The sequence below is a fragment of the Papaver somniferum genome, chromosome 5 (genome assembly GCF_003573695.1).
Source record: "Papaver somniferum cultivar HN1 chromosome 5, ASM357369v1, whole genome shotgun sequence".
In the NCBI taxonomy this organism is placed as follows: Eukaryota; Viridiplantae; Streptophyta; class Magnoliopsida; order Ranunculales; family Papaveraceae; genus Papaver; species Papaver somniferum.
The window spans coordinates 109537249-109609337 of NC_039362.1; the positions used below are offsets into that span (position 1 = coordinate 109537249).

General features: G+C 38.9%; 1 protein-coding gene across 1 annotated transcript; it reads left to right on the plus strand.

The window, feature by feature from the left end:
* Window positions 1-15995: 15995 nt before the first annotated feature.
* Window positions 15996-16724, plus strand: LOC113279441. The gene has a single exon (XM_026528138.1). It carries the CDS (start codon window positions 15996-15998, stop codon window positions 16722-16724), a length of 729 nt encoding a protein of 242 aa, XP_026383923.1.
* The last annotated feature ends 55365 nt before the right edge of the window (window positions 16725-72089 follow it).

Genomic DNA, 72089 nt, shown 5'->3' on the forward strand with positions numbered 1-72089 from the left:
AGCAAATCAAAACTACAAAATAAAATCTAACTCACTGTCGCAGGCATCGTCGATTGCATTTAGCGTATGCAATAAGCCTTTAAACCCCTAGGTGGCCCTAGTGGCCGAGTTATAGTCTCGGGAGGGCTTACAGAGATATACCCACAAAACCTGTACTCCAGACCTTAGCTATCTACGCAGAACCTTGGAAGGCACTAAAGAATCTCCTTGGTTGGCATACTTATTGACTACAGGAAGAAGTACCCTGATGCGAAATTCCAATTGTTGTACACGAGTTTGCACTCAAGCATACTAAAATTCATATAAAGTGACAGAGCTCTACTCAGATAGTTGCACTATGGACATCATATTCGGAGTCTAAACTAATCACATGGATAGATCAAGAAGATGGATATAGAAAACATAGATGGTTTTGATGTTTACTAAGTGAACGACGTTTCCCATATCTGTCTGAAGGCCTCCGCCAAAATGAACCTATCCTAATGGATTGAGATACTAGTCTGACTAATATCAACACACTGGCATATACAAGGGTACCAGTGGTCGATAACCTAACTCTAGGTCAACACAACTGGCATATACAAGGGTACCAGTGGTCGACTTTATTGAATTTATTCCTTTTGGTCAAATGGTCTGGTCTCAATTTCTTTCTTTTTTTTTTTTTTTTTTTTTTTTTTTTGGTAACTACCATTTTTCATTTTTTTTTTTTTTTTTTCATTTTTTTTTTTTCAATTTTTTTTTCATGGTATCTCAATCACTCTAATTCACCCTAGCATTGGTAACAACTTGAATCGTGGGCCCCACCTATCACTTAGAGAAACATAGTTTAAAAACAAAATAAAATAAAAATAGAAGTGAAAAGGACTCAACGAGATATGGTGAAACTATCATGTTATTTCTAACACCTGAGCTCTGTGCTTTTATGAATAGACTCTTTAGATGTTTCCATCTAATCAGATTGGTTCCTCAAACTCCTACAATCAAAATGCTTCCATCCACTTAGATTAGTTAGTGCAATCCTCAATAGGCATAATTTCTAAGCTCTGGAGTTTATTATTATTGCAACTAAAAAGTTTCTCCCATACCCCCAAACTTAAACCTAACATTGTCCTCAATGTTCTAAAGATGAAATTAAAAGCATGAACAAGGAGAAACTGTTACCATTTGAAGAAAGAGTTAGGAAGGATATTACCTGGTTGCATGAGATTGGGTTACCTCCCAAGAAGTGCTAAGTTTAAAGTCTTCAGCCAGACTAGAAAAGGATTAGTCAACTCGAACCGTATAACAGTAGCCGGAATAACTGTGGGTCTTTAAAACCAAAAAGAGCTGACAAAAGGAAACTGCAGTGAACCAAGAAAATGTACAACTAGCATGCCCTTACCTAGTTTCCTGATTAAGATATCGCTAATTGCGGTCAGGTTCAGGTTCTATAAAAGGGTCTAAATATATTTCTTTAGGCTGCAACTCCTCAAAATTGAGATCCGAATTATTAGGTCCTAGAGTCTGTAAATACTTAAATAAGAACTTAGAAGCACAAAATAATAACCTAAATAATTGAGGATCCTCTAAGTCAATCAGGTTTGACTTACATAATTGACCACAGTGAGAGTAGTGGTCATTCTTAAGAAAATGTGTCGATTCTAATATCCTAAAGTAATTAGGTTTAGTCTCAGAACTTAATAATTGACACATTTGAAATTTATACGTTCCCACAATTGTTTGAAAAATATTTGGTGGGAAAACAAAGTCGATCTTAGTATCATAGCCTGGTCTAACCTCATCAACCAGAGGATGGGTTTCTAACAACTGAACTTCCTTATGGACATCACTAGGTTCAGGAAAACGAGTATGAAAGTAATCTTGTAAAATGGTTGAGGCATTGATGTCAAGTCCTAAGTGTGGGACTTTCTGAGAGTTAAAGGTAAGGCACTAGGGAAGTGATAATCACCCCCAAACTTAGAGTTTTCAGTTTCTCTAGATAGACCTCTAATTATTTCTTGAATTTCCGTATCTTCAGAGTCCTTAAAATATTCAAGAGATTCTTCTAAGTTATTATCAGGTAGTGCATCTTTACTCATCTCTACGGGTCTATCTTCTTCTTCCAAGACTATTGTTTCTAAGTCGCTAGACTCTAAAACAGTATTTTCGAAATGAACCCGTTCCTCTAAACCACTATCGGCTTCGTAATCAAAAGGAAAAACTACATCGTCTAAAACGGTGGTATCCCTAATCAAATCCTCGTCCTTTTGAATAGGTGAATAATCATAAAAATTATTTGGATTTGAAGTAGAAATAATATAATCACTATAAAGCTCAATTGGATTACTAGATTCCTGATTACTATGCCTACATATTTCAGATTCTTCATCACTACTATCCTCATCATCATAATAGTACGAAGATGATTGAACCTTATCTAAATAAGTAGTGTTACCAATTATAACCTCGTTATCTTGATTATGTGAAAAAGTATCTTCATTCTCAAGGGTATTATTGGATACACTATATTGGCAATTCAAGTTATTTCGAGCAATACTTTCGTTCGTCTCTAACTCAAGTCTACGTGTCGACTCAGCTATCCTCTCAAGGGTCTCTTCCAAAGAAAGTTCCCTTAGTGTAGGATCTAAGTTTTGAGTTAATCTATTGAGGATATCTTCTACAGATTCAGTTGTTGTTGCAGTTCTTTCGTCCATAACTACATTATTCACCTCATCTAATTTATACGTCGATTCAGCTAACTGACGTGATGACTTAGCTAAATTCCTGAGAGTCTCTTCTAGAGAAGGAATAGGAACTGAAGGATCATAATAAGGACTACTTTTCAAAGTTTGATTGTATCCTCTAAAGACGAAGAACTAGTATTATAATCTTCTTGCTCGTATGACTGATGCGTGCGGATAGTAATTGGGCTCACCATGGTATGAACCATAACCTTGAAAAGGTTGGCGTCCCCAGTCACTATTCTCACTATGGTCATAATAATGTCCATATGTTCATTAAATTATATTCATTGTATTGGCTTTATCATACCAGTTCGACATTTTAATTGCAGGGGAATTCTACGCAATCACAAACAAGTCCGACTCAAATCAAACCTATAGAATCTAGCAAACAAAAAGCATGATGGCTCCACTTAGATTGTTTTCTAGACCAGCTTCTATTCCTTCGAAAAGGAATTCGTTACAATTTGAACACCCCTCTGGAATCAATCCGAGCTAATGTAAGTTGAATCGAGGCGAGGGAAGCTCAGTGGAGCTTTGATACCCAAGGCCTCACCGCTATCACAAGGCGGCGCAGTCACGCATTCAACTCACAGAAACCATCATGAACTTTGAAATGTGCTTAAAGAGCAACCAATATTTCGAACGAGTTTCCTATTAAGCTCGTTACCCTATTGGTCTCGTTCTATTCAAAATTTTAGGCTTAGGTTCGCGTTTGGTTTCGTTTTCCTAAGGCGGGCAAGAAGGAAACGGTGATGAAATCCGAGTCCTTATCTTGATTTGGCCAGGCCTTGCCCTTTACTAGGAAATTAAAAACATTCCAAATTCGTCCTCAATCAATGAATCACCTTAAGGAATACAGTAACTCGCTTACAGGAGATTCGCGAGTGTTTCGATGGACTTACCTCCCGTACCAGACGGGCGATGAACCGCTGAAGTCGACTCGGGCCACGACTCCTATGTCATGTACGAACCCGAGGGGCCGAGACGATATCGTAATCGTCGTCCTTCCCTGCACACAGTTTATATAATTTTTTTTTCTTATAATACCCTTCCGTAGGGTTAAAAAATAAAAATAAAAAATAATTGTCCAAAAGTCCAGAATAAAGTCCAAATAAAAAGTCCAAAAATTACAAAAATTATGAAAAATAAAGCCTATTTACAAATTCTAAAAAAATAAAATAAATAAAAGCTTTATACAAAAAAAAATAATAAAAATTAAATCCTAAAAAAATTATGTCTTTTTTTTTTCTTCTCTTTTAGCTTTTAGCTTTAAGCTTTAAGCTTTTTGTTCCCAAGTCCTTAGTATTCCACTTCGAACCTGTAAATCAAAGACACAAAAAGAAACGTAAAAAGAAACAAATAATAATAAATAATAAAAAAAAATTAAACATAAAAACAAATCTATATACAAGTCCGCGTCGGCGGCGCCATTTAGTTGTAGTCTTAAATTTGCGGTAAATACGGATTCGTTGCTCGGACTTGTAAAGATTTAAAAATTAAGATATATACAGAAAATATGTCACAAGATCAAGAGGAACCAGGACTCAGGATTCCAATGTGTTTCATATTCAAGTGGCTCAGAAAATAATCCTAGGCGATTATAGCTCAAAGTAAAACAAGTATTAACTCTATCTTTGCCAAATTAGATTCCATAAAATATTACTTGTATATTGTAAGCATGGCACATCAAGAATCCCTAGGACTAAGCATGTTCCATCAAACAAAATCACAAGTAATTAATTGAAATCATAAATCAATTAAAATCGGTGCAAAAAGTGAATTAAGAATTATTTAAATAACCACATGGCTGAAAAACAGCTTCCTCCATCATCCCAGTATTGGGGTTTAGCTACTCATAATAATCATGTTCTAAAAATAAATATTTGATGCTCAAAATATGATTAAAAGAGTGAAAAATATAATACAGTGAAGCTACGACCCTCTTTAAGCGTCCAGAGAGGAACGATAAAACACCACTGCTGTAAATAACGATACCTCACTGCTGTTGTTGACGCTGTTGTTTTAAGACCCTATGGAGCTAGTCGTTTTCACTGTTGATAAACGACAGTCTTGTGGAGTCTGTTCTTCGTGTTCTTCGTGCTCTTTAATGGCAGCAGCAGCAGCAGAACTCCTCCTTCCTGCAGCTCCCGTTCTTCGCTCCTCTAGCCTCTCTCTGGTCTCTGCTCGACCCCAAATCTCTTGATAACCCCTATATGACTCGAAACAATCTATATATACTTAAACAGGTCCACTAAATCTTCCCCAAAATTCTCCTTTTCTCTCCACAGCAAGTTACGTATATTTCCTCTCTTTCTTGTTTTTACGCGTCTACTAAGCTATTACCTTGCCACAAAACTCTCCAATGACTTGAAGAAGACCAAGTGCAAGTATAGTTAGCGTGAAAATCTCCCAGAAATTCCTCACAAAATCTTTGAACTCAATCAGCAGCGCACATGTTCTGTTGAACTTCGATTCAATTTTTCCGGCATTCCAGCCCAATTGTTTGCGTCCAATAGATTGTACTAGGCCTGTTTAGTCCATCCAAGTCCAGCCCAACTGATTTCGGCGATCGAATCTCGTTAAAACTCCATCAAAATTCGATTCTCAATCTGCCAGTGAACTTCCAGCCAATTTTCTAATTCAAAACGTGAAGAAGGTGGGTGCACTTATCCTGTGTTGTTCTCCCTTTAGCAGCTGCCTGGAAATAGGTCACCCCTTAGTAATTAGGTTACCCCTTATCCAAAATCGAGGGTCCGTATAGTGATTTCTCTGGGACATTTTCCGCACTTTTTCGGGGTTCCTCCGGGGTACTTCCGGTACACTTCTGGGGCGCTTCCGGTACTCTAGCAACGGAGGTCCAAAAGCCGCATTTTCAGCCAATTTCGCCGCAAAACTTTATTCTTCTAAAAACACCTACAAATAAATAAAATAGCCAAATAAGTACAATATCGAGCACTAACAATATATATAATTGAGATATATTAGACACATAAATGCGTCTATCAGTTTATTCTACAAGTTTTATACTTGTGAGGTGAATAATAATCTAGGATGCACTTCGGGTTGCATAAGTCTGGATTTTGAGGTTAGCTAGACTTTGTCTATTGCTATTGATTTCCATCACCTTTGATCAAACTTTTTTATTTTAAAAGGAAATAAAATATAGGCTTAATCAGTGGGCGGCATATTTGGTTTAAAGTCTTCAATTGAGTTGAAGAAACTCTTAGTTGGCGTGATGTCATCTAAGGGAATCAATTACGCGGAGTCCTGCTGGGATTTAAGAGGCGTAAGGACCGCGACTGTACCTTAATCGGTGGGATACCTTTTAGGGCTTGAAAAAACGAAGGTACCTAAATACACTACAATCTTTTTATTTCAACCTATAAGTCCTCTACCGAATATGATCGTCTATGGACAGAGTCGAGACAATACGACAATTCGATTCACACTTCGTGTGATCGTCTATGGATACGAGATCGAGACAATACAATAACAAGATCGCTTGTGTGATTGATTATGGATACAAGATCAAGGCGATTCGACAACAAAGTGTGTGAAAAACGGGGGTCTAACAACCTCACCCAATATTTCGGTTAGCAATCTGTATGGACTAACACCAATATAATTTTAAGAGAATCAACTAGACAGTCAGACTCAATCTTAATAAAAAGTAAATCAAAGAGTTATATCTCAGTTTCTCGATTCAATACTTACTCAAGCAAATAGAAATCTGCGAGGCTAATTGGATACAAGAGAAATTAACTTGAACGGTACCAAAGACCAATGTTCAAGGATCAATCAATTTCAATCAACAACCAAAGGTCGGATTTCCCAATTGATTGATTCAATGCACAACCTGTGATATTTCTATTATATAACAAAATATAATGCGGAAAAGAAATAGCACATACACCAAAAGTTTTGTTAACGAGGAAACCGCAGATGCAGAAAAACCCCGAGACCTAGTCCAGATTGAACACACACTGTATTAAGCCACTATAGACACTAGCCTACTACAAACTAACTCCGGTCTGGACTGTAGTTGAACCCCAATCAATCTCACACTGATCCAAGGTACAGTTGCGCTCCTTACGTCTCTGATCCCAGCAGGACACTACGCACTTGATTCCCTTAGATGATCTCACCCACAACTAAGAGTTGTTACGACCCAAAGTCGAAGACTTTAATAAAAAAATATGTAACACACAGAAAAATCTTCGGTAATAGATAAATTTGTTTTCCACAGAAATACCTACGAGTTTTGTTCCGTCTTTTGATAAATCAAGGTGAACATGAACCAATCGATAACCCAAACTTATATTCTCAAAGAACAACCCAGAATTATCTATCACCTCACAATAATCTTAATCGACTAGCGAAACAAGATATTGTGGAATCACAAACGATGCGACGAAGATGTTTGTGACTTCTTATGTATCTTGCCTATCGGAGATATCAATCTCAAGCCAATCTTATGATTGTACTCGTACGATAGATACAACAAGATCAGATCACACAACTACAAGAAAAGTAGTCCGGTCTGGCTTCACAATCCCAATGAGGTCTTTCAGTCGTTAACCTACAGGGTCTCGAGAAGAAACCTAAGGTTAAAGGAGAATCGACTCTAGCTAACACAACTAGTATCACACAGGAGATGTGGGGATTAGGTTTCCCAGTTGCTAGAGTTCTCCTTTATATAATTTTCAAATCAGGGTTTGCAATCAATGTTAGCTTAGTAACAAAGCATTCAATAATCACCGTTAGATGAAAAACCTGATTCAACCAAATTGAACAGGAACATGAACCAATCAATAATACGAGTTTTGTTCCGTCTTTTAATAAATCAAGTTGAACAGGAACCAATCAATAATACCAGACTTATATTCCCGAAGAACAGCTTCGTATTATCAATCACCTCATAACAATCTTAATCGACGCAGCGAAAAAAGATATTGTGGAATCACAAACGATGAGACGATGTTTGTTTGTGATTACTTTTTATCTTGCCTATCGGAGATATAAAATCTCAAGACAATTATTACAATTGCACTCGTACGATAGAAGATGCAAGATCAGATCACACAACTACAAGAAAAGTAGTATCGGTCTGGCTTCACAATTCCAATGAAGTCTTTAAGTCGTTAACCTGGTTTAGAAGAAGAAACCAAAGGTTAAAGGAGAATCTACTCTAGCTATGCAACTAGTATCACACGTAAGGTGTGGGGATTAGGTTTCCCAGTTGCTATAGTTCTCCCTTATATACACTTTCAAATCAGGGTTTGCAATCAATGTTAGCTTAGTAACAAAGCATTCAATATTCACGGTTAGATGAAAACCTGATTAGATTCAAGCTAGTATCTTTCAACCGTTAGATCGAATCTTAGCTTGTTATACACAAATGAAATGTATTTCATTTAGGTTTGAGTAACCGTACCTAAACGTGTACACTTGGTTGGTTCACAACAGTTAACCAAATGGTTAGCCATATGAGCACTTTCATATCAACCATATTCTTCTTTACCACAACTAGTTCAAATGACTCAAATGAACTAGTTAAAGAGTTGTTCAATTGCTTAGATATTTTGAAGACACAATTGAAACAAAATTGGTTTGATTCACTTGAATCGATTCATGAACATTATATCCACGGTTTGCAAAGATTGCATTCCTTATAATTTAAATGTTTAAGTTCATGAACTGACCGATTTGATAAAGTAACCAGCTTAAGTATGCGTATGGGTATGCGTACCTAAGCAACCATATTTGAGTTGGTTTTGGTTTCCAACCTCAGCAGAAATTCTCGGGTAGAAAACTTCCGTCAGTATGCGTACGGGTCTGCACACTTAAGGTAACTGGTTAAGAGTTTGTCAATTCCCAAACTCAGCAGATATTCACAGACATGAACTTCCGCCAGTATGCGTACATGTACGCACACTTAACCTGTCTCCTTCACCAATTTCGTACACACACATATGCATACACTTGGTTCCCGATTCATGGATTTATACACTAATGTGCGAACACACTATATATGCTTATATCCAAATATGGTTACATAATCTCAACTCTACACTTCAATCATTGAAACATTCTTAGAGGATGTTATATAGTTGTTATTCACAAACTATTTTCCATCAAAACGATTTTCAAGATATTGAAATGTCAACATGACCTTCTTCACGAGTAAAGATGAACTTGGATAAAGCGAAAGCTTACCAACACATATTTCGAGAATAGATAGGCGAGTTGAACTCGGCTCGAAATAGCAAATGTGTATAATTGAAATCTATATACTTATACGAATTTTGTCTCAAGAGTAGGAGATAGAGTAGATATACTTTTGAGTGATAGATAAGTTCAAGTCTCCACATACCTTTTAGTCGATGAAGTTCCACTGGTTCCTTGAGTAGTTCTTCGTCTTCATATGATGATCGCGGTGGAGTCTGGAGCTCAACTACACTTAACTATCTTAGTCCGAGACTTTAGCTATAAGTAGACTAGAAATCAAGACATATAGTTTTGACAACTAAATTATACAAACAAGCTTGAGATAGCAACGCTTGCGAGTTCGACCGATAAATGCTCTAACAATCTCCCCCTTTGTCAATTTTAGTGACAAAACTATCAATACATATAAATTACAAAATAAATAAATTTTGCAGCTTCTCTTCCACATGCATGATCTCCTTGGTTCTTCAATATTACTCGAAATCTTCATCACTTCCAAGTACTCCAATGATTCCAAAGGTTGTAAGTTCAACATCATCGTTGTTGAAAATCCGTAGCCATAACAATGAGAAAACACAAGCTCTCAATCATTGTTACACAATGTCATAGTACTATTACACAACATCAAAGTTCAATTATATCACAACTTCGACAACAATACTATGGTGATATGTGTCACTCCCCCTTAGTCAATACTTTCATCTCAACATGAAAACCACTCCCCCTTACATAATGATCCGAAAACCATATGTATTTGTAGTGTGAACTACACATTAATTCTCCCCCTTTTTGTCAATAAAACTGGCAAAGGTACGAAAACTAGTGGGATCCTAATGAAATTTCCATGGAGATGCTTCAAGACCAAAGAAAAGCACATATCAACTTGTTTAGATGCAATCATAAAGCCGAAGCTAAATGCATTCATCAAGGAGTTTATAAAGATACAAGATAACCCCTATAATATTCCACAGTCGCACTCCCCACAAAGATATGGAAATTAAGCGCAAATTCAAAAAGAACTCTCCCCCATACAATGTCATTCCCGAAAGAACAACAAGAGCGACCTTACTTTTTACGAGAAAAGAAGGATTTTTTTTAAAAAAAAAAAAAACTTAGACAAGGAATACATCTACTAGAAACAAATGTGGAATCAAAGCAACACTACTCAAGGAATTCCAAACTCAATTTCCCAATATATCGAGATAAGCGTGGGGGAAAGAGTTATGGAGAGCTAATGAACCAGAAAAACACCAATAGATTGCTGTAAATGTTGAAACGTATCAGTGTGTAACGGTTTGGTGAGAATATATGCCAATTGTTGTTCAGAAGGCACAAATTCCATGTTGATGATACCATTCTCATAAAGATCTCGAATAAAATGATACATTATGTCAATGTGCTTAGTCCTTGAGTGCTCAACTGGATTCTCCGTTATGCGAATAGCACTAGTGTTATCGCATAAAATTTTCATTATTCCAGTGTTGATTCCATAATCAGTAAGCATTTGTTTCATCCATAGAAGTTGAGTACAACATGAACTTGCAGAAATGTATTCTGCTGCACATGTTGAGAGGGATTGTGAATTTTGTTTCTTGCTATGCCAAGCTACAAGATTTAATCCTACATAGTAGAACCCCCCGAAGTACTCTTTCTGTCTTCCACACATCCTGCCCAATCTGCATATGAATAAGCAGTAAGATCAGTGTTAGTGAAAAAAGCGGGGGTCTAACAACACCACCCAATATTTCGCTTAACAATCTGTATGGACTAACTCCGAAACACTTTCTAGAGAATCAACTAGACAGTCAGCGAGTTTATAATCAAACACAAGAAATAACTTGGACGGTACCAAATACCAATGTCCAAGGATCAATCAATATCAATCAACAACCAAAGGTCGGATTTCCAATTGATTGATTCAAAAGCACAACTTGTACTATTTCAATTATATAAACAAATATAATGCGGAAATAGAAATAACACAGACACCAGAAATTTGTAAACAAGGAAACCGCAAATGTAGAAAAACCCTGGGACCTAGTCCAGATTGAATACACACTGTATTAAGCCGCTACAGACACTAGCCTACTCCAAGCTAACTTCGGAATGGACTATAGTTGAACCCCAATCAGTCTCCCACTGATCCAAGGTACAGTTGTACTCCCTACGCCTTTGTTCCCAGCAGGATACTGCGCACTTGATTCTTTTAGCTGATCTCACCCACAACTAAGAGTTGCTACGACCCAACATCGCAGGCTCTAACAATAAACAAATCTGTCTCACACAGACAAGTCTATCAAAGGATCAATCTGTCTCCCACAGAAAAACCCTAAAAGTTTTTGTTCCGTCTTTTGATAATAATCAAGGTGAACAGGAACCAATTCATTATCCGGTCTTATATTCCCGAAAAACAGCCTATATTAATCAATCACCTCACAACAATCTTAATCGTATGGTGGCGAAACAAGATGTCGTGGAATCACAACGATGAGACGAAGGTGTTTGTGATTACTTTTTATATCTTGCCTATCGGAGAACTCTCACGATCTCAATCAAATCAATATGATTGTACTGTTGCGATAGAAGATGCAAGATCAGATCACACAACTACGATAAAAGTAGTAACAGTCTGGCTTCACAATCCCAATGAAGTATTTAAGTCGTTAACCTTGTTTTAGAAGAAGAAAACCCAAGGTCAAGGGAGAATCGACTCTAGTACGCAAACTAGTATCACACGTAAGGTGTGGGGATTAGTTTTGCACAATACTAGATGTCTCCTTTATATAGCCTTTCAAATCAGGGTTTTGCCTTAGTTACAAAGCAATCAATATTCACCGTTTGATGAAAACCTGATTTAGATTCAAGCTAATATTTCTCAACCGTTAGATCGAAAACTTAGCTTGTCATACACAAATGACTATGCGCTTCTAGGTTTGTTAACCGCACCCAAACGTGTACATTGTTGGTTCACCAATAGTCTACCCAAAGAGGTTAACCATATGAGCGTTTCATACCAACCATGTTCTTCTTCACCATAACTAATTCAATTGACTCAAATGAACTAGTTAAGAGAGTTGTTCAATTGCAAGGAAATCTTATGTAACTACACAAGACACAATTGAAGCAAAGATGATTTGATTCACTCAAATCGTTTCATGAAATTTAATAGCCACGGTTTGCAAATGCATTTCTTAGTCTTTTAAGATTAAGTTCAGAAATCATCTTTAGATATATAACCTTCTCAAGTTCGCAGACTAGGTTCGCGGACTTAAGACACCGGATAGAGTTTACAAACTCCAGCAGAAATTCTCGGGTTCGAGAACTACGCCGGTTCGCGGACTGGGTTCGCGGACTTGGCTCATGCAAGTAGTTTGTCAACTCCAGCAAAAATTCTCGGGTTTGAGAACTTCGGCAGTTCGCGGACTGAGTTCGCGGACTTGGCACTTGCCATAATTCCGGTTCTCTTGATCAAAAAAGTTCGAAAACTTCGGTTCAAGGAATCCATTGGTTATGTAATCTAAACTCTCATTCCAATCATTGAAATATTCTTAGAGGACGTTATATAGTTGTTACACTATTTCTCATCAAAGTAATTTTCAAAGTGATTGAAATATTCATGACTTTCGTCACTAGGTAAAGATAAACTTGGTCGAAGCGAAAAGCTTACCAACACATATTTAGAGATATAGATAGGCGAGGTATACTCGGCTCGAAATACCAAATGTGTATGATCTAGTCTATATATATAGCATACGACTTTTGTCTCAAAGAGTAGGAGATAGAATAGATAGACTTTTGAGTGACAGATAATTTCAAGTCTCCACATACCTTTTTGTCGAGAAGTTCCACCAGTTCCTTATGATGAATCGCCATGAAGTCCTTGAGCTCAACTACACTTACTATCCTAGTCCGAAACTTAGCTATAAGAGACTAGAAATCAAGACTTATAGTTTTGATTACTAACATTGACAAACATGCTTGAGATAGAAATACATGCGAGTTTGACCGAGCAGTGCTCTAACAGTTAGTATCAAAAGTATAAGAGAGACCATACCCGACGGTGTGATTAACATTGCGTATGATCCTTTTTGCAGCTGCAAGATGATATTCCTTTGGATTTGCTTGAAACCTAGCACAACAACCAACTCTAAAAGCAACATCAGGTCTAGTGGTTGTGAGATATAAGAGGCTTCCAATGATAGATCGGTAAAGTTTTTGATCCACATTCACACCTTTATCATCTCGATGTAGTTTACCAGTGGTAGGCATAGGAGTCAGTTTAGGAGTTGACTTATCAAGGCCGAATCTTGAAACAAGATCCTTTGCATATTTCTCTTGAGATAAGTGCATTCCATCCTTGTGTTGTTGAATTTGTAACCCCAAAAAGAATTTTAATTCACCAACATTGCTTATTTCAAACTCCTTACCAAGAGAGACTTGAAAATCTTTTGCAAGTTTCTCTAATGTTGATCAATAGATGATATCATATACACACACTTGAGCAATCACAACATCTTTTCCACTCCATTTGGTAAACAATATTTTATCAGCTCCACCTCTCGAAAAACCTTTCCCAAGAAGAGATGAGGTCAGTTTTTCGAACTAGGCACGAGGTGCTTGTTTCAACCCATATAGTGCCTTATTGAGTTTAAGCACGTGATCATGGAAATCAGGGTTTTCAAATCCCTTAGGTTGAGCTACATAAACTTCTTCCTTTAAGTTTCCGTTTAGGAAAACAGATTTGATGTCCATTTGAAATAGCTTAACCTTAAGAAAACAAGCATGAGCTAATAATAATCTAATGGACTCAAGGCTTGCCACAAGAGCAAAGGTTTCGTCAAAGTCGATTCCTTCAATTTGTGAATACCCTTGAGCGACAAGTCTAGCTTTTTTCCTGACAATGGTCCCGAACTCATCAGACTTATTCTTAAATATCCATTTAGTGCCAACAATATTGACATTGGGAGGACAAGGTACAAGCTTCCATACATCTTGCCTTTGAAATTGATTTAACTATTCATGCATTGCATTCACCCATACGGAATCGCTAAGAGCTTTGTCAGTATTTCTTGGTTCTATTTGTGAAAGATAACAACCAAAATTGCACATATTTTGAAGTTGCCCTCTTGTCTTTGCAGTAGAATCTCTTCCTCCAATGATACTGTTGTGATCATGATTCCTTTGAACCCAGAGTTGTCGTGGAGGGACACGTTCTTGTTCAATAGGAGTAGCCTGATCAATTCTCTTCTCCTCGTCACTAGAAAAATCAGGATCAGTAACAGTAGGAATAACTTCAACTGACTCTGGAATTTCTTTGACTTTCTCAGTTGTCTCGGTAGGAGGAAATTCAGCAGGATAAATATCATGGTGAAAATTACTAATATCATCAATGATAACATTAGCAGATTCCATCATAACTTGGGTTCTGAGATTGAACACTCGGAAACCACGACTTTCAGAAGCATAGCCAAGAAACACTAGTACAGAATGGCCTTTAGCCACGCCAGATATAAATTTCCTTGTCACGCCTTTTTGGTTTTGGCGTGTCTATAGGGTATACTTCTACCCTATAGACACGCCATGTTCTATGGGTGTGTTAATATAAGTGCTTTCAGCCGCGCCAGGGCTAGTAGCGTGTCCAAATATCAACCGTTTAGTCACGTTAACTTTTAATTTTTGATTGGGCGTGTTTGTAGACCAGTCTATGGCCACGTTAACCAGTTGTGGCGTGTCCATAAAAATAGTCACGCCACTTGAGGCGTGTTTAAAATTTTAGTTTTATTAGACACGCCAGTATGCGTGTCCATAGTGTACGATTTGCAGACACGCTGGTTAAGTTGCGTGGCTATAAAGTTGGTTTTATTAGACATGCTAGTATGCGTGTCCGTAGTGGGCATTTTATAGCCACGCCGGTTGTATTGCGTGGCTAAAAAGTTCGGTTTATTGGACACGCTAGTATGCGTGTCCATAGTGTGTGTTTTATAGACACGCTGGTTTATATGCGTGGTTTATATGCGTTTTATAGACACGCTGGCTTATATGCGTGGTTAAAAGTTGGTTTTATTAGACACACTAGTATGCGTGTCCATAGTGTGCGTTTATAGACACACCAGTTCTATTTATTACTGGGTATGGGTATACATGAAATGGGCTGTAACTGCGACAACACTGTCCCAGCTCTGTTGAGGGCCTTTTTCTTCTCCATCCCAACAGTCATTAACTGACTTTCAAAAAATAAATAAAAAAGCTTCTGCCCAAATTCGAACGCATGGTCTCGACTCGAAGGAGGTAGGTAACGAATCAACCCACCAAGCTGACCATCTATAGTTATTTAAGATTAGTTACAATAAACTGTTTGTGCTATTCTAGAGGATCCAAAGGATAGTTACAATCTATACATGAATCATTTGATGCTCCCGCAACTCACAAAGAAGAAATTCTTCCTCTTCCTCCTCATGCTCTGCAACTCATTCATCCCTTTTACCCCAAACCTATATTTCCATTTCCTCCTCCTTTACTACTCTTTCACCCATTTAATCCCAAACACTAGTACTAATGCTTGGACTTGGTTTTGTTGTTGTTTCTTGTTTGCTGCTGAATCCATTAAAATATTTTGGTGCTTAAGTGTTTTAATGGATTCAACAACAAACAAGAAGAGAACAGCAAAAACAAGTCCAAGATGCTCTGCCAAGTTAACCTGCAGCTGAATGGCTATAAATAACTCATCTGATAGACTTGCCTTATATGAATGCATAAAACCAAACGGTTGACCTAAAAATGCACCTCTTAATTGGAGTAAAAGCTAAAGAATTAAGTGACTAGATTTAGGCTTTGGAAATAGGGTTTAGCAGAGTAATGACGGCTTTGAAGAGGGTGTGCATGGCATTGAAAAGGCGTTGAAATCCAAGCGACAGACACTTGACCAAGCTCCATAAAAGAACATTTATGGCTAAGCTACTACCATTATTTAAACAAGGCGGGGGGATAAACGGATTATTATACCAAAAGAAGAAATTATAGAAATAGAGATTAAGAAAACAGATAATGGCAGATAATGCTAGTAGTTCAGCAAATGGAAATCACAATGAGCCACCACCCGATTCAGATGCAATGGTACGTGAAAAGTTGACAATTGGGACTTTATCAAGCTCTGAGATTGAAAGGTTGATTCCTTTTCTGAATCAGGAGAAGATAAGGAAGAAAGAGCAAGAAGAGCGGGAAGAATTTGAAAGATTAAGGGTTGAGAATGATGAGGAATTTCAGTTGTGGATGAGAAAGTCGGATGCCAAAGAGGCAAGTCTACACAGGAAGAAGCTTCAACGACGAGGAGAGTGGAAATGTTCATGGGGGAAAACTCGCAGTGCGACTGAAAGTGATAGTGAAGATGAAGAAAAAAACTGTGAAAGACTAGAAGATGAGGAGAACAGTGATGATTCGATGAAGAGATATGAGAGAGCAAAAGAAGCAGAGAGGAAAAAGAGGAAAATGCAAGAGTTTGAAGATATGATGTACAAGTGTTATCTCGCCGAAAAGAAGAACAACCCTCGTAAGTTTGATCGAACCGTGTCAGAACCCCTGAACGTGGATTCTGACGGAGAGGAGATTCCTGGGTTAGACCTCGATGGGGAGCCTGTTTTTTCTGGCGGTGAGATGGTGGTTTGCAGTGAAGCAGAAGATGAGGAAGAAGAAACCGAGATGATGATCTCCAGGGTCCCTACACATCTTCAGACAATGATGATGGTACTGGTGCCTACTATGAAGATGATAAGTTAAACTACAGCAGCAACAGTGGTGGTGATTCTTGGTGATTGCCTTATAGGTACTGTCAAATCCCTTAGAACTAGAGCAATGTGATGTTCTGATTACTATTTCTCTTGTGCATCTTCGTGAAAACTTGTGGGGATATTGATGGTACTTTATGTTGCTGAAGAAGTGTATGGAGAATGGGGTTCAATTTCAGACATTTGGTGGTTATTTTTTGTTTGATAGATGCATGGTGTTGATGAAGATCTTAGAAGATGTAAGGTGATTTTGAGGTTCAGGTTGCAGCAGGTTCATTGTTTGGATAGCAGCTGAGAGAGTTGCAGTGGTTATGATGGGTAAACCTTTTATGTCAGGTAGATTAGTAATGTTGCAGCTTTGAATTTTGGTTGTAAAAAGAAAGTTGTAATGGCACTGGTAGCTTGTCGGGTGTTTATATTTGGTATTCTGTTTGCTTCTTTAGATGTAATTAAACTAGTTGTGTTCTTCTAGTTGTTTGAATTTTAGTAGTATTAAACTTGTGATGGATGTAAGTCTGAAGGGTTTGAAGAAATTTGTCAGTTTTATTGCTCTTTTGATTTCAGTAGTAATGGATTGAATACAATAGATGTACAAACAAGCAATGTTCTTGGTGAATGATTCTAAAATTCCAATGATTGTAAAGTAGAGATTGGTAGGAACGACTGAATTAGTGAATCAATAGGGTATATAAAATGCTGGTTAAGATGGTAGAAACTAGGGTACTACTCCAGTTTATAAAATGCTGTTGGAGTAAGATTAATTCAAAGACTATTTTAGGCCCAATTCTAAAAAAAATAACTATGTGCAAGCCTAGTACTATTACTACTAACCCTAACATGACAGAATATTAATTCAAAAATCAGTATAGCCAAATCCAAACTCATCCAACATGCTAAAACCCATCTGCAATTCTGTGTACAAAACCCCACCATGATTTAAGAATCATTTTTTTCAACAATCCATACATTCATTCTCTAGTTAACAGGAAAATCCAAACTGCTAACTTAAATTTGAACCAAATTCAGTACCATGATGATCATCATTACCAAAATAGTATAACCCAAAACCAAAAACAAAGGCTAAGAGTATATAATTTACACAAACCAATTCCTTAAATAAAAACCAAAAAATGTTCCAACCTAATCATTCATCTATTAGCAAACACAAACAACTACATTCTATCACCTGGCTTCATTATCGCTTAGTCCCTTGGAGATGGTTGCTCAGATGCAGTCGTTTGAGAAGCAGGGACTGGTGCTGGTGCTGGCTCATCCGGTTGCTCTGGTGGTATTGCACTCGCTGGATTTTGCTGACCATTACCTGCCTCCACAAATGCAGCTATTTTGGATGCTTCTCTGCCAACTGCAGAACATACATAATTAAGCAGGGTGTATGGCATTCCATGAGTGGGTATTGGCTGAGAAACACGATGAAGAATCTCTCTTCTGGCGGAAGCAGGCAAAGTGATGGTATCAAATCCATATCTTCCCCCTCCCGCCACAACATGTTTAAGACCAATAAGCACCACCCCCTCGTTAATCACATACGTACCTTCGGTAGGGTGTTCAACAGTCACAACCCATCCATCCCGCATGCGCCATGTCCTAATGGGCCCGGGTCCGACAGCCGCTGCACCACCAACACCCCCGTCAACGAACTCATCAGTAACACCATCACCAGGATCAGAATCTACATCAGACAAGATTTCTTCGCAGTTCTCAGTAGCCACTGGTTCTTCTTCAACTACACCACTCCCTCAGCAACCACTGCTTTGTCCATGTTCAGTTATACAATCTTGAAATGGAGGATCTTCAATCCCCCTAGGAGGCATTTGCTGAATCCGGGAAGTGGATGATGCGGTACCCTGATTCTCGGAGATATTATTAACCAATTGGATGCAATTATCATTCCTCACTGGTGTATCAGAGATATTGCTCTTGGAGGAATATCCATTTGGTGTTGAATGCTTCTCTGATGAATTTTTATTACAAGGGATTGATGACAGATTTTTCTCAAAAATTCAGGATGAATTTTTGTCTCCCTCTCTTAGTCTCAAATTTGAAATGGGATTTCTGGTTTGGACTCTAATGGAAGCAATTGGGATAATGATAATGAAGAAAAGAAACATCATTTTAAGCCTTAATTGGTTCGATTCCCAATGCATTCTCATATTTTCGGTGAGAAAAACTACCCCCTCCCGCCATTTCGATTCTCCATAAATCAAATTATATCTCTTGTGACTTGTCTAATCGACTTTTCTATTTTGAAAGTCATCAGTGTTGCGACAAGTGGAGGACATTCATAGATCATTTACACACGTGCTATTCATACTAGTTAACATGAATAATTTAGTTTAGTGTTACATGAACATGGTATGTACAAACAAGCAATGTTCTTGGTGTATGATTCTAAAATTCCAATAATTATTAAGTACAGATTGATAGGAACGACTGAATTAGTGAATCAATAGGGTATATAAAATGTTGGTTAAGATGGTAGAAACTAGAGTATTACTCCAGTTTATAAAATGCTATTGGAGTAAGATTAATTCGAAGTCTATTTCAGGTCCAAGTTGATAGGATCCAGAGATGCCTATATGTAATAAACCGAAATCGCATGGTGTTTAACTAGTAGACAGAGGCAAGTACGGGTCGAACCCACAGGGAGCGGTGGAAATACTCTAATCAATATCTCTAATGAACTAAACAATCAAGATATGAATTTCTGATTTTTTTTAAAAGAATAAAAACAAAGAAAACAAACTAAAATAATAAAATGAATCCAATGGAAGAATCGGTAACCAGGGTTTTATTGGTATCCACCACTATTTCCTTGCAAATATTGAAATGAAACATAATTATGAATAATTGTTAATTGTTAATTGTTGGTTCTATTGACATCACCTATTGTATATATTAGAGTCGCAAATATCATTGGTATACCCTAAGCATGGCACATCAAAAGACTAAATCCAAACATGAACCATCAAATCGCATCAGCGAGAAAGTTATACGAAACTAAATATAGGTTCACAAATTCTATATGGCTTTTCTAAGCATAACACATCAAAGTTTTTAACGAAGCATGGATCATCAAATAATAAGACAAATATATTTGCAAAACTATCAATTACGGACATAGGTTTTTAAAACCGGTGAAGCAACAACTTATATTTTCGATCAATCAACAAAAATTATTCAAAAATTAATTAATTCAAATCATATTGGTCTAATGCTATATAATCAGTTCCAAATTAGCCTAATACCCAAAGTAGTTTCAACCCATAAAAACCCTAGTTATAAGTTTAGCAAGACATAACCATGGGTTTCTTAAAACCCATAAAAATAATAATTAAGAGAGAAAAGATTAAACCAATGATGTCGTCTTTCTCCCTATCTATGCTTGAATGGCCTTCACGGCTGCTTCTTCTCCTTCTCTCGCTGTAGCCGCCTCTCGAAACTCCAAAAACTCAAAAACGAGATAATCCTCTGAACCGGCCTCCCCTCTTTCGACTGCGTACCTTTTCTTCTTATAGTCCTTCAAACAAATCTGACTAAGACCCAGTACTAGTAAAATGCCTAGGCCCAGTCCGTCTAGCCTCCATCACTGAATTCTAGTATTTTGTGACCACAACTCCAATTGATTTTGTGAAAACTACAGCCACATCCATTTTTCAGATTTCTCCCACTATGAAACCGACCGACAAAAAAGTTCAGGTGCGCACCCAATTTTGGAGAAAAAATTTCTCCCAAACCCATAATTTATAAAATTAGGTTTCCGTCTTTTTTTTTCTTTTTTTTTTCTTCTTCGATTCCTTTTCTACACAGGAAAACAAAAATCTCTTCCTTACACCATACCATCAGCGCCATCATCACCATCATCATCGTAGCCAGAACCACCAGCACCGCCGTAGCAGCAGCACCAACCACCATTATAACTAGCAGCATCACCAAATAACGATAGTCTCAATCAAAATCCCTATTCTACTACTTAGATTCCAGTAATCATTCCTTCACCACCAACACCAGCAGCATCAACCATCGCCTGCACCTGCATTCATCCCTTTTCTCTTCATCCATCTTTACTCACTCTTCCTCATTTTTTGATCGTTTATGTCTAGCCTGAATCTAATCGGAATTCAAATCGGAGTGGGACCCAACTTTCTAATCTCTTTGAAACTCGTATTCATTTTAGTTAGCTGCTCAATTTTTTCTCCTTCCCCTCTTTTTTTTAGATTGATTGTGATGTCCAATATTTCTAGTGATATCAAGAACGCCATTGTAAAAGGTGGAGCTAATATGTTCGATGATTTGGCTCTGAGAGTTATAGCTTCATTTCATTTTGTTGTTGGACTCTCTTGTTAACTATGGAAGAGAGGAGAATTATTAGGATAAAAAAAAGTCCTACGAGGTCACTGTATACAGAGGCGATGAAGAGGTTACAGTTAGGATTATTGAGAGATCCAGGGGTTTCACAAATGAGTGTTGGACACCTTACCGGGTTGCTGAATGGCTACTCAATATTCTCACTGAAGCTAATTAATTTGGAGAATAAGGTTATTGATATGCATTGTTGATTTCCTATATATGGCATTTGGCATTTCAAAATTTTCTTGATGAGGTTATGGTCTTTTTGTTCATGACAAGTCACATATGTCAATTCTCACTTAAGAAGATTGCAATTTATGCTTGTAAACAAATAGGATGTACATGATCTCAATGCTAAATTGGTGTTTTGCATAAGGAAAGACGGTGTTTGCGTAAGACAGTGTGTAATGCCTTTTTCCATATTTTTCAAATGTATCTCGATCATGTCCTCAGTCTCGGTATCGTTGAATAATCTGTTATCCAGTCGAGAAAATGTCCGCATAACTTGTTATGCATCTATAAAAATTGTTGCATAACTTGTTATGCAGTCCAGAAAATGATTGCATAACACGTTATGCATCAACTTATTTGTTAGTATCGGAACTAGCAATTAAAAAAGACTGCATGACTTGTCATGCACCTATAATAATATCTGCATAACATGTTATGCAATCGTGAAAATGGATGCATAACGTGTTATGCATCCGAAAATATGGCTGCATAATGCATTATGCATCGATAAAATTGTTGCACAATCTTTTATGCATCCGAAAATATGGCTGCATAATGCATTATGCATCAATTTTTTTATGTACGCACTAAAATCAACCAAAGCAATGGCTACATAACTTGTTATAGATGCATAATTTGTTATGCACTCGAGAAAATGGTTGCATAATTCGTTATGCGTCTGCAGAATGTGTTATGCATCTTTTTTGTTGGCTGCATAATGGTTATGTATCAAGTTTTCGAAAATTTTGTCTAAAATGATGATCACCTCCGATTTTTTCGTGAAAAACAAAAATTTGATATTGTTGTTTGTACTCGTTGCATAGGTCTCTTAAAAATATTTCCAACGATATAAAATTTGTAAAATTCTAAGGCGCGGATTTTTAGATATGTTATATCCAAGTTGCGTTGCCAATTATACCCCTAATGCATAACTCATCATGCGGATGCATAATCTGTCATGCAGATATTTTTAATAATTTCATATAATTATGGGTGTCACGGAAATAATTATGGGTGTCAGGGTACCTAAAATTAATTGTGGGTCTGACAATGAGAATATTATTTTTCTTGGGAATGCGCTTAATTTTCCCAAAACTTTCCCTCACCTGAATTCGACCAAAACAACCTAGCAGAGCCAACACCGTTTTCTTAACTCAGCCCACGACACCGTTTTTCTTAGCTTCTCATCTCGATCAACAGCACCCAGGACCCGTACAAACAACCACCGAACATCTCTGACCATTTAGCCTTTATCCTCCTCATGATCAACCTTGGCAGCAGCACTCAACTTCAGTTCATAGTAATATCTTGTTCACAGCATAATCAAATCACCGGCTGCAAACATCACCATCATATCACAACCAAATTCCGGACGTTGTAAGCCTCTTCTTGTTCACCGTTGCATGAAACTAGACAGGCACTGAAAACAAATTCCAACCAGTTTTGTATGTACACATTTCATTGTCCACCACGTGTACAGGAAGAGACACGTGGAAAGCATGCAAAGCGAGACATCAAAACATGATAACAAGCAGTCATAACCTAGGGGAGCATCTCATCAGAAAATGTCACCGGTCAGCAGACCTGACGGTCAAGGACTGAGGATCACAGAGGTATGATGGCAAAGAGGAGCACCAGATAACACCCCTCGGGTTTTAGTACATCCTATCCCAAGGAAGATCCAAGATCAACGGCTGAGAGAGAGATTGACTGACACGGATGTGACCAGACTAAGAGATACTTGTCTGAAACGAGCGGACGTCCAACTGCCCGCATTAAATACCAAGAGATAAACACGCGTCAATCAGCTCGTGGAACAAACGAGGATAGCTCTTCGTATTCAAGCTTTGACCGCAGGATATAGCGAAGACCTCTGCATGATGGACACAAAGCACAAGAAGATAAGGTTGCAACGGCTTCTCAGAAGTTGGACCCACGTTTCAACCCTATAAATACCCCTCTCCACTAAGAGAAAATGGGTCGACCAATCCACCATCCTTAGAAGAGAACATAAGAGAGAGAAATAGGAAGAGTAAGTAAATCCCTGCTTCCTCAGACTAATGTATACTCAAAAATCATTCGACTATCTTTGTAAACATTCGATACATAGTGAAACACCAACCCCCGTGGATGTAGGCCTTAGTGCCGAACCACGTAAATCTCCATCTTATTTATATTTCAGCACTTTTATATTCATCGTATATCCCTTATGATTCGTATTTATGTTCGTATTTTTAGTCTTACTCCTTATACGATCATTTCCTGATATTACTCGACTAGGCAGTGATGAGCCCGAAGGCTTTGATTCGATGAATCGATAGTATCATCCATTCTATGCATGTATCATTTAATTCAAGAGTTTTTTGTATGTGCGAACATTGTTTGTGAACACGTAGAATGCCTTCGTGATTTATGTGTTCACAATCTGGCGCTAGAAACAGGGATCTCCGAAGAATTTGAAAGAAGTGTAAATGCCATCTCCGAAGAATTTGAAAGAAGTGCAAAAGCTCAATGGATCCTTAGCAGCCTTGGGCAGATTTATTGCCCGATCTTCGGATAAATGCAAACATTTTTTCAATATTCTCAAAAAAGGGAGTAAGTTTGAATGGACCACAGAGTGTGAAGAAGCCTTCCAAAAGATCAAGGAATACCTGGCTTCAATTCCGATCCTACAAAAACCTGATCCCGGTGAGGTTTTGGCGCTGTACATAGCAGCGACAGAAGACGCAGTTACCGCAGTATTGGTCAAAACCAATACGAAGGTAGAACATCCTATCTATTATGTCAGCAAGACCCTCAATTCTGCGGAAAGGAATTACACGAAGATCGAACAACTCATCCTGGCACTAGTATGGGCTACTCAAAATCTGAGAACCTATTTCCTAACTCATTTCATCCGCGTCCCATGCAAAGCACCATTGGAAGCAGTCCTCAAAAGCACGGGGAAAGTAGGAAGAATAGCCAAGTGGAACACCCACCTGGACCAATTCAACATCATCCATGAAATTCAACACTCCCCAAAATCCCAAGTATTGGAGGATTTCTTAGCAGACCTCCCCCTGGATAACGATGAGGAGATTAGGGGCATACCAGAAGCTGACGAGGAAATAAGGACCCGGTTGACGTCCTCGAACCCGCGAGCCAAATACGATGGGAAGTCTTCGTCGATGGTTCCAAAAATAAGGAAGGTGCGGGAATAGGCATTGTCATCACCACCCCAAGGAGAAAGGATCGTACATGCACTCAGTTGGAATTCAAAGAGCATACTAACAACATCGTCGAATACGAGGCAGTCGTACATGCCCTCCGCTTGATAATAGAGATGGGGGTAACTGATGTAAGACTGACAAGTGACTCGCAGCTTGTCATACGGCAAATAGGGTTCGAATACAATGTACGACGATACCCTCTCAGCTTACATGGCCTTGGTCCAAACATTGGCATCACAAATTCCGAACATCAAGTTCAGGCACTTATGCAGGAGAGATCTCAGGCACGCGGATGCCCTAGCATATATATCATCCATGCTGAAGGACAAGAATATCGAAGCTATCAAAATAACAAGGTATACGAGCCTTCAATTGCATCACAATTTCCTTTGCTACCAATCAGATACAGTGGAAGAAAATATCGAAGATCAGGTGGGAGAAGACATCCATAACGATTTCGACGAAGAAGAATCCTGTCAAGAGCAAATCAAGACGAAGATTTCAGCAACGAAGATGATTGGAGAATGGTGATTCATGCGTTTCTCAAGGATGGAACCTTACCGCGGATCATAAACAAGCCAGGAAAATACTCTCCAAAGTAGGAAGATATGATCTTCGGGATGGGGTGTACAAGAAATCTTTCCTCGGACCGTTACTACGTTGCTTATCCAGGAAAGAGGGGCATCGAATTCTAAACGACATCATTACGGTGACGCAGGGAATCATAGCGGCATGAGATCACTAGCCGACAAAGCAAAAATGCAAGGATATTACTGGCCCACAATGATACAAGATGCCGCAAGAATGTCCCGACGATGTGAAGAATGTCAGCGTTTCGCCAAAAAGATACACGCGCCAGCAACAACGCTAAATTCTGTGGATAGTCCGTGGCCATTTGCAAAATGGGGCATAGATATCGTTGGGCCTTTCATCGAAGGGTCAGGGAAAAGACGATTTTTGATAGTAGCCACGGACTACTTCAGTAAATGGGTGGAAGCTAAAGCCTTAGCCAGGATCAGAGACGTGGATGTGTTTACTTTCATATTCCAAAACATCATTTGCAGGTTCGGCATACCAGCGGAAATCGTGTCCGATAATGGTAACAATTACAGGGAAAAATATAGACATGCTCTTCGACACTTTCAAAATAAGGAAGAACAATCCACCCCATATACCCTCAGAGCAACGGACAAGCGGAAGCTACTAACAAGACCCTCGCCCTTATCCTCAAAAAGCAATTAGACGAACATAAGGGGCGGTGGTGTGAGGACAGCTACACAATGTATTATGGGCATACAGGACAACACGAAGATCTGCCACCGGGGAATCCCCATTTCTCCTCACTTATGGAGCTGAAGCAGTCATCCCAACAGAGATCCTCATGCCAACCACAAAGACCGAAGCATGGGAGAAAATCTCACAACAGACATGATGTTAGAGAGACTGGACGACCTGGAAGAAAGGAGGGAAGCAGCATTGCAAAAGATGGAAAATTATCAACGAAGATTAGCGAGAGAATACAACAAAAAGGTTAAGCTTCGAAATTTTGTAGAAGGGCAGTATGTGCTAAGAACAATCCCGCAGTATCAACGAGAGAAGAAATGGGGCAAGTTAGCACCTACATGGGGAGGACCTTTTATAATACACGACATTGCGGGAAACGGTTCCTACTATCTTCGCAATCTGAAAGGCGAGGTCCTCCGACACCCTTGGAATGCTAAATGGCTCAAACCGTACTACCCATAGGAGCACGCAGCTTTGCATCTGCGTGAAGAATACCAGAAGAAGAAGGCAGCGTAACCGCTCTACATGTTTCTATCTCTGGACGAGGAGTAGCAGGCCTCAACCTATCAATCAAACAAACTTTTTGCAAAATCTTCAAGCAAACGAAATGGTCAAAAGGCCCGCTGGGTGAACGCATGTACATTACATAATAAATTAACAATATTGGGGAAAGTAGTTAATCTACAATCTCTCAGGGCTCCCCTATCAGTGTCTATGAGTGTAAGACCATGGGGAAGACACCCAGCAGAAAGAGATACCCAACCAATTTTAAGGAAGCGGGTCGACGGAATGGGTGCATGTAGATATTTCAAATAAGCATCCCATATCCTAGAACGCTGCCTCGGCCCCCACCGTTTGGGAATCCTCTGGCCCAGGATTCGCCAGCGGGGTGACAGGACTCAAGACGATCACGAAGGTACCTACCTTCGGTGTCGCACCCAAACACTCGAACTTTTAACAAAGCAAGTTATTTCTAATTTAACGCCTCACAATACTTAAAATAAAAATAAATTGATAACGCAGGTATGCCAAAAGGATGATCCATTCCATAAAGAGTTGATTACAAGTTCAGCAAATAAGATAGACCAAGAAACACATCAAAAAATGATCTGAAACTATATAATCAACGAGGATCAACTTTCTATGACTAATAAAAGAAATCTACTTGGACGATACAACTCCATCAGCAGGTTTGTCTTTGCGAGATGAAGGTACGCTACCACCTGAAGAAGGACCAGAAGAACCAGGCAAGGGCGCGGGTGGGGGACGACGCGGATAATTCTTGACAAGACCATGTTAGGCTTTAAGATCAAGTTCAATCTTGTCTAGGACTTTGTTGGTCTCCTCAGCTAACTGACATCGAGCTTTATATGGGATAACAGCGGTCAGCTGGTGGGACTGAGACAATAATGAAGATATGCGTTCCGCCTCTTTGGAGGAAATCTCTGCTGCTTCCTCACGAGACGCGGACAAGCCTTTAAAATACTTGGTTTGTCCCTCCTGCTGCACTAAGGCAGATTGAGCTTTTTCAAGCTCATCATTTGCTGCGTGAAGCTGTCCCTCGAGCGCTGAAAACAAGAAATACCAAGGGGTTAAAACAAAGAAATAACAGAATCACACTCGATAAAACGAGGTTATACCTTCGACATTAGCCGAAGCCTCTTCATACTCATTAACAACTGCGTCCCGTGCCTCATCAAGAAAGTCATACTCGTCGAATAATATCTTATAATCCATTTGAAGGTTCGTAAGAGCAAATTGACTCGCATCTAAGTCTACCTGCTTCATTGAATCCAAGTGACGAAGATGGTTGACTTCATCATTCATCTCTCTCATCCTTTTATGGAGTCGATACACATTTACTTCGAGATCTCTCTCATACTCCACTTGGCGGGCAACATCATCTCGGGACGCTGCTAGGGCTTTACTAAGAGCGCCGACCTCGGCCCTAGCATTATCTCTTTCTTAGTTAAGACGCAGCATACTATCCCTAACCCCGGGGCCTAAGAAGGAACGAGCCTGTCGTAACTCTTCTTACAAAAGGCGCACTCTAGCCTCTAAGTCCGAAGCATGTCCTCGAGCTTCCCGCAGGTTATCCCGCGTCCATAGCAGCGTACCATTGAACAAACGACGATCATGGTTGTACTTATTTTGCATATCAACCATTTGTGTTCGCTTTTAACGCCACTCAGCTGCTTAGGCGTTGTGCTCATCAGCACGAGCATTCCACTTTACAGCTTCGCTTTTTATCTTCTCCACCAACTCTACAATACGGGATTTCTATCGTTTCCTTTCTTTCCGAAGCTATATCAGCTCGGGAACTCCACCCACTGAAGATAGGGTGGGGAGACTCAGACAGAACACCAAAGTACAAATAGGGAATCACGAGGAGTGAAAGATTGGTAAAATACGAACCTGTGAGGGACGAGACATTTCTGCGAGTCTGCTCCAATTCGTTGCGGACTGCATGAAGCTCTAAACGAAGACTCTCCTCAGCGTTACCCAGTTGTTATTTTTCCTTAAGGCGGTCCCTCAGTCCATTTATCTCCACCTCGCCGCAGACAGTTCCTCTTCTCTATGAAGAAGCTTAGCCTCCAACTTTAAGGACCTGGCTTTGAAGAATTGGTACAGAACATGGTTACAATGTTCGCTCCTCATCATCTATGTTTCAAACGACAAACATTATTACACCGAAAGGTTTACCTCCAAGAGTTCGAATATCACGAAGAAAAAAGTACAAGGATTTACATCCAAGACACGCTGCTGGGGAAAACCGTACTGGTACCCATCAGCTATGGCCATCATATAAACAACAGAGGAGGGAGGTTCAACCACGAGGTTAGCTTCCGAAGCTCTCAAATTCTTCTCCCACATCTCCGCAACACGGTCCTCAGAAGACAATTGCATCATCTGACGAGTATAAGCGTCGGAATTCTTCTTACCAATGACCACTGGAGCAGGATTAGGGACGAACATCACATTCTTCTTTTTAAGCCAAGCCAAAATGGCATCTTCACTCTCAGGCATCAGCGAGTGAGGTAAATCCTCCGAAGGAGACTCAACTGCAGACTTCTCCCTGGCTGTTATTTCCTCGTCCGCGCAAGTTTCGACATCACAACCCTCAGTATGACCACCTGCGTTTTCATCCTGCTGACCAGTGGCACCCTCTTTACCAAGATTCCCAAGCACATCCCAATCATCATTTTGGGAAAGCAATGAGAAGTCTTCGGCAAGACCCATGGCAGCGCTTACATCAAAGGATTCCCCTGCGGAATATATCCTAGCAAAGGAAAATTCTGGGGAAATAACAGGCAGGGTACCCACAACCTCATTCCCACCATCAGAAAATCCTTCACCACCCACACCACCAGTATTATCGCCAACAGGGGCAGATCCCTCCTTGCCAGTACCACCTGCGGTAATATTACCCTCAGCTTCACCATCACCACCCGCGACAACTTCTTCCTCACCTATACCACCCTCGTCATCAGGGGGAGAAGTATCAGTGCGTTCTTCTCCATCGGACATTTCTTCATACTCAGCAAACCCTTCGTTCACAGGAGTAGTAACCTCTTCATAAACCTCAGCCTCACCAGTCACAACAGTAGAAGATTACTTGGGTCCAATTTTCTTCTTCTTCGACACCTAACAAACCAGTACACGTCCCAACAAAAGCTCATTTTCTCCCTCACTTAAATTTTTTTTTCAACCAAGGAAAAAAAGGGGGAAAATAAAATAAAGAATATAAGAAGAAATTGTACCTTGGTAGTAGCAGCACTCTTCGGAGGAAGGGTAGCACCAGAACCCTCATCCTCATCTCCATCAACGACATCAAGAGCGTAAGGAAAATTTATGCCCGCAAAATTCAGACGCCAAGGACAGAAATCTCCATAATGAGCAGGAGGAGTTTCACGAGGCTTGCTATTTTTAGATGGACGCCAACCGCGCGGACCAGGAATCCAACCATAAGCCCAAGGGCCAACAATTTCAATGACAGTAGCATTCCACTTATAATCATGATCACGCTTAATCCTTTCACGAGCAGGAAAGAGTTTCCGTTTAGCAGATCCCTCGGTGCCAGGAACATACTTCAGCTTGGCATCGCTCACCTCACTTAAAAGACAAATTTCACCCCGAGGAGCGGCAATGTTACGAAGACTAACACTCCACGGTTTACGGTTCCTACTATTGATATAATCCCCAAAGGAGCTATTAAAATTTTGAGGAGTGTACCACTCTCTCTCAGCAGGATTTGGAACGTAGCAGGTCATCATCGTCTCCCCCTTGCTCCGCAGATAATATTCCTTCAGTGCACGAAGGTAATTCCCAGACAATTGCAACACAGAACGATTATGAGTGTTTGTGGAAGAACCTTCACGACTAGCCAGCACATCTTAATAAAAGGAGTCACCCGACTTATACAGGGGAAACATGAGACCCGCCTCGAAGGCTCCAACCGTAGTCAACAGATGAAACTCATCAAACTGATACTTTGAGATAAGTTCATAAGTGATATCATCATAAGGGCATAAAAGCGAACCTCAAAGGATTGAAGCTCATGTTTTTCATGGAACATCTCAAGATCAATATGCTTGAACGTGCCTTCTTCTTACCAACTGAAACGCTGCGTATCACTGGGGCAGCCTCTTCCTCGTCTGCGGAATCTGACGTGGGACTCAATTCTGAAGCCTTCCTTTTGGAAGGAATATTTTTAGGTGGATCAACTTTCAACATAGTACCCTTGGAGTACTTCCCCTTGAAAGAAACCGTTGGGGGAGGCGGCAAAGAACTCTGTAGGGGCACTGAAGGAGGAGCCATAGAACGAAGGGGCGGAACATCCAATGTTTCACTACGAGGAGGAGGAGACCGCGCATTCCTAGAATCATCACGAGGGGAAGCCTGCGTACTCCTAGAATCTTCACGAGGACGAGAAGGAGCGCGGTTAACAGCGTACCTAGACCCAGAAGGACCCTTCGGCAGATCCCCTTTCTTAGTAGACAAAGCCTTCGTACCAGAAGAAGATGAAACCCTATGACCACGAGGATCCGTTTGCGAAGATTTAGAGGAACCTTACCCAAGTGGAGATCTATCGGAGTCTCTACGTGGAGGGGATCTTGGCAGACTAGACGGCAGGGTCTGGTAAGGAACCCGCGAACGATCAGACATAGCTACGAGGAAACACAAAAACAGTTTAGAGGAGAATACGAGGGGATCACTAAAGATCAAAAAACCCAGAAACTGATGGTTCATCCGGATTAACATCAAAAACCCTAAAATTTGAAAATAATCAGAAATACCCCATCAGACTCCAGAGATGACACTTAGATACATACTTATAGACTTTGTAACAAAGAAAAGGGGAAAGCATATATGCTTCGACATATGTGTTCTTCGTCACAAAGCCAAAAGTACAGCAACAGAAGACAAACGGGTAGATACAACAACAGAAGATAGATAAATCAATGATAGAAATAATGAAAAACCCCATACCTGTATAAAAGAAGACGACAAGCACCAACCACAGGCGAAGATAGAAAAATCAGATAAATCAAAAGCAAGTTATCTTTAATACAGGGGCAGCAGCAGTCGAAAGCGAAAGAGTCAAAAAATTGAAAATAGGTTATCTTCCTCACAAGGACGACGATAATAAATGACTAAAGAACAAGAATAGAAAACAAAAACCACATGAAGAGGATGAACACTGACAAGAAGAGGATGAAAGTTATTTTCACATTCTCTTTCCTATTTATAAAGCTAAAGAAGACAATAAATGTCCCTCGTACCAAGGAGCAGTTAATACAAAAGTGGGAAACGTGCCCGTATTTATAGGGGAAGTTATTTCAGGAGAGATGAAACGTGTGCGACGATCTTTCTTCTTCTAAACTGCAAAATACGCCCAGGTCAGAAGAAGAGGGGCAAATTGTATGTACACATTTCATTGTCCACCACGTGTACAGGAAGAGACACGTGGAAAGCATGCAAAGCGAGACATCAAAACATGACAACAAGCAGTCATAACCTAGGGGAGCATCTCATCAGAAAATGTCACCGATCAGCAGATCTGACGGTCAAGGACTGAGGATCACAGAGGTATGATGGCAGAGAAGAGCACCAGATAATACCCCTCGGGTTTTAGTACATCCTATCCCAAGGAAGATCCAAGATCAACGGCTGAGAGAGAGATTGACTGACACGGATGTGACCAGACTAAGAGATACTTGTCTGACACGAGCGGACGTCCAACTGTCCGCATTAAATACCAAGAGATATACACGCGTCAATCAGCTCGTGGAACAAGCGAGGATAGCTCTTCGTATTCAAGCTTAGACCGCAGGATATAACGAAGACCTCTGCGTGATGGACATAAAGCACAAGAAGATAAGGTTGCAACGGATTCTCAGACGTAGGACCCACGTTTCAACCCTATAAATACCCCTCTCCACTAAGAGAAAAGGGGTCGACCAATCCACAATCCTTAGAAGAGAACATAAGAGAGAGAAATAGGAAGAGTAAGTAAATCCCCTGCTTCCTCAGACTAATGTATACTCAAAAATCATTCGACTATCTTTGTAAACATTCAATACATAGTGAAACACCAACCCCCCTGGATGTAGGCCTTAGTGCCGAACCACGTAAATCTCCATCTTATTTATATTTCAGCACTTTTATATTCATCGTATATCCCTTATGATTCGTATTTATGTTCGTAGTTGTAGTCTTACTCCTTATACGATCATTTCCTGATATTACTCGACTAGGCAGTGATGAGCCCGAAGTCTTTGAGTCGATAAATCGATACTATCATCCATTCTATGCATGTGTCATTTAATTCAAGAGTTTTTTGTATGTGCGAACATTGTTTGTGAACACGTAGAATGCCTTCGTGATTTATGTGTTCACAAGTTTAGTCGAACCCTTTTCTCCATCTCGACCACAGCTCCATTCCTTCACTTCGCAGGCATCTTGTCTTCGAAATCCCAGCTTAACCTTCTCGTACACAGCCCAAAACCAAGGCTGTAGCTTCAGGTTTCTATCTCGAACTGCCATTATTCGAGCCACCTCCAACGAATTCCGCCAACATACTTCCATGAACTGAACACCTACTTGCACTGCCGACACAATTCACATCAAAAACCAATTCCAGTTGCAACTAATTTCAGCCAAAACTCGACGACAACCGACACCATCTTCCTTGCAGCTGTTCATTACCATTTTTAGTCATCCACTGTGGATTGTAGAACAAAACCATCCATGCCTTCATAAATCGAACCCCTTCGTGTAGACACTGAACCGATGGCATGCAGCGGCAACAGCTCGAACGCAGCAGCAACTTGAATTAAACTGCAACGTTCATATCAGCAACATCTTACCTCCTGGCCTTAAAGCTTCTCAGTTCATGGCCATACAATAATGATAGCAACATTGGTTTCGCCGTCCCTGAAAATCCATGACTCTTCTTTCCTCGCAAAGCTCGCATGTTCTCCATCTTCACTGCCAATCTTTCCCGAGACAAAGACCACTTCAATCATCTCCATCAAACTATCGAAAAACTTACATTCCACCAGCGTTTATAAATCAGACCCATTGTTGCTAAGAAGAGTTTCCTGCAATTTCGAATTCTCCCATACTTCATTGTCACGAGTACTGCAGCTCAGGTCACAGCAAACTCTAGCTTTCTCCATTTATGTTGCTGTAAATGGCAAGACTCCATCTCGTCAACCACAGCTTGATGTATCCAGCAAAATCTCCATTCAAACTTCGCAGTGGTCTTCATTCTCGATCTCGGATTATACAGAATGGTGATGACGGCTCCAGCTTGCTTCGAAGAAGACTAAAAGAATGTTCCACTCCCTCAGATCTCTTTTCGTTGATAAACACGACCTCTTGGGGCAGCTCACGTGACTAAGCTTGGAATTTTTTGCTCCCCATTTCTTCATCTAGCCGTGGAGGTGACACACGAGATGTTGACAAGGCAGCCCAAATAAGCCTCAGACTGCTTCGTGCCGCGAGTAGTTCTAGAGTGTTTCCGTCGCAAGCACCATTCAGCTTCTATTTAGCCATTTACTTTCCGAATGAATCAATTCACTTGTACTTTCTACAAAAGCACTAAAATAATGTTGTTAGCCAAAATATTGAGTCCTAGCTAATATAAACATGGGTACAAAATATAGTATTTTACGTGCTTATCACAAGTCCAAAAAATTTTTTATGTGCAAGCAACTAGTACTATTACTACTAATCCTAGCATGACAGAATATTAATTCAACAATCAGTATAGTCGAATCCAAACTCATCCAACATTGCTAAAACCTATCTGCAATTCTGCGTACAAAACCCCACCATGATTTAAGAATCAATTTTTTTCAACAATCCATACATTCATTCTTTAGATAATAGGAAAATCCAAAGTGCTTACTTAAATATGTACCAAATTCAGTACCATGATGATCATCATTACCAAAATAGTATAACCCAAAACCAAAAACAAAGGCTAAGAGTATATAATTTACACTAACCAGTTCCTTAAACAAAAACCAAAAAATATTCCAACCTAATCATTCATCTATTAGCAAACACAAACAAATACATTCTATCACCTGGCTTGATTATCGCTTAGTCCTTGGAAATGGTTGCTCAGATGCAGTCGTTTGAGAAGCAGGGACTGCTGTTGGTGCTGGTGCTTTCCTTGCAGTTCTACCCTTAATGTCGTCCCGATAGTAATCATCCCTGGATGTCCTTTGCAGGTCAAGTTTATCTACCTTCGGCAATTTATACTCATTCCGACAAATAACTGCCGTACTGAATTCCTCGTCGACTTCATCACCAACATATTTCCATATTTGGGTAGGTGCACCTAACACAATAGACTTTTTTTTATTTTCCTGGTCTGCCACATAAAATACCTGCTTAGCTTGGGAGGCTACAATGAAAGGATCATCCTGGAGTCCCAACTTATCAAGCTCAACCCAAATGTAGCCAAGTTTGTCTTTTGAGACCCCTATTTTGGTAACCCATTTACACCTGAAAAGTGGCATTTTCAGCGAATGATATGTCAGCACCCATATCTCTTGTAAAACACCATAATAATCCGCCAGATTAAGGGTAATCCCCGGTTTTCTAATATGTGTGTCAGTTTCCTCTACGTAAACCCCGCTATTCTGGTTAACGGAATCATCATGAGATTTTGTGCGAAATAGGTATCCATTGATGTGATATGCTTCGTATGTCTCTACTTGTGCATTCGGTGGGATTGATAGCCACCTTAATCCTGATTGAAGTTTTCCCTAGAGTCTGCCCATTCACTCTCAACCTGAAATACATTATAAGGATTAGCCTCCGTCTCAACGCAAAAGTTACATAGCAAGAGTGACATTTTCTGCAAACTCTTACCACTTTTTGTAACCATTTGGCGAACTCTTCACGATGTTTTTGATCTAGCTGTCTATCATTCATACCAAGATATGTCTCCTTCAAAACATTCTGGTGTCGGCTGGACAGTGCAATGATTAATGTTATTATCTTTACAGAAATTCGGACACAGAATCAAAAACTAAATAAAAAATGAGGTTATTTGGTTAGATCTAGTTATACTTACTCAACGTAAAGAGCAACTTCAGGCGAATTCCGCAATTCATAGAAATGCTCTTTATCAAACAGATCCTTCTCAAGAAGAGGAAACTTAGCAGATGACATTGGTTTTCCCCTGAAAGAATAAGAATCTTCGCCAGTGTCAGATGTGTTGAGTGTGTCTGGTGTAATTCCGACTGTATCATTCATGCTTTCTTGGTGCTCACTGATAATCTCAATTGTCTCTTCCGCAAGGTTCCCTTCAGCAATGCTTCATCCAGGTCTGTTTCTGTTTCGCACATGCCCTTTAATGACCTTCATGCACCTTTCAAACGGATACATCCATCGAAAGAATACATGACCACAAATTTGCACTTCCCTGGTAAGATGCATAGTTAGATGATGTCGAAAAAGGATGGAGGAAAGTATTTCTCGAGCAAGCACAACGTCACAACGAGATCCGACTACAATTTTTCTAGCTCTGCCACCTTGATTTCTTTGCTAGATATTGCCCTGAAATAGAAACAAAACCTGATAATAGCATATCTTGTTGGCTGTGGCATAATTGATTTAATCGCAATGGGCAAAAAATGCTGCATTAGCATGTGATAATCATGCGATTTTAGTCCGATAATCTTTCGATCTTTCCGATTCACCAGGGTTGAAAAGTTTGAACAATACCCTTGTGGAACCTTTATCTCGGATAATGTTGCACATAAATTGTCCTTTTCCTCCGGTCTTAATGAGTGACATGATGCCTTTACCCCTTTGCCATTTTCCTTAGGTTGCAACTCGTCTCTAAAACCCATCTCCTTAAGGTCCATTCGAGCAACAAGGTGGTCTTTCGAATTAAATTCATTGTTCAACAATGTTCCAACGATACTCTCGCATACATTCTTTTCGACGTGCATGAAATCTATGCAATGGTGGACAACATGATACCGCCAGTAGGGGAGGAGCCGGAACCATATATTGAACCTTTTCCAGTAGGGCCTATCAGTCTCCTTATCCTTCCCTTTCTTCTTCCCCTTCCCCTTTTTTGGGTCGATGGTCTTTTCGATTCTCTTCATCTTTCCACCTCTTCCAGGGTTATCCTGCACGAATTCCACCACAATGTTCTTCCGTCCCTTTCCCCATTTATTCTTTATAGACTTTACCTCATTGTATATTTCTGACGGGGTCATAAGTCCCAGAGCCTTTTCAGTTTCTTCTTTTCCGTTGAACCCCTTCTGACGTCTGAATGGATGATCGTATGGTAGGTATCTTATATTCCTGGTATAAACCTCTTTTCTACAATGTTTTAGCCTGACATAGTAAGTATTTCTCCCACATACCTTACATGCGTCTCGTCCCTGGTAGGGGCAACCACACAGTATACCGAGAGCCGGGTAATCATTTATTGTCCATAAAATAACCGTACGTAGAGTAAACATCTGCTGTTTCAGCGCATTAAAACATTCGACTCCCTCAAATAATTCCTTGAGATCCTCGACAAACGGTTGTAACATAACATCAATGTCCTTACAAGGCCCCCCCTCGATAATTAATGACAACATGGTGAACTTTCTCTTCATACACAACTCTGGCGGAAGGTTGTAAATCACTGTCAGAATTGGCCACACACTGTGCTGTTTTTGCATGCCTTTGTTTACATCAACCCCGTCAGCCGAAATGCCTAGCCGCAGATTTCGAGGATCATCACGAATTACGATATATCTTTCATCTATATTTTTACATGCTGGTGAGTCCGCCGGATGCTTTAAAACACCCTCTTCTTTCTTTTTGGTGTCGTGCCACAATAAATATTTGACAGTTCTCTTTGATTGAAACATCCGTTTCAGTCTTGGGATAATTGGGATATACCACAAGACTTTTACCGGAATTTTTCATGCACCTCTTTGGTGGTGTCGTCAACTTTCCATCTTGATTCCACACAGGTGGGATACTTGATGTGATCCTTGTAATTCTTCCTATAGAGAATGCAGTCATTGATGCATAAATGTATCTTTACGTAACCTGAACCCAAATCTCTCATCACCTTCTTAGATTCATATGTACTTTTCATCATCTCATTTCCTTGAGGGAGCATGGATTTTAACAGTGGTATAAGTTCATTAAAGAAATTTCCGGAAGATCCGTGCTTGCTCTTCAAGTTAAACAGTTCACACATTGTAGATATCTTTGTAAAATCCGCACATCCTTCGTATAGGGGTTTCCCAGCATCTTTGAGTATCTGTTGCATCTTCTTAGAATCCTTTGAAAATTTATCTCCTTATAAAGCACTAACCATTTCTATAGTCTCTGAAGCATGTGTTGGTTCATCATAATGCGGACCATCGCTGCCATTACCATCCAGAAGTGTCCACATTGATGACTCATCTCTTTCTTCGTGCTTAGTCCATACGGCATAATTTTGAATGAATCCAGAAGAATATAAATGAAACTTAACTTTACTTACCTTGTGCACGTAGAGGTTGAGACATTTCACACACGGACATAGAAACTTAACTTTGCCATTGTCGTATGGTTTCCGTTTCCCATTCACAATATCCTGTTGGTATGTATGCGTAACAAACTTTATAAATGCATCGACTCCGTTTTGATAACGCCGTTGGGTTCTATTGGTATACATCCGAGATTTATCCATTACTCTAGGATCCATTATGAATTCTCAGGTACCTGGACGGAGAAAAAACTTGTCAACATCTTGTGAAAATGTTATTGTGGTCCGAATAAAACTACGAATTATCATTGCAAAGAGTAATATGTACACAAAGAGTAATCACAAATCACAATGTGAGATCAGTTATCATATATGAATCATACAAATAACCAGAGATTAGCTACCTACATACAGTTGTACGTGAAGACAATATTTACCCTACTATGACCATTAGAGTTACTATCTCAGTTAACAATGCAGTACTGAAAAGAATTACTTACACGGTCGATCCGATTATTCCGCAAAGCAAAACTGACAGGGGAATATATGGTTTATCCAGGATATGAATCAGATGATCAAAGTAAACCACTTGTTTTGTTTTCTAGGGGGAGGTTAGAAGATTTGAGAGTAGAAATATGAAATGATTTAAGACGAGAGAGATGAACACAGAGGGTAAATGGAAATTTGGCAATATTTTTACTAATAAATAATTTGCAAAATATTTAAGTGTATATCGTAAATAATTTAGTAAAATAGGAAGGTAAAGATCCTTCAATTTGCATGTTGCACGTTCTACGTTAAGAATTTTCTCAGTCAAATCTTGTTATCCTGCTGCATAATTTTCTGCTTTGACGGCTCTAAAAGACCGTAGTTAGATGCGATGCAACTAATATTTATTCCATCCTGAAGATTTTTTTTGTTCGTACCCGAATTCAGAAAATAAATCAAAATGATAGCTAAAAAGCGGAGTACGTGTTGTTGCGGTTGTTATAACGATACTAAAGTACAAAACTAACTTTGTAAAAAGTGGAGTACGTGTTGGTACAGTTGAAAAATAAAATCGTAAGAACTGGAAGAAGCTATCGACCCAATTAGAATTAAGTGAACTAAAACACATTACTCTAATTATATGTTCTATCCAATTAGAATTAATATCTAAAACCAAAGCTTGATTCATCCAATTAACATAATAAGTTTGATCATTGATGAATTTCATTAAAGTCTCACAATCTGATTCAAAGATAACATGATTAAAGTTCTTAGAGGGTTCCAGAGTAACAGCTGCCAGCATAGCCTTACATTCCAGCTCCTCAGCTTCAACTCCTATCTTCATTCCTCCATTGAAGCATTGTCCTTGCACCCGAATGCAGGTACCTGCAAAATTCCTCACTATTATCCCTATTCCACCTTGTAATGAATCTGACTTAAAGAAGCATCAAAATGTAGAAGAAATAAGATTAGTTCCAGGAGACACAAGTTTATTAATGCCATCTATTGACATTGTCCTATTTGGAGTTATAGTCTGAAAAATCTTTGAACATCAAATAGTCCAAACTGATGCTTTAAAAAAAAAGCCAAACTGAAACCATTAGCAATTTATTAATCTCATGTCTAGTAATTCATGCACAAAAGGTAACATTGATATTTAAAACCAACCAAATAGATCTAGCATAACCACATTCAAGGAATAGGTGATTACTGGATTCCACAAGATGATTACACAAACTGCAATGCAATTCAATATCATTTCCATATCTAGCTAGTTTATCTCTTGTTGGGACTATATCTTTTAACACTTCCAAACAAATAATTTAACTTCCACAAAGCTTTCCATACCTGTGGAAAAACTGAATTAGTACCTGCAAAAGTATTAGATGGACTAGACAACACATTATAGACACCCCTAACAGAGAATTGTCCTTTCCTATCTGAAAGACAAATAAGAGTATGAAGTCCGATTAACCCACCATTGAGTTCTGGCGGTACTCTGTAGCTGGTGGTACTCCGAAAATATGAATACTATGAAGTAAACGATTTCATAAAATGTGAATGCTTCCCCCTTTTCCTCTAAGTAGTGCGCTTTAACGGCTTCGTGCTACAAAAACAACACACAAACTTATTTGGTCACATATAAATTGAAAAAAGTATTGTGCCGAATAAACCATAAAGATGCGTACAAGTTGTAGAGGGGACAAGCTAAGGTGGCTTGCATGCGATATACAGTGTTTGATTCAAAAAAAAAAAACCAGCTACCGCATCTAGGATGATGTTGTGCCTATCCTTGATTTGTTGAACACTTCTTCTTTTCGGGTTCCCATAATCTTGGTTAAATTTGTTATGTATCTTCGCCCAATAGGTCTCGGTCGAGGAGCGATCTAGAACTCGACTTTCGGCTGCCCATGCTTTGGTGATTGCCAAATCTTCCGCAGAGTCAAACGATGCCATTTGTTGTATGTGGAGGTAGGGAATGAGTAGGTTCTATAATAGGCTACAAGTGGAGTGCACGTGTGTTGCTGGTCGAACACCGAGTTTCAAATACGCCTTCTTCCCTGTTAAACCAATTGCTTAGCATGATAGAACACCGTTGCGAAGTGAAGAAAAACAAAATCGAGAGAATACAACAACAGATTCTCCTTTCCGGCTCTATAACAACGCCGACTTAATCTACAATGCAACTTTTACTCTTTACAACAACAAAATCTAATTCCTAAATCCATAAAAAAAAAACACTACTAACAAAAATTAAATCAACCTAAACCAAATTCCACAATTTACGTCACAAAATTCACACAAAACATCAATTGTTTCAACCAATTAATACTGTCTAACAGAAATCAATAAGAAAATCATAAGGAAACGTGATCATCCATGTGAACCCAAACCCAAATTACAATCTTGTTATTAGAATTTATTAGAGAATGCTCTAGATGAACTCTCTCTAAATTGGTTTATGATCATAAAAAAATGAAAGACCTAAACAAAACAAAAAAAACCCTCACAATAAAAAACTCTTAAAATTCTTACTAAGATATAGAATCACAGCCAAGATCATAAAAAACTCTTAAAATTGACAGAACCCTAGGTTTACATAATACAGTAGAAAACGATTTTAGTTTTGGAAAAGGTATATACCTGAAACCCTAACAATAGTAATTTCAAATTAAGAAAAACATTCCCCATTCATGAAATTAAACAAGTAAGTTTGAATTTAATCCGATAAGAGAAGGAAATATTTTTATTTTCTATTTTCTTACCTAGGGTTTCTCTATTTCGCCTCTTCCAGTCTTTCTTTCACGCAAGTAAGAGAAGGAAATATATTTTGTTTCTTTTTTCTCTAGTTGTTAGAGCAACCAAAATGCCATTTTACCTAGTTAATTAACCAAAATGCCATTTTACCTAGGTTTATCACGTTATTATGACATAGTGGGTTAGAATAGGTGCCAATTAGACTAGGGTACGTGTTCGATTAAAGATTTCTCTTAGGAATAGGCGTGACCCTCCAATAATTTATAGTTTATTCATGATAGAGTAGTTTATAAGGGGATTAACAGGGAAACCAAAGGGTCAGAGAGCAAATAAATTCAGAGAGAAATTTGTAAAGGGAGATTACTGTTTTCTGAATTTTTCCAAATCAAATTAAATCAATCAAAATGGCTGGTGATGATGATGAACGCAGACGAAAGGGTAAAGCACCCATGACTGAAGAGCAACTATTGAAAGAGTTAGAAGAGAAAGAAAGACGTGAAAGGCTGTCATCCACTATGCAGATGATTGGGCAGATGACCAAGGATGATCTGGAGAAAGTACACAAGAGAGTAAATGACTTGTTATATGATATTGAAGTCCAGCCTCTCTGGGAAGAGATGCATGCTGCAATGGATGAAATCAAAGCAGAAGAGAAACCAGTTGAAAAACCGGTAGAGAAACCAGTACCGATTTTGCAAAAGAAGCGTCATCTTGATCTTTTCATAGATGAAAAAGAGGAGGAGAAGTTCTGGGAAGTGCAGAGTAAAAAGATGAGATTGGCTGAAATGGCAGTAATGAAGAAAGAAAATGACAGTGATGCAACTGCTTCCGAAGATGAAGAGCCTGCCGCTTTTTTGGGCATCGAAGTGATACATAATCTTCTCTAAGAGTGATGATTGAGGATTTTCGCGAATATGATAGATTTGGGATTAATGATGCAGTGTTGGCCCAAAAGACCGATTCTGAAGCGAACGATGCAGATGAAGACGAGGAGGAAGAGTGGTTTGATGAGGAGCAAGAGGGGTATGGCGAGGAAGAAGAGGGGTCTGATGATGAGGAAGATGGGTCTGATGAGGAAGAAGATGAATCTGATGATTCTGATTCCGAGTGATGGGTATGACAATGAGTAAGCCTTATCGACATTCAAATTCTTCTGTAGAGAGCCGGTGTATTTTTTGGTAAGTGCTCGAATGGAAATGATGATATAATGTTAAAAAATGGTTAAGAAATAGATATTATCAAAGTACATAGAAGAATTCAAATGGAAAGGGGTCTAATGAAAATGGTAAGTCACTGAATCATGTGTTCTTTTTTTGGTTCTGGCAATGGGAACTGAAAATACAGGGTAATGTTATGTGTATTTTTCTTTTTTCGATTTCTTTTTGGTATTTGGATTTTTTGTGGGTAAGATGGTGAAATACTTGTAAATGGGTATGGTTTAGTTTATGAACGTGTAAGTGGATATTAAATGATAGTGTTGCTGCTAAATGCTTCTCAACACTGAATGAACAGAACGGTTGTAACTTTTTAAAATGCAATATGATGAAGTCAGCTTATTTATATTGTCCCACTGTAGATGGTGGATTTTCGACAAAGGCTAAATTCGTAAACTCATAATTATACGAAGCTCTGATTTAGCAACCAGACATGAGTATCGAGACACGGGTCTCTCATCGAATTCTCAACGGAGAGTACTTTCTCTCAGAGTACATGTAGATATGTAGTCTCACGACTGAACAACGACATATCTCATGAATACTGAATACTTTCAGTGATTATTTCTATATAGCATCACGATATGGACAGCTCCTAGACAGCTTTCTCTGCTAGTATAGAACGATAACGTCTTCAGGAACAAACAACAAGTTTACCCTGACTATATAAAGGATATGACTTACCGGCAAGCCCGTATCAGGATAATTAATTCTCCTAGAAAGCTTGTTCTGCTAGTATAGAGCCACAAAGTTAATTATTCTTAATTACAATCGCTCCTATTCCATGGTCGAATCCACGACTGGTCCCATGGAATGACAATAACAATTGTTCTGATTCTATGATCGAATCCACAGCTTGATCTCATAGAATAGCAATAACTATATTATCTCATTACTCCGATTTCATGATCGAATCCACAACTGGTCTCATAAATGGTAATAGATGAACCTTAATTACTCCGATTCTATTATTGAATCTACGATCCCATGGAATGGTAATGCTCACTTTATTATTCTGAATTCGTAGTCGAATCCTCAGCCGATCCTATGAATTAATAATAAACATCTTATTACTCAGTTTTGTGAATTATTCTCCACTGAATTCCACAATTAGTAATAAATAATCAACAATCGGGCGTCTGAGCTACCTCTAAGTAAGCCTCGATTCAAATGGTGAAGGTGTATTCAACGATGATACACTAATAGTCACCGCACGAACGAGTATTTCAAAAATACAACGAAACGATGAACCTATGCAAAATAGAGAAGAAAATAATAAATAATTAAAAATATTGACCAGGGTGCTGGGAGCACGGACACACGACCGAACGACCGTGTCGTGGTCAATCCCAAGCCAGTTTTATATTTTTAATGCATTTTTATTATTTCCATGATTTGATGAAAATTCTCTCATTTTATCAAATCTCCTTCGTCTGGAGGAAACTCCTCGGTTTCATGGTACTTCCATAAATCCATAAAAATAATATAAAATTAAGGAAAGGAGTGTGGGGCGTGACCATTGGCCAACCGGCCATGCCTTGGTCCCAACCGGCCCCACACCCACGGTTCCTTATTATTTTATTATTATTATTATTTTCTCTAATTTCATGAAAAAACTCCTTGATTTCATGGTATTTTTGCACAAATCATCAAATAATTAAAATAAAATAAATTATGAAAACTTGTGGGACCGGGCCTTGGCCGGCCGGCCATGCCCTAGCCGGTCCCACACGCCCCTTTGTTTTATTATTTTATTATTAGTTTTCCTTGAATTCATCAAATTCCTTGATTTCATGGTATTTCTCTCAAATTAGGAAAAATTCCCTCAAATCATCAAAATACCTAAAAAATAAAAAATTAGGAAAACTCGTGGGACCGGGCCCTAGCCGGCCGGCCATGCCTTCCACGGTCCCACACGCCCTTGTTTTTATTATTTTAATATTTTTTGCTTCCTTGAACTCATGAAAACTCCTTCAATTCATGGAAACTCCCTAAATTCATCAAATTTCTCAAAATTCATGAATTTTTCATAAAATCATTATAAAATTAGGGAAACTCGTGGGACCGGGCCCTACGGCCGGCCATGCCTTCCGCCTTCCACGGTCCCACACGCCCTTGTTTTATTATTTTAATATTTTTGCTTCCTTGAACTCATGAAAACTCCTTCAATTCATGGAAACTCCCAAAATTCATCAAATTTCTCAAAATTCATGAATTTTTCATAAAATCATCAAAATATTATAAAATTAAGGAAAAGGCACCACGGGACCGTGGTCACGACCGGCCGACCATGCCTTGACCACGGCGGTCCCACGCCTCCTCATTCCTTATTTTATAATTATTTTTCATCATCTCATGGTGTTTTCCTCAGTTTCGTCGAAACCCTAATTTTGGCATATTTTCTCGAATGGATGCTCAATTGCACGCCAGAAAATATCAAAATTCTCAGGACTGAGACGCGGACGCCTTGGGGACACGAGCACGCTATCTTGACCGACCAAGATTGGCTCTTTGGCTCACGGAAGCCGGTCCCATCAATTTTCACAGTTTTGACCTAATTTGCACAATTGCTCGTATTAGGTCCAAAACTCTCCCAAACACTTTGGATTTTCATGAAGTGATCGTCAGGCGGTCACGGGACAACCCAGGGCCGGTTTCATGACTCCATGGTCGGTCCCTCGCCTCGTCATAATTAATTAGGTTTTCTCACCTAAGGCTCAGACGAGCATTTTCGAATAAATGATTAAACCAGCATTTAATCATTCTTTCACCAACAAATCGTCAACTCTTCAGGAGTTCTTCGTATTTGCTCACGTGAGCATATGGACACTACATGGTTGATCCACGGTCCCATGTAGTCGCTCCCTCCTCTCGTCCCATGGTTGAAATTCTGACGAACCATGAATTGATCATCAATTGATCAAATTAGGGTTTCTGAATCCAAGGATCATCATTCCAGATTCTAACCTTAATAATTTTGACGACCTCATGGTCATTAATTTTATTAATTATGCTCGGTTCAACGACCAGTATTCTAATTAATATTTTTGGTACGCTGCCAATAATCCATCAGACGAGCAACACATGCTCAGACGATCAAATATTCAACAATTCATCACATGAGCAACACTTGCTCAGATGATAAATATTTTTCAAACCAAGGAATATTGGTTCAACAATCAATATTCAACGATCCACGAATGAGCAATACTTGCTCACTTCATCGTAAGAACTATACCTCTGTCTCATGACATGTTCAATTCACGAGTTTCAGAACATCATGTTCAACTCAACGACTACATGGACTCATCGTCCCATCAAACCACGAAGTCATCAATTGACTAACAAACCACGAGACGTCAATCGTGTCACTTGGGGGATATCACTTAGGGTTTTGGTCTGGCGGTCTACGGCACGTGTGTTCAAACACACGATGGAATGTGAGCAAGTCGTGCAATCAGTTGAAGGAATTCACGAGGTAGTGGGTGGAAAATCGACCAAGTCTCCACACGTTGAGCAACTGGTTTCAAACACGATCTCCACTTCCCCACTCCTTGATTCCATCAACTGTCACACTTCATGGAATCATGGTGTCTACAATTCCAGCAATATAAATAAGTCTCTGAATCATGATTGAATCATCATCAGTATCATCAATCTCACGCTCATCGACAACACGAGATCATCAACTCATCAATTGAGCAACTACTCTCAATTGAGCAATTTCAATCACTCAGAGCTTATCGTATTCGAATTCACACACCCACAATCTTTGATTACCATTGATTCCACACATTTCTCAGCTTCCCTCCTACAGATCAACCCATCCTCTCTTGTGACCGAATTTACTCTGGAACGGTCATTGTCTTGATTTAGGCCGGAGTACTACAGATTGATCTCTCGAATCTAAAGCACCCCCTTTGCAGCGGTGCATCTGTGTGAGGTTTAACATTTCGCTCGGTTCGAGGAGTCTCCTCCGTACGGTCGTCTCCTCAATTCCTTAAAAACCAGCAAATCGTTTTTCCCCATCTACAGATTGGCGACCACAGTGGGAGATCATTCTCTCGGTTGCAATCTAACATCTCACAAGATGGTTGGTCTTAGGACTAATTCAACTAATTCAGATCAGAATATTTCAAACGGCAACATTCCTCATGTTACACCTGGCGGCATGGAAGGCAGAGGGATCCCGACTTTGGCAGAGTTGGCTCAAATCCTAGAGGTCCATACCAGGAACATGGACCTGATGAAGGAGACGATAAACCACATCCTCGACTTTCTCATCAATTAACATCCGAGTTAGGCGGTACTCCGCTCCAGAAGTCTCAACACCGGGGACTGAAGCGTCATCTGACCCTCAATCAACAGCTTCACCACATACGAGAAGCCGGTGGAACAAGAGGTCACACATTTGATCGAAAATCTATGTGAACTCCTGCACTTCTCCAGGGATCAGCGCACAGACACATTTTCAGCACTTAACCAGATATCATCCAGCGTACAAATAACGCCACCAACACCATCAGTTGAAGAAGTCTCCCTAGTGCCTGTACATTCGATCGACAACATCTCTTTTGGAGAAGAAGATCGCATGACGGATGAAGGACACAACCGAGCATTGTATGTCACTGGTTTCATCAAAGGCACCAAATTTAGAAGAGCTCTTGTTGACACCGGTGCTTCCACCAACATTGTCACTATGAAGACTCTCAGGATGGCCAGATTCCCACAAGGTAAAATCGTTCGCTATCCCATCCTAATGACAGGATTTGAAGGAAGTCAAAGCCATACATATGGATATGCATACATAGATTTGAGGGTGGGTCCGATTCGATCGAAAGCAAAGTTTCATGTGATCGAGCAAGAACCTGACTACCACATAATACTGGGACGCCCATGGCTCCATGATAACAAGGTGGTTCCTTCAACATACCATCAATGCATGAAGGCCCTGCTCGACAACAAGATCGTTCGCATTCCGGCTTCATCATCTCCTTATGCTCCCGTCTATGATACTGAGTTCCTTGAATCTCAAAAAGGCGTCCCGGAACCTCCAAGCAGGATTCAGTACTCCACTTCCAAGCTGGAAGACTATCGAGAAGGCTGATAACGATCCGTCATCCTCAGCTGCTAAAATGATCAAGTCACCTACTACACCGACTAAACGCCATAATGATCAAGTCTCAACTCCAGGGACAAACTTCACGACCGATCGAGACGTAGAAGGGAGAGTCATTTATCGCCGACGGAAAGATTAGCAATTAATCGGGGAGAACGATGAAAAGTCTCCCCACCATGAAGAATCGTGTCAGAGTGAGCTATCACTTGAAGAAGAAGTCCAAGATGCCCCACGACAACTACAGGACGGCACTGACTCTACCACTGACGATCTTGAAACAATCAACATTGGGACTGAAGACGATCCAAGGCCAATCCTGATCAGTTCAGCGCTATCACCAGAGGAGCGGACCGAGCTGGTAAAATTATTGAAAGAATATCAAGATGTCTTCGCCTGGACGTACGAAGAAATGCCGGGTCTGGATGACAAACTCGTCACCCATCACCTGCACATCGTCCCTGGTTCCAAAGCTGTCAAACAACCGCCCAGACAATTTAGACACGAAGTCGAGGAGCAAATCAAGGTCGAAATCCAGAAACTGTTGGCAGCAGGGTTCATCAACCTATTCTTCATCCAACGTGGCTAGCAAATGTGGTACCTGTTAAGAAGAAAAATGGTCAAATCAGATGTTGTGTCGACTTCAGGAACTTGAATAAATGTTGTCCAAAGGATGATTTTCCTCTACCCAACATTGACATGCTCGTCGATGCAACCAGTGGTCACGGTATGTTCTCATTCATGGACGGCTATAGTGGGTACAACCAGATCAAGATGTATGAACATGACGCCAACAAGACTGCGTTCCGTACTCCCATTGGGAATTTTCACTACACTGTGATGCCCTTTGGATTAAAGAATGCTGGTGCCACCTATCAACAGCCATGACTGCCATATTCCACGACATGATGCACAAGCAAGTAGAAGACTATGTTGATGATGTGGTGGTAAAATCGAAGACTCGAGCATCTCATCTCGAAGTTCTAAGGCAGGTGTTTGAAAGGTGCAGAGAATACAAATTAAAAATGAATCCTTTAAAGTGCGCATTCGGAGTTTCTTCCGGAAAATTCTTAGGATTCCTGGTCACGGCTGAAGGGATCAAAGTCGACCCAGACAAGGCAAAAGCTATTACCACCATGCCTCCTCCACGTACCGTGAAGGAACTACAGAGCTTTATGGGCAAGGTAAATTATATTCGACGCTTCATTCCTGGATTAGCTCAACTCATTGCTTCGTTCACACCTCTGCTGAAGAAAGGAGCAAGCTTCACCTGGACAGCTGTTCAACAAGAAGCTTTCCATAAAATACAACAGATATTATTGTCACCGGCCGTCATGAGGTCTCCAGTGCAGGGACGACCTCTGATTCTTTACACAGCCTCCAGTGACGTCGCCATCGGCGCACTCCTCGCTCAGGAAGACGACGAAGGCGTCGAACGACCGATTTACTACTTCAGCCGCACAATGAGAGATGCTCAACTCCGATATCCAAAGGCCGAAAGGGCATGCCTGGCATTGGTACATGCAATCCAGAAGTTCAGACATTACTTACTATCTAACAGGGTCGTACTCATCTCCAAAGCTGATCCCATAAAGTTCTTGCTATCAAAGCCAGCCTTGATAGGAGACCAGCGAAGTGGCTACTCCAGATGTCAGAATTTGACATAGCTTGCACGCCACCTAAACCATCAAAGGTCAAGCGGTAGATTGCTCTCGCTGCTTTTCCAGGGGAAGACACAACAACACTACATGAAGAAGTGCCCGGCGAATTCCCAGACATCTTGGTCATCAAGGAAGAAACATGGCTTCTATACTTTGATGGATCTGCCACCCCTAGTAGTGACACCGGAGGAGCGGGCATAGTGCTGGTGTCTCCATCTGGTGAAGTTTTCTCACATTCGTTCAAGTTGGATTTCCACTGCACCAACAACTCAGCGGAATATGAAGCCTTCCTATTAGGATTATCCTTGGCCAAGCAAGCAGGAGCAACACACCTCGAGATAAGGGGAGATTCAAAATTATTGGTCAACCAGATGAATGGAACGTATTCTCTCAAAGAAATCACACTTGCTCCATTCAGAACCGAAGCTCAGCGACTGTTGACCTATTTTGCTGACGCAACGATCGTCCATACTGGACGGACTAACAATAGGCATGTTGATTGCCTAGAAACTCTCGCCTCCAAGATGCAATTCGAAGGAGCACAGAAAACGATCACTGTACGGAGGCGTACAGTATCTTCGACTTGGCTCACTCAGATCGAAGACATTCCAGCGAACGATTGGCGAGCACCCATCATTCATGAATTGAGCAGCTCTATTTCAGAAGGCCAAGTCAGCCTCAAGGAATTGAAGAACTACTTCTTGCTTCATGGAGGGTTGTACTATCGAAACCCTGATGGATCTCTATCACGATGTCTTGGAAGCGATGAAGCGGAAGAACAGCTCAAGCGCATACATGAGGAAGTCTGTGGTCAAACGTTAGTGGTAACACTTTACAGAAAGCTTCAAAAAATGGGGTACTACTGGCCATCCATGGAGACTCAGTCAAGAGCTTTACAAGGATCTTGTCCTGATTGCCAAACACCTCCTCATCACTTGGAGGTTTTGACGGTCGACCACACTGGGGACTGGAGGGAACCTTACATCAAATACCTCCGGGACAACGAACTACCACTGGAAAAGAAGCAAGCAGTCAAACTCATTCAGAAAGCTAAGAGATTTGTCTATCTCGATGGGATCTTATATCGCAAAAGCTTTGGTGGAAATTTACTGAGGTGCTTATCCGAACATGAAATCCCTACAATCCTGAAAGAAGTACATGATGGAGAACATCAAGGAAAGAGAAAACTATTTCTTCAAATTCGTGAAAAATATTATTGTCCAACCATGGAAGATGATGCAGCCGCACACATTCAGAGGTGTCACCAATGCCAAACCCATGGTAATCTCATCCACACTCCTTGTCTCCCGTTGAATTATGTGAATAGTCCGTGGCCTTTCTACAGCTGGGGACTAGATATCATTGGGAAGATCAATCCAGCATCTTCAAAACAACATGAATACATCATCACTGCGACAGAGTACTTCACCAAGTGGGTCGAAGTTATTCCTCTTTGAAGCATCACTGGAGTTACGATTGCCTCCTTCATCAAAGAGCACATAATATGCAGATTCGGAGTTCCTAAGCATATCATCACAGATAACGGAACTCCTTTTGCCAATCAAGATGTTGAGAAGCTGCTTAATAAATATGGGATCAAACAAATCTTCTCCACGCCTTACTATCTACAAGGAAATGGTCAAGCAGAAAGTACCAACAAGACTTTGGTCAGGATTATCAGTCGGACGATTCATGAAAATCCTCTATCATGGCATAAGCAATTATCCATGGCTCTATGGGCTTATAGAACTGCACCAAGGAGCTCGATCGGTACTTCGCCATATTCCCTAGTCTATGGAGCCGACGCCATACTTCCAGCAGAAATCAAAGTTCCCTCAGCCAGGATTGCAGCATCCAGTGGTGTACAATGGGATGAGGCCGAAATCTCCAGATCAAGAATCGCTGAGCTAGATATGCTGGAATCAAGGAGAACCAAGGTGGAAAAATATGTGGAAGCTTACAAACAGAGGATCTCCAGAGCCTACAACAAAATGGTAAGACCTCAAACATTTCAAGTAGGAGATTTGGTATTAAAGACGATAAAGCACATTCAACAAGACATGTCCGCTCCTAAGTTCTCTCCTAAATGGGAAGGGCCATATGTTGTTATCAAATCAGTGTCTAGAGGGTACTACAAAATTTTAGCAATCAATGGAGGAAAAGAAGGAAACATCATCAATGGCAAATGGCTCAAAGCTTATTATGCCTGATCCATGAAACAAACTACCTCTTCATCATTTCAAGCATTTTCAAAAATGTAATTTCATTCCTCCAAAGAGCATGCGAATGCTCCTTTGTTCATTAAACATTTCATAAATGAGCAAAATTCGTTCATACCATGATCAACTGTTTCACATAACTAGAAACTTAGATTTACTCAAAAAACAACAACCACAAATGCTCACTCAGAGCAAACCATCCAGCAACGGATAATCCCTGTAAGAAGCCTCGTCAAGCTTCTTCTGAAAAATCTTGGTCTTTGCCTTCAAGTCTTCGACCGCTTTCTCAACCCTTGCTGACTCCATAGCCAGTATCCTCTCCTCATCTAGTAAAGCTGCATTCATGGAAATTGCATTAGCAGCCTCTGCCGCCTTATGAACCTTGATTATCTCAAGACGACGACGGAGCCAGCTCACATTGAACCGCAATATCTCACAATTCGAGATCATTTCATCCCATTGGTGCAGTTCATGGTTTTTGACGTCTCGCAAGTGCATCTGATTCATTTCCTCGATGATCGGCAATAGCCCCGCTACCGTGGTTAAAAGGGTTGGAAGAAAACCTTTCCACACTTATGTGGTAGCAATGTGACCATACTTCTTCCAGATCTTGGTGTACAGAGACGCATGACATTTGGGAATCACGAATCCGCCGACCATTTCATTGTCTGAGAAGATATTAATCAATGGGGCTTCGAATAAAAGTCCAGCGGTTGGGTATTCACGAGCACGGACACCGTCTCCGGTCTCCATGGATCTTACAGAATCTTCACATGCCTGGTTACTGCTTTCCTCAACCTCAACCACGGTCACAAACTTTCCACTCTTTCTTCGTCTAACATCGACGACGAAACGAACATCCGCCTACGATGAAACAAAGGAGTGTTAATCCTGGGACTCAGTACAATCTCAAGAGTCATAGGTTTACTTACGGAAGATCCAGCTTCAGCATGAGCCGATCCATACCGGGCAGGAGCTCTAACAGTCCGCTTAGGCCTTGCATTATGAGGAGTAGCATTCATCTTGCAGTCCTACGACAAATCATTCTCTTGTGATCAACAATCTCGATTGAACAAAGACAAGAAAGGGGAAGAAGAAGAAGTACACAACTTACTGAGATAGACGTTGCTATTTCACGCTTCGACTGAAGATCATCTTGAGAATAAATGCTATTGCTCTACATGACGGCAAGAGGGTAGGATCAAAACTTCTCTTCACGATGAAACTGACTCAGGAATGGAAGAAATATCTGCGTGGATCATAGATTTGGAGTCTTGAAGATATATATATCAGGCGATAGTCATATGGTCAACTCAGTTACGAGTTTCACTGGAACCCTAGGCTTCAAAGATCGATACCGAAGACGCGGAGGAAAATAACACACTGGGGACTGAACATCACGGGTCAAAGGATAGGCCACGCGGCCTTGTACACGTCATGATTTCTCGGCCGTGTGTTACTTCTCATGAAAATCGACAAGTCATGATGAATTTGGATATATGGACATTGGTCCATGTCATGGATTAGAAGAAATCGACGTTAACAAAATGTTCATCATTCAGAAGAAAAGTCTAATTGAAGTAAAGTCGTTTAAACAATCAAAAGAAAGATATCCACTATGAAGACTGAAAGGGAATGCTCTAACGTCTAAAGAAGATGGAAGTAAAACTACTCGTCGGACTCATCCGAATTGTCAGTTTCATCATCACTGTCCTTCTCGGAATCATCTTCTTCAGAGTCACTGTTAGAATCATTGGTGAAGTCCGGTGGACGGAAGATAACATCATCATCTGAATCCGAGCTATCTTCTGCTGCAGCTTCAGCTTCAATTTTCTTTATCGTCCTCTGATGCTCTCTTTCATATCGATCAGGCTTAATGTAACGCTCGGATGGTTCCCATGTGATCTCTCCTTCAGAAGCATCAGCATCAGAATCAGAAGGCAGCCCATCCAAGAATTGACGCTTCTCCCCAACCCTATGTCTCTTACGCCGGGTGCGATCTTTTTCACGTTGACGGGCATCCTATTTTTTGTCTTCAACTCTTTTCTTTTCAAGTTCAGTAAAAGATACTCTTCGCTCACCCAAAGGAACATTAGTCTTCGCCCCTTCTTGGGTAACCCTACCCTTTGATTTCGCTACAGGAGCGTCGGAATCCTCATCAGAAGAGCCAGAGGAAGAAGAGGAATACCAGTAATCGTAATTGCTGTTATTGTTGGTCGACATTTTCTGGAACCGGAAGATCAAAGATTACTACCATGTAAACAAACCAACATCAACAAAAAATGGTAACTCTTAAGTCTTATCTTTTATACTTCCACTAACAATAGTGATAATAATGCTAGAGTTAACACCTCAAAATCGTTCGTCTCTTCGAAAACTGCAAAAACGAACGAAGCTTATATCATCATATTTTGCACAATATATGTCACGGCTGCATATATATATATAAAAAAAAACTATTTTTCCTTCGTATCGTCATTATTTGTCTTTAAAACGAAGGTTTATTTCAAAAAATATTTTGAAAGCTCACATCTCATACATATGATAAAGTTTTGTATTTACATGAAAGCTCATAAGCAAAATTTTATCACTTGACACAAGTTCATCATACATATTTTCCTTCGTGTCATCATTATTTGTCTTTAAAACGAAGGATTATTCTGATTTCATGAAAAATCACTTCTTTTATGATGAAACCTTGGTATACATGAAAGCTCATACACTAATTTTTATCACTGAACCTAGGTTCATATTTAAAAAAAAAAAATCTCTCCTAAATCAGGGATTATAAACTAACGATCGAACGAACATACGTTTACAAAAACTAGGGTTTTTCATAAAACTCACATCAATTGTATACACATGTATATTATTTTAACATGATCACTTCATGAAATTCATGTAAACAACAGCAAACATCAAAGGAAAAAAAAATTCGCTCACCTGGTTGGCGCCGGCCGGAAACTGGCCGGACGGTGGCGGCGACGGTCGGCGGCGATCGGCTCCGGAGGAAAACTCTCCTTCCCTGGCGTGAAGGTGCTGGTCGTGTGTGAGGAAAACAAAAAAAAGGATTAATCCCTTTTATACCAATTTTATTTCCAAAACCTAATTTTCTAAGGATTTCCTTATTTGGCCCGACCCGCGAATCCTAACCGACCACGGACTCGTCGTCCAAACCAGCGGTTCAACACCAATTTATGTTCATCAAAAGACGCTCCAATCATGACATTGAAGCCTTCATCAAGTCGTGGTTTATTCATGCTCTTTAAATCCGGTAACGTCTCAACTTACGACTAAGTTCAATTACTGGTATTATTATTTATGGCCGGAAAATCACCATTTAATGCTGACTGAGGAACACAACTTTCCTCAGTAATCAGGGGACTTAATATAGATGGTGGATTTTCGACAAAGGCTAAATTCGTAAACTCATAATTATACGAAGCTCTGATTCCGCAATCAGACGTGAGTATCGAGACACGGGTCTCTCATCGAATTCTCAACGGAGAGTACTTTCTCTCAGAGTACATGTAGATATGTAGTCTCACGACTGGACAACGACATATCTCATGAATACTGAACACTTTCAGTGATTATTTCTATATAGTATCACGAGATGGACGGCTCCTAGACAGCTTGCTCTGCTAGTATAGAGCGATAAAGTCTTCAGGAACAAACAACAAGTTTACCCTGACTATATAAAGGATATGACTTACCGGCAAGCTCGTATCAGGATAATTAATGCTCCTAGACAGCTTGCTCTGCTAGTATAGAGCCACAAAGTTAATTATTCTTAATTACAATCGCTCCTATTCCATGGTCGAATCCACGACTGGTCCCATGGAATGACAATAACAATTGTTTTGATTCTATGATCGAATCCACAGCTTGATCTCACAGAATAGCAATAACTATATTATCTCATTACTCCGATTTCATGATCGAATCCATAACTGGTCTCATAAATGGTAATAGATAAACCTTAATTACTCCGATTATATGGTCGAATCTACGATCCCATGGAATGGTAATGCTCACTTTATTATTCTGAATTCGTAGTCGAATCCTCAGTTGATCCTATGAATTAATAATAAACATCTTATTACTCAGTTTTGTGAATTATTCTCCACTGAATTCCATAATTAGTAATAAATAATCAACAACCGGGCGTCTGAGCTACCTCTAAGTAAGCCCCGATTCAAATGGTGAAGGTGTATTCAACGATGACACACTAACAGTCACCGCACGAACGAGTATTTCAAAAATACAACGAAACGATGAACCTATGCAAAATAGAGAAGAAAATAATAAATAATTAAAAATATTGACCAGGGTGCTGGGAGCACGGAGACACGACCGACCGACCGTGTCGTGGTCAATCCCACGCCAGTTTTATATTTTTAATGCATTTTTATTATTTTCCATGATTTGATGAAAATTCTCTCATTTTATCAAATCTCCTTCGTCTGGAGGAAACTCCTCGGTTTCATGGTACTTCCATAAATCCATAAAAATAATATAAAATTAAGGAAAGGAGTGTGGGGCGTGACCATTGGACAACCGGACATGCCTTGATCCCAATCGGCCCCACACCCACGGTTCCTTATTATTTTATTATTATTATTTCTCTAATTTCATGAAAAAACTCCTTGATTTCATGTTATTTTTGCACAAATCATCAAATAATAATAAAATAAAATAAATTATGAAAACTTGTGGGACCGGGCCTTGGCCGGATGGCCATGCACTAGACGGTCCCACACGCCCCTTTGTTTTATTATTTTATTATTAGTTTTCCTTGAATTCATCAAATTCCTTGATTTCATGGTATTTCTCTCAAATTAGGAAAAATTCCCTCAAATCATCAAAATACCTAAAATATTAAGAAATTAGGAAAACTCGTGGGACCGGGCCCTAGCCGGCCGACCATGCCTTCCACGGTCCCACACGCCCTTGTTTTTTATTATTTTAATATTTTTTGCTTCCTTGAACTCATGAAAACTCCTTCAATTCATGGAAACTCTCCAAATTCATCAAATTTCTCAAAATTCATCAATTTTCATAAAATCATTATAAAATTAGGGAAACTCGTGGGACCGTGCCCTAGCCAGCCGGCCATGCCTTCCACGGTCCCACACTCCCTTGTTTTATTATTTTAATATTTTTTTCTTCCTTGAACTCATGAAAACTCCTTCAATTCATGGAAACTCCCAAAATTCATCAAATTTCTCAAAATTCATGAATTTTTCATAAAATCATCAAAATATTATAAAATTAAGGAAAATGCACCACGGGACCGTGGTCACAACCGTCCGACCATGCCTTGACCACGGCGGTCCCACGCCTCCTCATTCCTTATTTTATAATTATTTTTCATCATCTCATGGTGTTTTCCTCAGTTTCGTCGAAACCCTAATTTTGGCATATTTTCTCGAATGGATGCTCAATTGCACGCCAGAAAATATCAAAATTCTCAGGACTGAGACGCGGATGCCTTGGGACACGAGCATGATATCTTGACCGACCAAGATTGGCTCTTTGGCTCACGGAAGCCGGTCCCATCAATTTTCACAGTTTTGACCTAATTTGCACAATTGCTCGTATTAGGTCCAAAACTCTCCCAAACACTTTCGATTTTCATGAAGTGATCGTCAGGCGGTCACGGGATAACCCAGGGCCGATTTCATGACTCCGTGGTCGGTCCCTCGCCTCGTCATAATTAATTAGGTTTTCTCACCTAAGGCTCAGACGAGCATTTTCGAATAAATGATTAAACCAACATTTAATCATTCTTTCACCAACAAATCGTCAACTCTTCAGGAGTTCTTCGTATTTGCTCACGTGAGCATATGGACACTACATATTTGATCCACGGTCCCATGTAGTCGCTCCCTCCTTCGTCCCATGGTTGAAATTCTGACGAACCATGAATTGATCATCAATTGATCAAATTAGGGTTTCTGAATCCAAGGATCATCATTCCAGATTATAACCTTAATAATTTTATGACGACCTCATGGTCATTCATTTTATTAATTATGCTCGGTTCAAAGACCAGTATTCTAATTAATATTTTTGGCACGCTGCCAATAATCCATCAGACGAGCAACACATGCTCAGACGATCAAATATTCAACAATTCATCACATGAGAAACACTTGCTCAGATGATAAATATTTGTTCGAACCAAGGAATATTGGTTCAACAATCAATATTCAACGGTCCACCGAATGAGCAATACTTGCTCACTTCATCGTAAGAACCATACCTCTGTCTCATGACATGTTCAATTCACGAGTTTCAGAACATCATGTTCAACTCAACGACTACATGGACTCATCTTCCCATCAAACCACGAAGTCATCAATTGACTAACAAATCACGAGACGTCAATCGTGTCACTTGGGGGATATCACTTAGGGTTTTGGTCCGGCGGTCTACGACACGTGTGTTCAAACACACGATGGAATGTGAGCAAGTCGTGCAATCAGTTGAAGCAATTCACGAGGTAGTGGGTGGAAAATCGACCAAGTCTCCACATGTTGAGCAACTGGTTTCAAACACGATCTCCACTTCCCCACTCCTTGATTCCATCAACTGTCACACTTCATGGAATCATGGTGTCTACAATTCCAACAATATAAATAAGTCTATGAATCATGATTGAATTATCATCAGTATCATCAATCTCAGTCTCATCGACAACACGAGATCATCAACTCATCAATTGAGAAACTACTCTCAATTGAGCAATTTCAATCACTCAGATCTTATCGTATTCGGAATTCACACACCCACAATCTTTGATTACCATTGATTCCACACATTTCTCAGCTTCCCTCCTACAAATCAACCCATCCTCTCTTGTGACCAAATTTACTCTGGAACAGTCATTGTCTTGATTTAGGCCAGAGTACTACAGATTGATCTCTCGAATCTAAAGCACCCCCTTTGCAGCGGTGCATCTATGTGAGCTTTAACATTCCGCTCGGTTCGAGGAGTCTCCTCCGTACGGTCTTCTCCTTAATTCCTTAAAAACCAGCAAATCGTTTTTCCCCATCTACACCAACGATTGTGTGTCGATAATGTTGGAGATGCAGGATGTATTCCAGAAACTAAAACTACAATCAAAGAAATGGAACATGTACAAGACTAAAATGTATTGAAAACAAATGCATACTGAAAACAAGTCACTTTAGTGTTTCTCTATGCAGTCTAATTCACTTGATGGAGAGGTATATACACACCTAGTATTAATCTACAATCTGGCAAAGGGATAAATTACGAACATCCATATGTGTTTGATCTTTATATCTTCTGTCAAATACATGACTAACAAAAATTGGCTTGCGTTGGTTGCGTGTATTCGACTTGCACCTAACTGACATGAACACTACTTGGTGGAGCCTTATGCACACCTAATTTAATTCTACAATCTGATAGTAAATACAAATCACAAAGACTCCTGAGATGCTGCTTCTCAAAACAGAATACAAGCTTTATTCACCAATGCTGACATCCTACAACCAAATACTATGTCTGAGTTTAAGATCATCTGTCAACTGACATATAAAACTACTTGGTGGAGGCATAAATCATGCAATTGAGATGTTCATAATCACCAAAACATTCTAAAAACAGGATACAATTCACAGCAACATAATAAACCTAAAATCTGAAAGATAGAGATGTTCATAATCACCAAAACATACTAAAAATAGGATACAATTCACAGCAACATAATAAACCTAAAATCTGAAAGATAGAGATGTTCATAATCACCATCAGAAATTGTACCATTCAAAACCAGTAGTGTGTAACCTCCAATTTGTAAAATCATTAAACCCCCAAATGAATGAATGAGAAATACCTTAGATGAAGATGACCAAGATTTGCATTTCCAAAATTAAGAATCATTATCAATACTTCTATGAGAGATCGATTGAAATTAAATCTAGGTCTAAATCGATATTCACAGAAGAATCAATTGATTCATTGTTGCTGATGAAGTTTTCTGATGAATCTCCAAGAAACCCCCAAATGAATCTTAGATGAAGATAACCCAGATTTGCATTTTCAAGGTTATGAATCAGTGTCGATACTTCTATAAGAGATCGATTGAACTTAAATCTATCCTTAAATCGATGTTTCACAGAAGAGTTGATCGATTCTTTCGTTATTGTCGATGAAGTTTTGTGCGGCTCAAATGAATGGAATTAGATGAAATGATAATGAGTTACGTCTCAGGCGCTGTTGACATAGTGTTGGTAGATTTTTGTGTCTCATTTGACTTGTTGGTCAGGGAATTGAGATATGGCATGATGCCTGAGCCAAACCATGCTGCAGTTCAAGATATGGCCCATTTGTTAACTATTTAAAATTAAATAAATATACACAATTGTGCATGGACCTATTATGTTTGACCATTTTTTAATTGTTGGTCACTTGGTCAGGTACTTAAGATATGGCATGATACATGAGCCAAACTTGTGAACCCTAGTGAACCATAATGCTACAGTTATGGCCTTCAAATTAGGTAACCACCTCGTTTTACTCTTAAATATAACGATGTGTGCAATTAAGAGATGAGACGGGTCTAGAGAGGACAATAATGATGTATTTTGAAAAATTGCGTCTCGAGACTGAAGACGCGTGGTCTGCCAAGGGACTAGAAGTTTAGCACCATGCGTCATAAATGGACATTTATGGTTAATCTAACCACTCTACAAAAGGATGCGAAACTGATATACTTGTAATTACTCTTAATCAAACCAAAAGAATAAAGAAAATTTGCAGAGAGAAGAAGATTAAGATATAGATGAACCAAACCAACCTGCATTAGAAAATGCAAAACAAGCAACTCATGCATTAACAAGTGAAGAGGCTGAGAGATTGATTTTTTATTTAGAACAAGAAATTCCAAATAAGAGGATGCAGGAAGAAGAAAATAGGAGACAGGAAGAATTTGATAGGCAAAGGATTGAGAACGAAGAAGAGTACCAGTTTTGGATCAGAAAATATGAGGCAAGATGTGCAAGGAAGAGGATAGAAAGGCAAGAAAGGCTCGAGAGACTTGAACGTCATTGGATTAAGACAAGAAGTGCCACAGAAAGTGAAAGTGATGAGGAAGGTGAAGAAGCAGTAGAATTTGATGAGGATGATAGAAGCAATGTATCTATTGATCCAGAAATAGAGGCTCGAGAGAGAAGAAGACAGTAAAGAGATAATGCAGAAATGTATCTACTCTATTTGACAGAGAAAGCTCAACCCAGGATATTTGGTCGTACCATGTCTGAACCCCTGAACGTGGATTCAGACGGTGAGGAGATACCAGGGATGGATGTAGATGGCAATCCTATTGCAACAGAGGTTCTGGAAGAAGAAAATTTAGGATCAGAAGATGATGAGGATGGAGGTTATGGTCCTGCAGCTTCTACCAGCACTGATAGCGGTGTAGACTTCTCCTATGAAGAAGAGGGCTTTAACACCGACGATGACGATGATCAGTGGTGATCATCTGAAGAGCATTGGGAAAATATTTTGAGGAAGACTTAGGAGGATTGCATTCCTTGAAGTCTTAAGATCATCTTCGTGAAAATTCACAAAGATTTTCCTAATGTGTGTAGTTGTTGGTGCTGTTGGAACTGAAGGAGAGGTATAGTTTTCTGTTATACATCTTCTAATGTATGGTAAGTGTTTTTTTTGGGTTTTTTTTTATTTCAGCACAAGTTTTGATCTTGTAAAGGTGTTATTTTGATGTTGACAAAGATGAAACTCGGTAGTAGTAGTGGTAGGTATTTTGCTGGTACTTGTTATGGAGGTTATGTAAGTGCAGCATGCATAATCAGGGAATTTTGCTTGTCGGACGACATCGGAGTTGGTTGTTCAGGTGTAAGTCGAACTGGAATTGGTAGTGTGTCTATTTTTTTGCTTATGGGTTTGATTGTTGAACTGGTATTTCATTGTTCCTTTGGTGTTGGCCGTAAAAAAATGGTAAATGGAACTACTTAGTAATTAGCGGTCTGATCTGTAATGGTGATGGTGTTTGTAAATGTGGTTAATGAAATTGCAATTGTTTCTTTTTTCGGTTTCTCTTTGTGATTTCTAATGAAAGGAACAATGGTATGTTAAACTGTGGTATGCTGAAACAAAATAGGCACTATTCTCTATCCAGTCTAATTCACTTGATGGAGAGGCATATACACACCTAGTCTGAATCTACAACCTGGCGAAACATAGAGATGTTTATACTTCATAATCAGCATAAGAAATTGTACCATTCAATAAATATACACAAGAGTGTTGATTTTATTTTTCTTATTGACCTTATTTGTTTTACCTATTATGTTTGACCATTTTTTGATTTTAATTGTTGGTCAGGGACTTGAGATATGGCATGATACATGAGCCAAACCATGTTGCAGTTCAAGATATGGCCCATCTGTTAACTAATTAATAAATTATGTCAGGAATACACTAGTGTTCTAGTTAATCAAATCAAGATATTGCAATACATCAGCGTCACATAATGCCTGTCAACATGTGCTGGCTCTTCCGGATCTGCAAACGCGTAAACCCTGGTAAACCGTGCATGATCAACAAGTGCTGGTGTATATGAATTTTGCCAAAAACCAATTATGATTGTAGTAATAATGTAGTAGGAAAAATTGCGTCTGAAAATCAATAAGGAAAGACTATTTTGTTAAATAAGGAAGGTAAAATTTTAATTTTAACAAGTGTACTATCACATTGACATGATTGCTTAACGTGTCAGGATATTTAGAGATTTATTTAGGGTTTTAGCAAGATTATAAGAGTCTAATTAGAACTGACAATCAGTAGTCTAATCCTACAATCCTAATACAATATTTTTCTGCTGGGTCTCGTAAAATCCGCAAAATCGCACTTTCCATATATCACCTTGATTTTCGTTTGTTATATTCATGGTAAACATAACCCACCCACTATATTTAGATTTGTATACTAGATATGCATAGAAAAAAAACACTATATTTAGCTAGATTTGGATCCTAAAAATAAGAAATTAGATACCTCGTTCATAAGTAAAAGAAAGAAGGAACTGAGAGGATGAGTTCTAATGAGAAATGTGCTGTTCCTGCGAATGGTCTTGTTAATAATGATCCTCCTCCTCCGAAGGGCTTTGCTTCATGGGATGACTTTGTGGAAAGCATTGGTGATATACTAGAAGAGTATGTCGATGAAGAATGAGAATTAGTTCATATTAAGAAAATGATCCATGTTGAAAATGATCCTCCTCCTAAGGGTTTTGCTTCTTGGGATACATTTGAGAAAAGCTATGGTGAACATTTGGATAATTATTACAATGAATAAGAACATGGGAAGCAACCAAGACAAGCAAATTTATGGCTGGGCACTCGGCATTGACTAAATTCAAGTTTTTTATGTTATTTTTAGTATGCTAATTTTATTAATGTGTAAGCAAAATTATGTAGCAGTCAAAGGCCTACTGTTCAATATGCTCTCAATTCTGATTTTTTTTCTTTTTTTTGGTTAAGTTTGTCAGATTTGGCATTGCAATTTATGAAAAATTTGGCTATATTTTTCAACTCTGATACAAGACTCAATATACAGTCCCTATCATATTCATGATCCTATCACTTTAACAGCAAAGCCACAACAAAATCATGGTTAACCCTAACTCTTCATATCCAAATCTCTAAACCAAGCCCCCTTAAACACATTGCTCGTTCATTCTGTTTTGTCAAAAGATTGATACCCCAACAGATGAACAATGGACAGAAATTAAACAACATATGCACTTGGAGTTTAAAGAAAATATTGCATTCGTAAATATTAAACATTCACAAAAAGCATACTTCCAAGCAGCTTTACAAACAGACTAATTAAACATCCAAAAAAAACAACATAAGATACATTAATAACACAAAAAAAGACATATATATATATATATATATATATATATATATATATAAATAAATAAATAAATAAATAAACAAAAGATGATGGATCAAGATGTGATTGAATACCATTCTTGCATAGCAGAACCATGAAAACAGAGGACTAGATCAGTTAGAATCCCCATCTTCTTCACTGCTTCTGTCGAGAATCGTAACCACATCTTTGTATGCCCAATAATCATCATCATCATCAACATCATCGTCTTAATCTTCATCCTCAAGCGCAGTCCCAAACCAAAAGAAGTGTTCTGGATCATCTAAATCATCATCATCATCCTCCTCCTCATCATCATCATCATCATCATCACCATCATCATCATCATCATCCTCAGAATCATACTCATCATCCTCTTCATGATCCTCCTCTTTTTCATCGTCAACAACATCATAATCATCATCCTCTTCATCTCCAAAATAAGGAACAACCTTGCAACCAAAATAACCAACAATCTCTTTGTCTTAATCAACAAGAAGAAATCGGAAGGAAGTTACTACTAGAACAGTCATTTTTTCTAGTTTGATACTAAAACTTTCAGTTTTTGATACTGAAACCCTAGGTTCAGTTTAGAGAGAGACTTGGAAAAGAAAAGGCCGAGTAGTACTTTCCTAGTCTCCCTTGCTCGTGTTTTATACCGTGACACACGTTTTCACTTTAATATTCAACCTCTAGCTTAGCCACGTACGAGCATGATAACTTGGCTAGTGAACAAGTATAACTTTGGAAAATAAATAAATACAGTATAATAATATGAAATAAAAAAATTGGGTGGAAAATTAACATCAAGGAATTTAACTTGGAAGAAATATAAATTGGTTTACAAGCTCGTCCAAGAGTGACATCGGTAAAAATGGAAATTAGCATTAAGCAATTTGTCTCGGTGGAAATACTCCCCGAAAACTTAGATTTGGACGAAAAATTCTTGCTAAGATCGTGACATCGAAATAAATAAAATTTACTTTAGAAGCTCGTCCAAGAGTGACATCGGTAAAAATTGAAAATTACCATAGATCGTGACATCGAAATATAAATTGGTTACAAGCTCGTCCATGAGTGACATCGGTAAAAATAGAAAATTAAATCAATTTATCTCGGTGAAAATACTCCCCGGAAACTTAAATTTGGATGAAATTTACTTGCTAAGATATCGTGACATCGAAATAAAAATCAGGGGTTTAGAAGCTCGTCCAAGAGTGACATTGGTAAAAATGGAAAATTACCATCAATCAATTTATCTTGGTGTAGATATTCCCCGTAAACTTAGATTTGGACGATAAATACTTGCTAAGATCTTGACATCGAAATATAAATTGGTTTACAAACTCGCCCATGAGTGACATCGGTAAAAATATAAAATTAAATCAATTTATCTCGGTGAAGATACTCCCCGGAAACTTAGATTTGGATGAAATATACTTGCTAAGATATCGTGACATCGAAATAAAAATCAGGGGTTTAGAAGCTCGTCCAAGAATGACATCGGTAAAAATAGAAAATTACCATCAATCAATTTATCTTGGTGGAGATATTCCCCGTAAACTTATATTTGGACGATAAATACTTGCTAAGATCGTGACATCAAATTAAAAATTGGTTTACAAGCTTGTTCAAGAGTGACATCGGAAAAAATGGAAAATTACCATCAATCAATTTATCTTGGTGGAAATACTCTCGGAAACTTAGATTTGGATGAACTATACTCTCTAAGATCATGACATCGAAATAAAAATCAGGGGTTTAGAAGCTCGTCCAAGAGTTACATTGGTAAAAATGGAAAATTACTATCAATTAATTTATCTTGGTGGAGATATTCCCCATAAACTTAGATTTGGACGATAAATACTTGCTAAGAGCGTGACATCAAATTAAAAATTGGTTTACAAGCTTGTTCAAGAGTGACATCGGAAAAAATTGGAAATTACCATCAATCAATTTATCTTGGTGGAAATACTCTCGGAAACTTAGATTTGGATGAACCATACTCTCTAAGATCGTGACATCGAAATAAAAATTGGTTTAGCTGAATAAGCCATGTCCAAGAGTGACATTGGTAAAAAAACTTGGATATCGAGTCTTGTCGACGAAGCCAATCATAGTCGTTCGTGAATTCATAATGCCGACCAATCAAATAAACTAGTTACACCTGATAACCTAACATCCCCAAACATCCTTGCCAATATTTTATGTTGATCGGTCTGATACGACCAATAATTCGATACTATCAGATATTCATATGTATGTATCACTGATATTTTATGTTTCGTCCAGATTAAAGGCACAGAAATGATAAAATCATATATTATCGGCCAGTATTTTAAAAAATAAATACTGATCAGTTCTTTTAATACAAATTTAATTGTAAGAGATAGCTAGAATTGCTTTTAAGAATATGAACTGGGATTTTAATCAAAAAAATTGCACCAAAAATCATTTATGATCTTCCAAGGCACTAGCTAGTGCTATATTAATAATTTATTATTTTGCTTCTAAGAATATGTGAATTGGGAGTAAAATAGTGCAATGTAGTTGACTAAGTAGTAAAGAAAAGATACTACTATATCCAGGGAACTAGTAACAAAGGAATTATCTAGTACAATAATAAGTACTCCACTTTGCAGTGGTATTTTTTGATCTTTGATCATTTCTACTTTAACCGTTTGTGTAGAATATTCTAGTGGGACCCTGTCCTAAATACCAGCCCCATCACTAAATACTATGAATATATATATGGAACATTCCTATGATTGATTTTTGGATTTTAGGGGTACATTCCTATGGTAGTTGTACTTTGGGACTTCTTGTTATTTGTGACTGAAAGAGAAGTATTATAACAAGAGCCTGTATTGTATACCCCACAAGATCTGATAACTTTTGGTCTTATCAAAAAAAATAAAAAATTGGTGTAGATGGGGCAAAACGAGTTACTGGTTTTTACGGAATTGAGGAGACGACCGTGCGGAGGAAACTCCTTGAACCGAGCGAACTGTTAAACCTCAAACAGATGCACTGCAAAAAGGGAGTGCTTTGAATTCGAGAGATCAATCTGTAGGACTCCGGACTAAACCAAGACAATGGTCGTTCCAGAGTCAATTCGGTCACAAGAGAGGATGGGTCGATATGTATGAGGGAAGCTGAGAAATGTGTGAGATCAATGATGATCGAAGATTGTAGGTGTGTTGTGTATTCTGTGTAAAGAAATAAAATAAGCTCTGATTGATTGAATTTTCTCTGTTGAGAGTAAATGCTCAGACGTTGAGTTGTTAATCTCGTGTTGTCTGTTTTTACGAAAGATTGTCTTATTTTCGATCATGATTCAGAGACTTATTTATATTGCTAGAATTGTAAACACCTTGATCCCATGAAGTGTGACAGTTGCTGGAGTCAAATAGTGGGGAAGTGGAAATCGTGTTAAAACCAGTTGCTCATCGTGAGGAGACTTGGTTGATTTTCTACCCACTACTTTGCTAACTCCTTCAACTGATTACACGACTTGCTCACATTCTTATCGTGTGTATGAACACACGTGTTGTAGACCGCCAGAACAAAACCCTACTTAATATCCCCCCATGTAACACGATTGATGTCTCGTGATTGTGGAGTCTGCAAGGCAGACGTGTATTTAGTTAGTCAGTTGCTGACTTCATGGGATGATGAGACCTTGTATTGCTGAGTCGAACGTGATTTGCAAATGTTCTGAGACTCATGAATTGAACGTGTCTGTTGAGACAGAGGTATGATTCTCAAGTAAATGTTGATAGTTAAGGTGAGAAAATATTGCTCATTCGATGGATCGTTGAATATTGATAGTTGAACCAATATTCTTAAGTCTGAGAAAATGTTGCTCGTTTGATGAATTATTGATAGCAGGACCAAATAAAATATTAATTTAAAATACTGGCAACTGAACCGAGTATAATTAATAAAAATGTTGATCATGGGATCAACGTAAAATTATTAGCGTTTTGAATCTAGAATTATGAACCTTGGACTCGAAACCCTAATTCGATCAATTGATGATCAATTAAAGATTTATTGAAAATCAACTACGGAGTGAAGGAGCGACCGACTACATGGGATGATGGATCGGCCATGTAGCGCCCAGATGTTCAAGTGAACAAAATACCAAATTCTCTTGAAGACCAGTTGGTGAAAAGATGATTAAATGATGGTTTAATCATTTATTCAAACAATGTTCGTCTGAACCTTAGGTGATAAAACCTAATAAATTATGAAGAGATGAAGGACCGACCAAGGGGTCATGAAACCGGCTCTAGTTGGTCACGGGATCGACTGACGATCATTTCATGAAATTCCAAAATTGTTTGGAAGAGTTTGAACCTAATGTGAACAAATTAGGTCAAATGATGAAAAAGTATGGGGTCGGCCTCTTGCAAGCCGAAGACCCAACCTTGGTCATTCAAGGTAACATGCTCACGTCACCAAAGTGTCTGCGTCTCAGTCCTGAGAATTTTGATATTTTCTTATGTGCGTTTGAACAACATTTTGAGAAAATATGAAGAAATCAAGGATTTTGCTGAAACTGGGGAAACTTCATAAGATGAAGGAAATAATAATAATAAATTAAGGAATCATGAAGTGTGGGACCGGCTATGGCCAAGGCATGGCCGTCCGACCAATGATCCCGGTCCCATGGCACTTTTCCTAATTTTATATTATTTTCATGATTTTAGGGAAATATCATGAAATCAAGGAGTTTGTTGAAATAAAGGAGTTTTCCTTAAAGTGAAGGAGTTTCCATGAGATGAGGGAAACAAATAAAAATAATTATAATAAAATAAGGGCGTGTGGTACTGGTCGACTAGGGCCCAATCCCATGAGTTTTTCCCTAATTTTATGTATTAGTTCCATGATTTGAAGGAAACATCATGAAATCAAAGAATTTCATGGGATGAAGGAAATAATAATAGAATAATAAGGAATGCAAGGTGTGGGACCGGCCACAACTAGGGCAGGACCGGCCGGCTAGTAGGCTTGATCCCGCACACCTTTCCTAATTATTTATTATTTCCTTGATGTGAAGGAAACACCATAAAACTGAGGAGTTTCCTTGAAACGAAGGAATTTTGTTCAAATGAGGGAATTTTCATGAGATCAAGGAAAATAATAAAAATATGACAAAATATAGAATTGGGCGTGGGATTGGCCACGACACGACCGGCCGGCCGGTGGGCCCAATCCCCTAACGCCTTGATTAATATTCTATTATTTATTATTTTCTTCCATTTTTGCATAGGTTCATCGTTCCTTCGTGTTTTGGAATGCTCGTTCGCGCATTCAGGTGCTCGTTAGTGCATTATTGCTGAGTACACTTGCACCATTTTGGTCGGGGCTTACTCGATAGTGGCTCAGATGCCCGTACGTTGAATATTTATTACTAAACCATGGAATTCTGCTGGGAAAAATCATGAATTGAAGTAACGAAATATTATGAATAATGTAGAATATTTTCCAGGAATTCAGTTAATGAATCTGATAATTTAGGAATAATTAATTGATGATTCTATACTAGTATGATCGTCCAGGAGCATTAATTATTCAGGAATTAAGTGATATGAGCTTGTTGAAGCGTCATATTTCTTCTATATAGTCAGGGAAAACATTGTTACATCCTGAAGACGTTATTGCTCTATACTAGCAGGCAAGCTGTCTAGGAGCCGTCTAATCTTGCGGTTCTATATAAAATAACTTACTGAAATTGCTCAGTATTCATGAGATATGTCGTTACCTCAGCTGAGAGACTACACATCTACATATACTCTGAGAGACAGTATTCTCAGTCAGAGATTCTTGTGGCATGAGCTTTCATGCTTCGATGAGAGACATGAGTCTCAATACTCATCTGATTGCTGGATCAGGAGTATGTATAATCATGGTTTTACGATTTTATCCCTTGTCGAAAATCCACCATCTACAGTTGGTATAGCCTTCTCACACTTATTTTTTAATTTACTTTTTTTGGTAACAAGATATAAAGCAGAGAAAGAAAACAACCTAACTATATGCTTCTCACACTTTTGACTACCTAAACAAGTATTATTCTTAAATGTAGTAGTATCTTTGATCGGAGCAATAAAGCCTTTTTTTAATTTATTAACATTTTATTTTTGGTAAAATTTGGGACTATATTATTTGGAAATATATATATTACCTTAGATAAAAGTGGTTGATTGTATGGAGTAATTTGCTCTTAACAGGGTTACTGATAGGGTTATGTGTGTTACCAAACCTTGTGTAGTATATTCTTTCCTTCAAAAGCAGTATTTTGTCAATCACCACGCTACTGCTTTTGTCAATCATCATTACGCTTCAGTTTCTCATATTTCACTTCCACTGATCTACGCAATCACAATGAGTATCTTATTTTTGTGCGCATGCAAAAGAAGAAGATCTAGGTAGCCATAATGAGTATCTTGTTGCTTTTTTGGGTACATGCAAAAGAAAAGATAGATCTTTTCTATACTCCTCTCTTACTTTTTTGCCAAATACCAAATAGAGAAGATTATTTTTTGTTTCTAAAATGTCTGTCACATTGGGTTGGCTTGACCCAAATTTGGCATTGGTGCCAAGATCCCTTGTGGTCCAGTCTTTCATAAATTATTGCTATATTTCTTCCATTTTGGTTGTGTCTAAATTAAAATTAAAATCTGATAACTATCATAAGGGCTTAAGTTATGTTATATAAGGTATATTACGGAAAACTGAATTGTGTTGACTCGACGAGTAAATTAAAATTGATTGATTAACAAACAAATATCAAGCAAAGAATTTGAACACAATGAGCATATATTAAAGAACCAATATTTCTATATTATTCATTCTGAAACTAAACGAAGCAAAATAATACCAACATGCTAAATAATTTTTCTTAAAAAATAAATCAAAATAAATAATTTCTAAAAATAAAAACCACATTATTCGAAAGTTTCTTTGATAATCTGCTCAACTAAAACCATCACATCTGGATCTGGTACTCGTGTTGCAGCGTTAGCAGGCTGCGCTGAAACTTCAAGTACCTTTTCTTCAAGAGGTGTCTCCCTGGGTATTTCTGGTGTGCCAGACACAGTTTCACCAACATGCTCATTCAAAGGAATGGGAGCATGGACACCATCCATTTAAACAGAAGCAGAAGCAGGAAGAGTAAGATTGTCAACATGAGCTTGAACTTCAGCTAACAAGGGCATGCCAGGAACCTTACACACGCCATCAATAGTTATGGTGATCCTTAGCTTTCTTGGTACAACCATAACTATCTATGGAATCGTTCTAATCCTCTCGGTATTGTTCCTATTGGAACTCATTTTTCTATCTTTTATGCTGGTGTGGTTTGTACGACCTCTTTAATAATATATATATATATATATATATTAGAAAAACCCTAAAAAAAAATTACCTAATTTAGTTGTATTCCACATATCACTCTCAAGTAAACAAAATATAACAGTTTCCATATCGATAAATATATGCTCATATACGCGTACAACACCACATTGATTTTAGTATATATATGATTTATCTAAAAACAGAAAAATAGCACGAAAAAATTGCGTAAACACAAAATATAACAGTTTCCCTCCAGCCAAGCGCTATAACCATGCCCAAATTCTCTTATGGCTTTCGTATATTGGTAAACACCATAAATTACAACTATGATTGGCAATATCAATATATATTGGGATCATTTTTTTTTCTTCAAAAGATTAATATACTATGGTCATAACCCTAATTTCTTGTCTTCAAAAGATTAATATACTATCCTAATTTTTAAATTTGCAATGGACACATAAATAGAATGTTGATAAACTGGAATAAATCTCACATAAACACGTGAAAATATCCGTTTCTTGTTTGGATCATGAATTTTTAAAGAAGGCATGCTGATTAAGGATGCGACCATTGGCCAAACGATGTAATGGTTCGCACCCCTTCGTATTACGGGGTAAATTAACCGAATATATTTTAAAACACCAAAAGACGTGAAAATTCCAACAGGTGTGTTGTGTGGGGACACATATTGCATCCATTGGATGTCTATATAAGCTTTACTCGTATCTGCTAATAGCATTCAACAAAAACGAAATCCTAAATGCATCTACATTTAAAAAAAAATATTTCACCAGTAATAGTAATGGAAATATTGCCGGATTTAACTCCCGAGTTACTACACCTCCTCCCAAGTACAGAAAGTATTTTGGCAAGCAAATGTGTACGCAAAGAGTGGAATTCTGTCTTTGCAGACAAAAGAATTGGACTCCTTTTCGGTTTCACTCGAAAAGTGAGAGAAGAAAAAGTTACGAAACTCTTCTACAGAGAACAAATTGAGGAGGAAGATTACTACACGATGATGGGAGACTTCTACCCGATGTTATTTGGAAACAATGGTACCTGGAATGTTATCCAGTCCTATGATGAAAACATGTCACACCCAATCGTTGGATCTTGTAATGGTTTGGTGTGTTTTTATGTTTCACACCAAGGCATACAAGATCCTATTTATATTATGAATCCAACAACGGGTGAGCACCTCCATCTGCCACAAATATGCGATCCAACACCAACGCCACTAATTAGTTGGGATCGACGATACGACGTAGGGGGTTCGGCTATTGTGAATATACCAGTGAATACAAAGTAGTTCGAATTCAAGTGGACGGTAAAGTGGACGTACACACTCTAGGCGACAACAGGGGATGGAGGAACATCGAAGATTTTCCTTTTACTTTTTGGGATTCAGGTGTGTACGCACATGGTTGTATTTTTTGGATAAATCATTATTTTTATGACAATATTCAGATAGTATCTTTCAATTTGGACAATGAGACA

Bases quoted from the DNA above. Each gene is read 5' to 3' on its own strand.
- LOC113279441 (XM_026528138.1), top strand. From the start codon at position 15,996: ATGGCAGATAATGCTAGTAGTTCAGCAAATGGAAATCACAATGAGCCA.